General features: G+C 40.1%; 5 protein-coding genes across 5 annotated transcripts in view; 2 read left to right on the forward strand and 3 right to left on the reverse strand.

Annotated features, from left to right (window-relative positions):
• The window catches only part of LOC140852106 (cinnamoyl-CoA reductase 1-like), a 7,285-nt gene extending 5,102 nt beyond the window's left edge, over positions 1–2,183 (forward strand). Inside the window, exons 5-7 of the mRNA XM_073244954.1 lie at positions 130–292; positions 1,477–1,666; positions 1,752–2,183. Of these exons, the coding sequence (XP_073101055.1) occupies positions 130–292; positions 1,477–1,666; positions 1,752–1,962 (564 nt within the window). The 3' untranslated portion in view covers positions 1,963–2,183. The remainder of the gene's footprint in view (positions 1–129; positions 293–1,476; positions 1,667–1,751) is intronic.
• A 13,753-nt stretch (positions 2,184–15,936) lies between these two features.
• On the forward strand, positions 15,937–33,288 carry LOC105052866 (probable RNA-binding protein ARP1). Its single transcript, XM_073245042.1, is given in 9 exon segments — positions 15,937–16,596; positions 16,783–16,906; positions 27,565–27,594; positions 27,597–27,693; positions 28,244–28,280; positions 28,387–28,624; positions 29,419–29,545; positions 29,625–29,722; positions 32,813–33,288. Coding segments are annotated over 7 exon segments (852 nt in total). The 5' UTR covers positions 15,937–16,368; the 3' UTR covers positions 29,517–29,545; positions 29,625–29,722; positions 32,813–33,288.
• Positions 33,289–35,003: 1,715 nt separating this feature from the next.
• On the reverse strand, positions 35,004–39,789 carry LOC105052865 (diacylglycerol O-acyltransferase 2D). Its single transcript, XM_010933834.3, has 9 exons — positions 39,534–39,789; positions 39,363–39,437; positions 39,185–39,270; positions 38,736–38,842; positions 38,461–38,616; positions 36,269–36,355; positions 35,779–35,876; positions 35,577–35,664; positions 35,004–35,385 (listed from the first exon to the last, which is right to left on the reverse strand). Exons 1-9 carry the CDS (start codon positions 39,731–39,733, stop codon positions 35,284–35,286), a joined length of 999 nt encoding a protein of 332 aa, XP_010932136.2. The 5' UTR covers positions 39,734–39,789; the 3' UTR covers positions 35,004–35,283.
• Positions 39,790–43,429: 3,640 nt separating this feature from the next.
• On the reverse strand, positions 43,430–47,540 carry LOC105052864 (uncharacterized protein At2g39795, mitochondrial). Its single transcript, XM_010933833.4, is given in 4 exon segments — positions 43,430–43,763; positions 44,481–44,830; positions 47,142–47,291; positions 47,294–47,540. Coding segments are annotated over 4 exon segments (789 nt in total). The 5' UTR covers positions 47,423–47,540; the 3' UTR covers positions 43,430–43,603.
• Positions 47,541–56,998: 9,458 nt separating this feature from the next.
• On the reverse strand, positions 56,999–66,191 carry LOC105052862 (pyrophosphate--fructose 6-phosphate 1-phosphotransferase subunit alpha). The gene is made up of 19 exons (XM_010933832.3): positions 66,034–66,191; positions 64,679–64,851; positions 63,608–63,720; positions 61,400–61,474; positions 61,192–61,305; positions 61,044–61,111; positions 60,738–60,821; positions 60,412–60,465; positions 59,978–60,058; positions 59,766–59,859; positions 59,606–59,679; positions 59,322–59,432; positions 59,159–59,203; positions 59,005–59,061; positions 58,574–58,678; positions 58,368–58,484; positions 58,120–58,223; positions 57,768–57,933; positions 56,999–57,172 (listed from the first exon to the last, which is right to left on the reverse strand). Exons 1-19 carry the CDS (start codon positions 66,121–66,123, stop codon positions 57,029–57,031), a joined length of 1,869 nt encoding a protein of 622 aa, XP_010932134.2. The 5' UTR covers positions 66,124–66,191; the 3' UTR covers positions 56,999–57,028.
• Between the last annotated feature and the right edge of the window lie 5,898 nt (positions 66,192–72,089).

The raw sequence follows: 72,089 nt of genomic DNA on the forward strand, positions 1-72,089 counted from the left end.
AGTACATTGCCAAACTGCAGAACCATCACCAAATACACTTCACAACCTTCTAAGGCATCCATTTCACCTTTTCCTTATATAATTTAATTTAATCTAACTATCTAATTTAATCCTTATTTGCCCTTGTAGAACTGGTATTTCCTTTCGAAGACAATGGCCGAACGTGCAGCCTGGAAGTATGCAGAGAAAAATGGGCTTGATCTTGTAACTGTTTGCCCGTCGGTGGTTGTAGGACCATTGCTGCAACCTACAGCGAGCACCAGCAGCTTGTTTCTAATCTATGCTATAAAAGGTCCTCCTTTACACACAGTTCTTTCTTTCTTTAGCGACATATATAAACCATTTTAAATATAAGTGCAATCTGGCTAGATTGTAGCATTAAATTTTGAGGATAACTCTATTAATAATTAAGCTTCTTACTGAATCTATTTTGTGCTAGCTTTCTGGCCCCATAGCTAAATGTATGGTTCAAGCTTTATCCTACTTCATTGCAACAGGTCATATTTTCCACCATAGTGAATTCGAAGGACATATCTACTTTAAAAAAATGAGCATTCTCAAATTGTTTTCTTACAAGTTAGTTCTCAATTTGCTTAGCTCTTCTGATCCTTTTCTTATCCCCTTCAAGCTTGAGCAGAAGACATATCTGGGTGCAATGACCCACAGTACCTATAGGAACTCTAGCTTTGTTTCAATATCCTCATGAATCTGATTGGCCCTTCCCAATCATTTTTCTGAAAATAAAAAAAAAAAAAGGGAAAAAACAACTCTTTGTAGGCACCAACAAGCAGAGGACAGTTGATACTTGAAATTTATTAGTTAGGTTCAAACATATTCTCTTCAGTTTTTTTCCATGTGTTCCTAAATGTTTCTCATTTCATTAACAACATGGCATCCACGAATCACGAGGAAAAAGAGACTTTCTCCTTGAATGAGAAATTGTCAATGGCCAATCCACCATGAACGTAGGCGGTCTCACCACCACCAATTCTTACAATTGTGATTCCTGCAAGTAGCTTTCTTTATGCTCTCAAATCTCAATATACTTCTTATGTCCGATGTCTCTTTGCCACTGATTTCCCTTTTATTGTTTGGTCGATAGTTGTTCAAGTCAATTGAGAACATGTAAATTAACTTTGTCTTCTTCTTCTCCGGTTCATTGAGAGGTCTTCTCTTCAAATTCTTGTTTCACATTGTCTTATTGGTATTATTGTAGAAGTCGACTTTGTTCATTGACCTTCTGTATACTTGGCAAGTTGCAAAAATCTTTGTTTCATGTAGTAAGCCTGTTTGGAGTAATAACTGAGCTATGGTTGTACTGATATCTTAAGAGAGTCTGACACCATGTAGGCTGAAGAATTTCCTTTCATTGTATGTAATTATTGCAAACCTCCTATGTTTCGACCCCTGCCTGAGAAAATGATGCTTGGGTTTGAGTTTTCCAGCTTCAGCGTTTTTTCTGTGTTTTTATAACAGGGGGTCCAGAACCCATGAATAACTCCCTCTGGAACATTGTCGATGTTCGAGATGTTGCTGATGCATTGCTTCTAGCATATGAGAGGCCAGAAGCATCTGGAAGATACCTTTGTGCACCTTATCCAATTACCATTCGAGATTTGGTAGACTTGCTAAAGGGCATGTATCCTAACTATGGATACCCAAAGAAGTTCGTTCTATTCCCTACTTTTTATTTGCGGAGTACCATTGATATTTCTACTTCAATTTTAACTTTATTTTCTTTTGAATTGCAGTATAATTGAGGTGCCACCAAATCCTCCACTGACCTCAGAGAAACTAAAGAAGTTGGGTTGGAAATGCAGGCCTCTAGCAGAAACTCTCAATGATGCTGTTGAATGCTATAGAGAGGCAGGTCTTTTGGATGAACTAGAGGGCCGTACTTTTCATTTTCCTCCTCTCTTCAATTTGACAGCCAAGACTGGAACTCAGGTATCCGTGGAATAAGGCTTATCGCTAAACTTGGCAACTTCTTAAGATGTAACCTATCAATAAAATATACTCCCTTTCTTCTTATATGTGGAGACAAGTGAAACAAGCATTCATCATCGCACCTGGTCTCTTGGATGCAGATGCTCTTGTTCTTAGTTGTAAAAGAAACAAGTCATTTACTTCTAGCTTGCTCTTGGACTAAAGTTGGAGATCCTATTATCTCCACATGTTACTAAGGGTGCAATTGAGAACTTGATTTGAGATTGGTTGATTGGTAATGGATGGCATTTCTTTGCCTTGTTTGGGTGAAATCTGCCAATGAAATTCTTGGGCAAATATAACTAAACTAAAAGTTAGTTGCTAGGTTTAGAGTGCAAATGGTCAATACTTCCCTGCTTCTGCTTTGTTATTTTCCCTTCAACTGCCACCGCTAACTCCTGCAGCAATGATGGTGGGGGAGTTCAAGATCTCTGAGACCAAATGAATCAAATGAGACTAAAAGAATCAAATAAATGTTGGTGGATTTGGAAAGTGTTGGAATATACCGACTGACCCCTATACGCCGACTTACCTTCGGACCGGTTCGATCGATGCCCAACTCTACCGACCGGACCGACAGACGACTCCAACTCCGACTCCGACAATGACTATCGACGATGGCTGCCGACAATATCCGGCCGAAGGTATGTCGGTCAAACAGATCCATACTGTTTCCGACCGACCGAACGGTCGAACCTGTATCACCGACTCACTGTCGGAGGTGGCAGCCGACGTCCGACTTCCACAAGGCACCAGATCAGCCGACGGTATTCTCGAGTCATCACCCGACGTCCCGACAACCGGATGCCGACATATAGTCGGCCAGCCCACCCAAACACCGTACAAACGCTATGGGCAGTTGTCCTCAAGGACATGCGGTATGGCTGCCCTGGGGCATTGTCCTGCCAAGAACATGGATTAATCCCAGTGATTTGACAGCCCCCGGTGATTTGATAACTTTCCAGTTGTCTGCACCATTAATGGCGGGACCATACCGCGTTCTACTATAAATTAGGGTAAGGCAACAGTCTTGGTAAGTTTGGAGCAAGCTTCCTCAAGCTCTCTGAAGCACCTTTAAGCTCTTGAGCTCTCTCCCTCTCTCTCTCCCGCTGAGCCTCTGATTTTTCAATGTTACCTAGTCTCCTCTCTGACTTGACCGTCGGAAGGTCCTCGTCGGAGGCATCTCCGGTCCGTGAGGACTCTTCTTGCAGGTGCCGATGCCGGCGATCGGGTGACGGGGAGATTGGCCGCAATAGATTTGGTGCGCCAGGTAGAAGAGCTTTCGACAGAGGTAAGCCAGCGAGCTCCATAGGGCTTGAAAAACCTCTCGAGATGACGAAAATCAGAGCTCAACGATCGAGAGCTACCAGATCGGCAAGGCGCTCTTCCCACCGGGAAGAGGCCCCTCCTTTGCCCTCCATGGCGGAACCCAGCTCTCCACATCCGGTGGTGTCCACGGAGGCACAGATCGCTACAATCGTGCAGCAAATGACCGTTCTGATGGATGCGGTCAAAAATCTCCAACAGCAACCGACTCAGTTGCCACAACCGCCGGCGGAACAACCGGCGACGCACCTTATGCCGTCCAGAAGCAGCCGCCGACGCCCGCATCAACTTTCGTCTCCTCCTCAAGAGCAGCCATCTCAGCACTCCCACCGAGAAGGAGCGAGGCGGCCACGGCGTGACACCCATCGGTCTCGGCATCCTTCTCCTTCCCAGTTGGAGCGGGCGAGGAAGGAGAAGCGGCCGCGGACACCATCCGCCTCACTTTCAAATTCGTCTGGAGGTTCGACCCCTAGGGTTTCACAACACCGATGGTTGGATGACTACGAACGTAAGTTCGAAGAAATCGACCGTCGACTTGTCCAACTCCAGACGGATGGTCAGAAGTCTTTGAACGACATCGACTTCCGAACCACCCAACCTCTCTCCTGATTTATCCTCGACGAACCGGTCCCTAGTCGGTTCAAGATGCCTCGTGTGGAGCCTTACGACGGCTCCACCGATCTAGTTGACCATCTGGAGAGCTACAAGGCTCTCATGACAATTCAAGAGGCAACCGATGCCCTCCTCTGCATCGGCTTCCCCGCCATGCTCCGTAAAGCTGTCAGGGCCTGGTACTCCAGCCTCCACTCAGAGAGTATCCACTCCTTCGGACAGCTCGAGCATTCTTTCGTGGCCCACTTCAGCACTAGTCGGAAACCGTCACGAGCCTCGGACAGTCTTTTCTCCCTCAAATAGGAGAAAAATGAGACACTCTGACACTTTGTGGTCTGATTCAATGCGGTCACACTTGAGATCCGAAATCTCAATGAAGACATGACTATCTTGACCATGAAGAGGGGGCTAAGGGGATTCCGATTCACATATTCCTTGGACAAAACCCTCCCCCGGACGTATGCTGAACTACTAGAGCGCGCATATAAATACATGCACACAGACGAAGGAGCTTCCGATCGACACCTGACCGAGGGCACGGGCCAGAAGGAGAAGAGGAAGAAAAATTGGACTGCTGCTGAACCCAGCAGGCCCCCGACCGATAGACGGATCTCACCCTGACTACGGAGCCCGAGATCGCCCCGACGTCAGAGTCCGAGACTGACGCATCGCAGGTACGACTCTTACACCCCTCTCTCCGCTCCTCGTGCGCAGATCCTGATAGAGATCGAAGGAGCGAAATACTTGCGACGACCCCCGCCTCTGAAGGCAAAGGGCCTCGATCGAAGAAAATACTGTCGATTCCACCGGAGCCACGGTCACAACACCGAGCAATGCATCAACTCAAGGATGAAATAGAGGCCCTCATACGATGAGGATATCTCGAAAAGTATCGAAGGGATCTGCCAGCTCGGCTCCTTCCCGACCGACAACCCCAACCGACTGAAGAGGCAGCGAATAATCTGCCTACCGCTGGAGTCATCAACATGATCTCCAGACGATTGGATCGAGGAACGACTGCTGAAGGAGAGTCGGTGAAGAGACCGCGCCAAGACGATGTAATCATCTTCACAGATGAGAATGCTTGGAAAATCCAAACTCTCCATGATGACGCTGTTGTTGTCTCGACGACAATAGCAAACTATGATGTAAAAAAGATTCTTGTTGATAATGGAAGCTCGACTAATATTTTATTTTACTCGACCTTCTCTCGAATGCGATTGTCGACCGACCGACTCAGGAAAGTCTCTACGCCCCTAGTGGGTTTCGTCGGAGAGACCGTCACAGTGGAAGGAGAAATTACTCTTCCTGTGATAGCTGGGGCTGAACCGCAATAAAGCACCATCTACATGACCTTCGCGGTCATCCAAGTACCTTCGGCCTACAACGCCATACTTGAAAGACCCAGGCTTAACGCCCTCAGAGCGATAGTCTCGACATACCACTTGCTGGTCCGATTTTTGATTAAAAATGGAGCCAAAGAAATGCGCGGAGATCAACAACTCGCTCGACAATACTTCCAAATCTCTGCTCAAAGTAATGAATCGAAGGACTCCCTGTCGGTCGACAAGCTGGACCCACGGGAAGAGGAGGAGCGGGGTGAACCGGCTGAGCAACTGATTTCCATCCCGATGACAGAGAATCCTGAACAGGTTGTCTGGGTCAGATCGCAGTTGTCTGACCCGGAGCGACGGCAGCTGATAAAGCTGTTGAAAGCTAACGCCGACATATTCACTTAGTCGGCAGCGGATATGTCCGGCATACCTCCAGAAACAATGACTCACCGACTCAACATCGCCCCTGATGCGAAGTCGGTGAGACAGAAGAAACGATCTTTCACCCCCGAAAGACAGAAGGCCATCGACGAGGAAGTGGACAAGATACTCGAGGCAGACTTCATCAGAGAAACCACATATTCCGACTGGCTCACAAATATCGTCATAGTGAAGAAAGCCAACGAAAAGTGGAGGATCTATATCGACTACACCGACCTGAACCGGGCCTGCTCGAAGGACAGCTTCCCACTATCGAAGATCGACCAACTGATGGATGCGACGTCCGGCCATCGACTGCTCAGCTTCATGGATGCCTTCGTCGGATATAACCAAATCCGGATGGCGCCCGAGAACGAAGAGCACATGGCCTTCGTGACCTCCAAGGGCCTTTACCGCTACAGAGTGATGCCCTTCAATCTGAAGAATGCCGGAGCCACCTACCAATGTCTCGTTAATAAGATCTTCAAAGCTCAAATCGGGTGCAACATGGAGGTGTACGTGGACGACATGCTGGTGAAGAGCGTGCAGGCTTCAGATCATGTCCAAGACTTGGAAGAAACCTTTCGCACTCTTCGACGACATGGGATGAAGCTAAATCTGACTAAGTGCGCCTTCAGGGTAGCTTCGGAGAAGTTCCTCGAATTCTTCATTTCTCAACACGGAATCGAGGCCAACCCCGAGAAGATAAAGGCGATCATCGACATGCGGCATCCGAACACCAAAAAAGAGGTGCAGCAGCTCAATGGAAAGATCATCATGCTCAGTCGATTCATCTCTCGATCGGCTGAGAGATGCCTTCCGTTCTTCAAAACCCTGAGATAGATGAAGGACTTTTCTTGGCCGAACGAGTGCCGACAAGCCTTTGAAGATTTGAAGAAATACCTGACTTCTCCACCCCTGCTTGTAAAGCCAGAGGTCAGAGAAATATTGTACCTTTATTTGGCTACCGCCCTAGAGGCGATTAGTTCAGTACTCATCCGGGAGAACGAGAGCCGAACTCACCAGCCCGTATATTATACCAGCAAGGTGCTCCACGGGACCAAAACTCAATACTCAAGGGCGGAGAAGATGATATTTGCCCTGGTCATATCCGTACAGCGACTCCATCCGTATTTTCAAGCGCACGCCATCGTGGTCCTCACCGACCAGCCCCTGAGGGCAATCCTCCATCGCCCCGACAAATCAGGACGACTGACGAAATGGACGATGAAGCTGAACGAGTTCGACATCCAGTACCGACCGCGACCTGCTTTGAAAGTCCAAGTCCTGGCCGACTTTATTGCGGAATGCCCAACAGCCGACCAAATATCGAAAGACGAGAGCTCTAAAGAAGCTGCGACCTCTGAGTATGACCCCGGGGCAACCTGGGTGTTACACATAGATGGAGCTTCCAATGCCCAAGGGAGCGGGGCCGGATTCCTGCTCACCAACTCGGAGGGAGTGGTTACCGAGTATGCCCTCCGATTTAACTTCAAAGCTTTCAATAATCAAGCCGAGTATGAAGCGCTTCTCGCTGGCTTGAGAGTGGTGAAGGAGCTCATGATCGATAGCCTCAGAGTCTTCTCCAACTCCCAGCTGATTGTGGGGCAAGTCAAAGACGAATTCGAAGCGCGGGACCCGACCATGGCAAAATATTTTCAGAAGGTGAGAGATCTCGTTGTGCACCTCGAGTATTTTGAGATCTCCCACATTCTCAGGTCGGAGAATGCTCGGGCCGACGCACTCTCCAGGCTTGCAACATCTGCCTACGACACTTTGGACCGGACACTCGTGGAGAGTTTCGAGCAACCGAGCATCGACAGGGCTGAGGAGATGCTACAGCTGACGACCGAGCCAAGCTGGATGGACCCGATCGTTCAGTATCTGACTGACGGTACCAGCCCCAAAAATCATGCGGAAGCCAAGCGACTCCGACGGATGGCCTCTCAATATGTAATGATGGGTGGGCGACTCTATAAAAGGTCGTTCTCCCTTCCCTTGCTGCGGTGCCTGAGACCGACGGATGTGGACTACGCACTCAGGGAGGTGCATGAAGGGATCTACGGGAGTCACCCGGGGGGCAAATCCTTGACCTACAAAGTCCTACGGCGAGGTTACTACTGGCCCACCATGAAAAAAGATGCGGCTGACTTGGTTCGGAGGTGTGAGCCGTGTCAGAAGTACGCCAACTTACAACAACAGCCCACCAACCAACTGACTTCCATTGTCGTCTCATGGCCCTTCGCCCAATGGGGGATCAACATACTCGGCCCTTTCCCTCCGATGTCTGGCCAAAGAAAGTTTATAGTGGTCGCAACCGACTACTTCACCAAGTGGGTGGAGGCCGAACCTCTGACGCAAATCACCAAGCGTAAGATGGAAGACTTCATCCAGAAGTCTATCATCTCTAGGTTCGAACTGCCGCACACCATCATCATCGACAATGGGCGACAGTTCGACAACAATGATTTCAGAGAGTTCTGTGCGAGATTTCATATCACCACAAGCTGATCTCGGTCGGGCATCCACAGTCTAACGAGAAAGTTGAAGTAACCAACCGAACCATTCTGCATGGGTTGAAGACTCGACTGAATGAAGCCAGAGGCCTCTGGGTCGAAGAGTTGCACTCGATCCTGTGAGCATACCGAACGACACCCCGGGTCCTGATCGGAGAATCTTCTTTCAATTTGGCCTATGAGATGGAGGCAATGATCCCACTAGAGATCGGACTACCATCGACTAGAGTTGAGCAATACTGTGAATCGGACAACTCCGAATATCGGAGAGCTGACTTGGACCTCCTGCCCGAGCTCTGACGCGAGGCTCAACTCCGTATGGCTTCCTACAGACAAAGAGTGACCCGATACTACAACGCTAAAGTTAGGCCAAAGTCTTTTAGACCCGAAGACCTGGTTCTAAGGAAGGCGGAAGTCTCGAAGCCTCAGGATCAAGGAAAATTATCCCCAAACTGGGAAGGACCCTACAAGATAGCAGACACCTGCAGGCCGGGCACCTACCGACTTGAAACCCTAGAAGGGATGGTCATTCTCCGGACTTGGAATGCTGACAACCTGAAATTGTATTATCAATGAATTCTGTATGCCCTTGCTCGGAATACAATTCAATTTCGAAACTCTGGAGTCTACAAAGTTCGGCTCTCCGTCGAGGGTCGGCCCTTGCCAGAAGTACGAGCCTCAACATCCCAACTTGGGCCCAACGTCTCGTTGGGAATCTATGACTCGATCGCCGACTCTACGCCGAGTCTACGACTCGATCGCTGAATCTATGAATCTACACCAACTCTACGTCGAATCTATGACTCGATCGCCGACTCTACACCGAGTCTATGACTCGAACGTCGAGTCTATGACTTGATCATCGAGTCTACGAATCTACGTCGAATTTATGAATCTAGGTCAAATCCACGAATCTACGTCGAATCTACGAATCTACACCGAATCTATGACTCAATCGTTGAATCTACGACTTGATCGTCGAATCTACGTCTCGATCGCCGAATCAATGGCTCAATCGCCGACGACACATGACTCTTACGAGAATCGTTCTGTCTACACTAACGGAAGGCCAGTGCTGGTGATGAAATCTCTCTAAGTTGAAGCCACGCTCCTTCCACAGTCGACTCTCGAGCAATGCGGCTGGCTAAGTTATCGGCTTAGCTTCGACTAAAAAGGACAAAACATCAAGACAACCGTAGTTGCGCTTGCGACATACCGACTGGTCACAACCGATCGAAGGATATTTGACTTGCCACCGTTTATCATGCACCGCGACGTACCTGCCCGATCGAGATCTGGGCAATGAGTATTCGACTTGCGACATACCGACTTGATCACGATCGGTCGAAGGATATTCGGTTTGCCACCGTTTATCATATGTCCCGACGTACACGCCCGACCAAGAGTCGAACAATGGATATTCGACTTACCATCGTTATCCTATCCGAATATGTCAGACACCACTTGACTATCAGACTCTATAGAATGATCGTGCCGATGAGCTATGTTCGGTGATTGGCTGACACTCGGCCTAATGTCCATGCCCAACCAAGATCCGGACGGCAGACACTCGACCTACAATCGGTGCGGCTCTCGACCATCGGATCCTACACTATCTGTATGACGATCGAATGTCGGCCTGCGATCGAGGCTTGCACTGCCTTTGGCGGGGCGCACGCTACTGACTACTTTGATCGGCTACGCTAGATCCTATTGAACGTTCGAACGAGGTGTGTCGGAGCTACGACCTATGCACTCGAAGATGGCTCGGCAAATCAAACACTTTGAACCGCACGCGGAAAAAAGTTTGAAAAGTCTTTGATTTTGTTGAGTTGAAGTGACTTATAAAATTGGGCCAAAGTCCGATTACAAATATCAAAGACAAAATAGAAACAAAAAAAATACAAAGATAACAGAGCAAGTACTCCGACTATTCGTCGGAGTCGACTTCTTGCACCGGAGAGAGTTGGGAGCAACCGGCGTGCCCGCTCGGGTCGGGGAGGGACCGGGAGTTGGAGCCGCCTCATCTTCGGCAACTCATCCCATCGACAGTGGGTCGGCCTCCTCCTCTACGGCTTGGCCTTTCGACCCTGGAGGGACGACGTTGCTCAGGTCGAGCTCCGAGTGCAGACTCTGAATCGCATCCCGGGCATCCTCGTACCCCACCCGATAGGAGGCGAAGCCGCTCTCGAGAAGCTCCTTCCGGTACTCGTCTGAGCCACGAAATCCTCCACCGCCCGGCTCAGCACCTCCTTGGCCGACTCTGCCTCTGCCTTTGCTATGTCGGCGTCGGTTTGAGCGGAGGACAAGTTCTCCTCGACCTTAGCCAGGTTCTCCAGGCTAAACCGAAGTTGCTCGCGCTCTGCTTCGAGCTCCCTGACGCAGCCGTCCCGCTCACGCCGCAGTCGGTGAACGGAGCGTGTCTTGCACCGGACCTGCTCGTGGGCCGACTGAAGTTCGGCCTCCGAGGCGGCTAGGCCGTTGGTGAGTCGGGAGATCTCCTCCTCGAGCCTAGCCTCGCGGTCGACCGACAGCTTCAGCTGGTCGACTAGCGTCGCCTTCTCAGCTTTGGCGATCTAAGCCTTATTCTTCCAGACTGCCCGGACATCGCCGAACCTCTGGTACCCAGTCTCTAACTCGGACATATTGTAGATCAGCTACAAGTAGAAGGTCGGTCGTCAGAAAAATGAAGTGATAAAAACAATAATGAAGAGGAAAGAAGAAGAAGAGGAGCTCACCTGGATCATAGTCAGGTAAAAGGAAGAAAGCATGTTGGTCACCGGCCGACTCTTCAAGAGCTCCCGATCGATCGGGAGAATGGTTGCCTAGCACAACCTCCTAGCCAAATTGTGGTTGGCCAGGGCCGACGCTCCTTCAGAAAGCTGAACGTCGGATGACGCGGCGCAGCCCGCCGACCTTGTGTCATCGACCGGCGCCATCGGAGCCTTTCCTCGTTTGGTCGCCCAAACCCGAAAGTCGGAGAGAGATGGGAAGCTAGAACTCGACTGAGTCCTTCCGAGGGCGCGACAGGAGCCACCGCAGGTCGTTCAGGCTCACGCGCTTCGACCCGGACCTCTTCCATAGTCAGGGGAGCCGACACTCCTTCGGCTACCCCTCTGCCGCCCCTTCCTCGGATGGCTCCTCGGGTGGCACCACCGGCACCGACAGGACGATGACCGGCTCGAAGCCCGACACACATTCGATGTCGGGCTGCATTGCCGCCATCGCAATGTCAGTCGGGGACGATATCTGGGGCCACGAAGGTCCGGCCCTAGGCACCGTTCTCTTCCTCGCTGCATGCTACCGAATGTCGGCATCTGTCAATCTCGCTCTCGACGGCATGCCTGCAATTTTAACAAAGGATTAGCACAAGATCGAAGATGGATAAAAAGACAAAAAATGACCGATAGACCGAACTATACCTAAATGGAGAACCGAACTCAGGCCGACGTCGTACAAAGCTTGCTCGGTGACGAGCTCCCTCTGCTTTGGCACCTACACATCCTTCAGTTGGTGAAAGTCCTCTCGATCTCCAGCCTCCACCCGACTGTTTTCATTCAGCTGAGTCCGAGGGTCGCCCCAGCGGGAAGGGAACCCCCAAGGTAGCGAAGAGGAAGCAAAGAAAAATTGATTCTTCCATCCGTGGATCGACGATGGAAGATCGGTGATGAACGAAAGACCCTTCTGGGATTGAAGAACCACCACCCTCGGGCTTTCGGATGGAGTCGGAGGACGAAGAACCCCGGAAGAGAAAAATACGAAAAAAGTCGACAAAAGCCAACACAACAAAGCAAAACTGATTATCAACCGGACTGAGTTCGGCGCCAGTTACGTCGGGCAAAGTCCGTAGTAATTCAAAATATTTCGAACGAACTCCGAAATTGGAAAAGCGAAGACCTGCCTGAAGGTCTCGACATAAAATGCCACCCGGTCCGGAGGTAGGTTGTTAACCCGACCCTCAGCCCCAGGGGCGAAGAGCTCGAACTGCTCTGGGATACTGTACTGCTCCCTGAGCCGTTTGACGTTTGCCCTCGAAAGTGAAGAAACCTCCACCTCCGGGGTTGACCGAAAATCGTCGGTCGGGTTCTTCGACTGACTTCCTCGAGGAGAAGTTCTAGTCATAACGCTAGTCCCAGAAAGGAGAACAAAAAGAAAAGACAAAGGAGAAAGGATGCAAGGAAACAAGAACGGGCAAAACTTCGAGAAGAGCTTTCAAAAGGAGAGCACGGAAACAACTATCTGAAACTGGAGGACAACTCGACAGGGCCTCAGCGTCAGGAACAGATTTGCAGCAAAAAGTGAAATTTTGGATGTAAGTGGCCGCATATATATATGGTCCTTCGACGGTCGAGATGAAAGCGTGCGAACGAAGGTTTTTCGGATGCCGACACGTGGCAGCACCTGGCCCTTCCTCGATCCGATGATTCGATGCATCTGCCCCCAGATCGAGCCACGTCACCTCCGTCCGCATGAACGGTTCCGGCCCAATAGCCCCTGACATGTGGTGAAAATATCGCATCTCGAGATTCATTAACTGACGGCGGTTCGTGTTCCCAAGGAGATGGCGGTTCGTGTCCCAAGGAGGCGGCGGTTCGTGTTCTCAAGGAGACGGTGGTTCGCATTCCCAATGGAACGTTTGACACCAGATCGTTCGTTGGTACGGTCGCCAGAGTCGGAGCATGACGTGATGGAAAATCACTCCTTTCGCCCGAAGCCGTCGTCCACGTGGAAATGCTGGCCAACACGATATCCGACTCAGGAGTGGGGGGCAACTGTTGGGATATGCCGACTGACCCTGTACGCCGACTTACCCTGGACCGGTCCGACCGACGCCCGACTTTACCGACCGACGAACGACTCCGATAATGACTACTACCGACGATGGCTGCCGAAATATCCGGCTGAAGGTATGTCGGTCGAACAGACCCATACGGTTCCCGACCGACCGAGCGGTCGAACCCGTATCACCGACTTACTGTCGGGGGTGGCAACCGACGTCCGACTTCCACAAGGCATCAGATCAGCCGACAGTGTTCTCGAGTCATCACCCGACATCCCGGCAGTCGGATGCCAACATATAGTCGGCCAGCCCCCCAAACCCATACAACCGCTATGGGCAGTTGTCCTGTCAAGGACATGCGGTATGGCCGCCTGGGGCATTGTCCTGCAAGGACATGGATTAATCCCAGTGATTTGACAGTCCCCGACGATTTGACAATCTCGAATTGTCTGCACCATTAATGGTGGGACCATACCGCGTTCTACTATAAAATGGGGTAAGGCAACAGTTTTGGTAAGTTTGGAGTAAGCTTCCTCAAGCTCTCTAAAGCACCTTTAAGTCTTGAGCTCTCTCCTCTCTCTCTCCCGCTGAGCCCTTGATTTTTTACTGTTGCCTAGTCTCCTCTCTGACTTAACCATCGGAGGGTCCCCACCGGAGGTATTTCGGTCCGTGAGGACTCTTCTTATAGGTGCGCGATGCCGGCGATCGGGCGACGGAGGATTGGCCGCAAAAAAAGAGCTAAGGTATGTAGAAGACTGCCTCAGCTTATGTAAGTGCTTGTTTTGTGCTAGGTAGTCTTGTGTAGATTTACTTCCATATAGACATTTTATGTGCATATAAAACCATGCAGTTACTTATTGAAGATGCAGCTGTACGCAGACCAATTTCTAGGCAAGGGATTGTTTGTTTGCATGTAATTCAATTGCAGCAATTAGAATTGCAGTTACAGAAAGGGGTTTTATTTGTTTGTCTGTAATGGAAACCTGCTAGTATAATTACAACTATTTGGTTATTGAATGTAAAAGAGATAATTAACCTGTAATTGAAGTGCTAATTTTACCTCCCAGAAAAATAGCAATTTGTTTGCATTTCTATTTGAGTAGAATTTTTATCATGTTACTTTTATAGTTATAATGAAAAATAATATTGCTATTAAATTACCATTGAATTAGTGCAACAATAATTACTATAGTAATTATACAATGTAAAATAACTTGATATTATCATAATTAGATATTATACATACATACAAACATACATTTGTTGTCTGGTGTGATCTTCCAAGAAAGATATCGACCAAAATCAAACTCAAATGTTGTTCCCAAGTTCGGGTAGCAAGGGTTTAGCACTTTCACTGCAACTTGTTGAGAATATTTGGCCCAGGAAAGGTGTCAGTGGGACAGCAAAAATTTCATACCAGCTAAGATGGGTCCCTATCAGGTTCTGAAGGCGACTTCTTTGTATTTTCCTATTAAAGAAAAGCTTCCAGCATCAAGGTCGCTAACCATTTGAAAAAAAAATACAATTCTCCTCCACCACAACTCCCTTCATCCAAGATGGCAGTCTCTTCTTCATAGAATTTGGAAACTTTTGGGGATTTAACAGCTTCCTAGAACTTTATCCACTAACAATTTCCATGCTGACTTACTTTGGTGTGAAAACAGAAGTAGGCCGAATACTTTTCCTTGACAATGGCTATATATTGCGTCCATTGTATGGTCAATCTCACCTTAAACAAGACTTTGGAAGCCAGCAGCCATGCTTAGCCTATACAGCGATGCATTTAAAAAAATTAAGACAGTGTCAACTGTCAAGCTAAGATGATTCTGATACCATCAGCTGAGACTTAAATGTGTTGAAGTTCTCAACTCAGGAGAACTCCATTGGTTCTTCAGTATATTTGTAGCAAACAAAGATAAGGTTATATCTAACAAATGGACGAGTCAATTATATCTTAAAGCTGTAAACTATAGACAGATTTTGTATAACACATTAATTTATCATAAAGAGTTGTCCCTCATGTTTCCAAGATGTTTGGCAATAAGTAAAATTAGTCAGCACTTGGATTATTGATTGACTGATAGTGAGATAAAGATTATATAAGTAAAAAAAGGCTGCAGGGCTTTGAAAATGTAGTTAGGCAACTCTAAAAGAACAATTGGTCATGATGGTTTTTTACTTTCCCTGTGTATATACAAAGTTGCTTTAGATTTTTCTATGCCCTACCAGGTTTTTTTGCCTGCCTTTATTCTCATGTAACTCAATAAAGAATGTCATGAGGAGAGGACTTCACCCTGGATAAGAACACCAACTTACTAATTATGCAGCTTGAAAATTTCCCTGAGCACAACTCATATATAATGTTGAATAATTATATACATGATATAAAATAAAGGGAGGAGAAATAGTATTAATTAATCAAGAAGCATAGGTTTGCGTGGCTATTTTGATTTTAACTACCAAAAAGTTTTTTTTTTTTTTTTTCAAGAAAAAGATAGGGAAGGGCTAAGGTCCTTTGAAATTTGTTGAAATTATGAAGTTTGCTAATGAAAGAACTAGCCATAACTAGTACCCAGTTCCAATGACTTCCCCCATGGGACTGGGGAGCATACTCCGAGACCATCCATTTAAACGTCATATCACCTAATTGACATGGCGAAATTTAACAGTCATGAATAATTACTTTTTTTATTTTTTCAAAGAGATTATAAAATGGCTTTGGTTCTCCCTGAGCCGAAACCAAGTGGACTCACTTCGGCTACGTTTTGGGCCAACAAAATACTAGAAGCGACTCCTCTAGCTCGAACTCGAGTCAGAATTGCTTAAGATAGAGCCAGCCACTTATTAAGCCGAAACGAAAGGCCCAATGATTGTTTCATTTATTGTTAACAATAAAATAATCGACCAAAGATCGAAAAAGACAAGCATATAGATCACCTCATAACCGAACCCAATTATCCAAGTAAAAATAATTCCATATACAAACATTAAGCCTACGGGGATTTGTAGGAAAAAGGGTATTTCCACTCCCCATTTGCTTTGTTTTTAGAATCCTCTCAACAATTCCCCGTTCTTCCCTTTCTGAGATCATTCTTGTTATCGCTCCTCTCTCTCTCTCTCTGTCTCTGATATTTGGAGAGCTGAGAGAGTCCTCGAATTCTCTCACAATCTTCTGATAGGAATCAATCCATGTGGTTTACGAGTGATCGGCACGAAATTTACGTGCCCTTTGACCGAATCTTCGATCCAATTCATCAAAGCTAGGGTTTTTCTATGCCCAAGCTAGGGTTTTCGTGGTCGATCACGGGATCACTTTATCCTTCTTAATTATCCCTGTTTTGGAGCCAGATTCGCCTTCTGGGTTCTCCGTGAGGCCTCTTCTGGTTTGGATTCCATGGCTTTTTACCACCCGGGCCCGGGCTCGGCGTCGAGCTCGAGCTCCGGGCACCACTTCTTGAATTCCCCCTTTGGGGACACGACCTACACGAAGGTCTTCGTTGGAGGGCTGGCGTGGGAGACCAAGAGCGAGACGATGCGCCGCTACTTCGAGCAGTTCGGCGAGATCCTCGAGGCCGTCGTGATAACTGACAAGAACACCGGGAGGTCGAAGGGCTACGGTTTTGTGAGTGTTTCTTGCCTTGGTCTTCATGGTTTCTTGATAATTCGAGAGAAAGATTGCTCTTTTTAATTGAGTAATGTGGGGAAGATTCGATTTTTCTTTTTTCAATTACCTCCCTTTATAATATATTTTGTGGGGGGTTGCTGCTGATTTTCTTAAATGGCGTGTGGATCGGCGTGGAGGATCTAGGTGACTTTTCGGGACCCAGAATCTGCAAGAAGATCATGCGCAAACCCGAGCCCCGTTATAGATGGCAGACAGGCAAATTGTAACTTGGCTGCACTGGGGCGGCCTCGGCCTGTTCCAGCTTTTGGTAATTTTCTGCTTATAGGGATGATTGTCCTTTTTGATAAGAATTTTGTCTCAAGCTGCTGAATTGTTTTTTCTTGTTCATTATTCAGCATTGTTTGTAATAATATCTGATTTGACTCCATTTTTTATAGTTGAACTAAGTCACTGATGGTATTACGAGTTTAACTTTTGTGCTCTGGTGGCCTTTGGTGTTGTGTTTTTTGTTCTGTTTCCTTTATGTGAGCTGTTTGTTTTATGCCATTAACTATGGACGATTCCCCAATCTAGGGCTTATAATTTCATACATTGTGTTTGCACAACGAAATGATTCATCACATTGGCAGTGTGTAATTGGATGATGGCAGGCACCATGTTGGTTAATGTCTGCACTTTGCTGGACGAGGAAACTGTAGCATCTCCTTTTTCATCTGCATCTCTTTGATTCTATTTATGAATCACCTCTTTAATTGATCTTAAGTCCTGTCTTTCTTGGCTGCATCAACATTTTCTTGTTGATTCAATTCTGATACATGATTTCCTGAAGAACTTTGGTGGACGTATAGTGATGTGTATTATGTTTGTTCTTGTCAAGTTTAGTATACAAGATCTAAGGCCTTTCCTTTATGTTGATAATACTGTCTCTGGACTGAATCAAACATGCTTATTAGGGAGACTGATAACTGTAGAAGCAGAATAGGCATTCCAAAAGTGTTGTGATTTTTGTATCTAAAGAAGGAAAGAAGAATAGAAGTAATGCTTCTGTAGACCAAATATGAATAATCAACATAATTCTGCACTTTAAATACATCACTGCCCACCACCACTAGAAGATGTCATCAGAACCCTATTCATAGCTTTCTAGCTTTTAAAGAAGTTGGAGTAAGTTTGACATAATGCTCAGAATTTTGAAAACATAAGCCACAATGGATGTGTGCCCTAATAAACACTAATCAAGTGGTAAATTTCTTGTTGACCCTCTGACCATTTGCTTTAGATTACCACTTAGTGTAACTGTTCAATATTAATCAGGAGAGGAATTTAAAAAAAAAAGCATTTATGATCCTTAAATGGAAATATGGGTATTGTTATATGCCTATTAAGCTAATATTTTATGAATTGACCTGCCACCACAACTTTTGTATATCATTTAATAGTATTGTAGAGTAGATGGTCCTCAATTTTTCACCATCTCATGTAGGTATCAGAAATAAATTCATGTTCTAGTTCAGTTTATTAGCGCATTGCACCCTCTCGACTATGTGGTTCTCTTGCATTGCTTTATACACGTGGTGCCTCATTCTTGTCCTCTTGTTTGTCGCTTTTTTCGCAATGTTACCTAGATAGTTGGAATCAAGAAGGAAAGAATAATAGAACATCAAGGAGTTTTGAAATGTTATACATTTCAAACTTCACAAATCTTGACTTGTGGACATTTTCATTCAACATCAGTGTATACTTTCATATGTATGTGTATATCAATTGCATAGAGAGAGATTACATACCAAAAAAAAAACTTTGATAAGAGATTTAATGGTTTGAGTCAATAATAGGCTGTCCATATTGGAAATTCACATCAATGGTCATAATGTACCCCATTAAAATTGCCTATACAACAAAAACAATATATTTTTGTAGGCTCCTAGTTGGGCATCACGTGGATCGAAACTTAGTTGCCAGTAATTGGAGTAGGTAGGGGTGCTGATTCAGATTCTAGGAAGATTTTGAAGTGGGTGTGTTATCCTAGGTAGAAGATTTTGGCTGATAAGGCTTCAAAAATGGATAACAATCATGCTATTGTGCCAAAATACATGGTAGGGCATTCCAATCGAAAATTCACACTATTGATAATGAAGTACTCATCTTAAAAAATGGCTTTATCAGTATTGATAGGTTTTGATGTGTAGGTAGTAAAATAATTTATGGTGCCATCAGAGGTATCTACTTCTACTCTCATTTGATGAATAGGTTGATAACCTCCCAAACTTATGATTTTTGGTTCTTAGGAATTTTGTGACATGAATCATAATAAGCAGTGGATCTCCAATTGGGATGAGTTAACATTGATTTTTAAGTTGTCTCAATGTTTCACCAAAGATTTAATATCTAATCTATGGTAACATGTATGTATATGTAGATTATGTATACATATGCATATGTGCGTATTTATGGAGTTTGCTTCTTGAAGGCACTATACTCTGAAAACACTTGTTTTTATTTTATTATTAAATGATTAAATAGAGAATGAACTTGTTGAACTTTAATAAAAATCTGCCATATACAATAGGTCAATCGTATTCTGCAATCGCGCCAACATTCTTCCTTGATGTTGCCTATAATAGGACACCACATAATTCTGTGCCAGGGATTGATAATTTGATTGAAGTTTGCAGGATGTTTTTAAATTGCATGGAGTGTCACATTGTGTTTGTCAGAAAGTTTCGCATGGGTAGTTAACATAGCTTTTGGAGCTTTGTCCTTCATTAATGTTGATTGAGCTTTTGATATTTTTGATTTAGATTTTGGTTTTGGCTTTTGTGTCTGTGCTAGAGTTTCACTTTTTTAGGAGGGCAAGAAAAGATAATCTTCTGCTTTTCCATTGGTCATATTACTAGAAAGGTTATTTGACTTCTCCAGCTTGGTTATAATGACTGTAATTATATTATGGTTGCTAGTTTTTTGGTCTTTCAGGAGCAGAAGATGTCTTCAAAGTCCAATTGCCATGACATCCAACTTCTTTAGCCTAAAGTTTCTCCTTCATTCTCCTATATTAGCTAATTAGGAAACTTGTAAACTTGTCAAAGATTCATAATTTCATATATTACCTGCTTAGCTATTTGTCAAACTCATATTTAAGATTCACCTAGAGTTTGGAAGGGAGGGGATTGTGATTCTATCTCATGATAGTGTGCTTTTACATGTAAAACCATACCACTCGGACTCCATTATGACCCATTGGTGTACGTTAAAAGACCACTCTCCCCCTGCTTTTTTGGTAGTTTCTTCTTCTTCTTCTTCTTTTTTGCATAGTTGGATTGCATCCAACAGTTCCAGTTTCATTCATGATTACCGAATACCAATTGTAGTGATTTTGCTTGCATTATTATATTTTTGTTGATTTTACCAGTAAAGAAGGCATAATGAGTGGGCTTGTTTCAATGGATTGCTGCTATACTTTGCCAAGAAATTCTAAGGAAAGAGTGTAAAGCTGGTTTTTGGTGTGCAATAAATTGGGGTTCAGTTGTTAGATTGGTCCAAAATGCCAACTTTGCCCTTGATCGTTTGGTCGTTTGGAGAAAACTATGAGTTGCAGCTTTGCCTGGAGGTTTTGGGGGGTGTGAAGTGTTTTGATTTAGTAACATTAGAAACTATGCATTGCCTTGCAAACTTGTTATCAATGCGGCTTCAAATTTTTCAACTGGAATCATGGAGTGGGGGGGTCAAGGGATTCAAGGCACACTTAACAAATCTCCACCTTGACTTAAATTGCATGAAGCCACACCACAGAATAGTAGAATGTGTCTCCCTCTTCTCCACATAAGCCTTAAGGGCAAATCGCAAGTGTTGCATACACCAATCAAATCCAAGCAGTGCTTGAACTTAGCCATTGGAAGAGGCTTCAATACAAGAAACAGCTTTGTACATATGAGGAAGGCTCACCAGCATCAAAACTCTCTTCTGCCACTGACAAAGCATAAGCAAGTAAATTTGCATAGCCATATCTCTGAGGTGGTTTAATCTCTCTCCTTTATCCACTTTAGCAATATGTACTCATCATCCTATGGTGTTTTTTTTTTTTAATCTTAGTAATACCAGGCACCTATTCGGAACCAGGCTGAGAACAAGAATATGTTGCAGAGAAACTGAATTGTCACTCTAACTCCACTTGCTTGATGTTATTTTTCATCTTACCAAAATCACACAAAATAGAAGACTCCTTTCTTGGGTGAAGCATAGCAGACTCATCAAAGAAAACATCCCTACTAATAATGAATTTAAGTGGCTTGAGATCTTGACATCACAATTTATATCCCTTCACTCTGAATGCATAGCTGAGAAATGTGCACTTTTTAGCTCTAGGCTTTAATTTTCCATCATCAACATGAACATATGCAAGGCATCCAAATACTCTCAAAATAGAGTAGTCAACAGGGCTATCAGACCATACCTCATTTGGAGTCTTTCACTCAATAACTATGGATAGAAAACGATTCACCAAGTAATATGCTGTAGGGACTGCCTCTACCCAGAATCCTTTGACAAGCCAGAATTTGAGAGCATACAAGCTCTCTCCAAGAGGGTTCTGTTCATGCACTCAGCCACTCCATTCTATTAGCGTGTATATCTGCTATGTTTGATGATATCCTCATTTTGTAGAACTCATCAAACTCAGAAGGGTAAAACTCCAATCCATTATTTGTTCTGAGCCTCTTGATCTCCTTTCCAATCTGCTTCTTAATCATAGCTTTCCAATGCTTAAAGTGCTTAAACATTTCATCTTGTGTTTTAACATAAACACCCAAATCTTTCTAAAATGATCATCAATAAAGGTAAGCATATACCAGACACCACCCTTAGAAAGAACATGTGAAGGTATCTAAGGATCCAAATGAATATAATGCAAGATATCCTTGGTCTTGTGAACTGTAGTATTGAAACTAACTTTTTTATGCTTGCCGAATATGCAATGCTCTCAAAACTCCATCTTTCTTGTACTTTGGCCACAAAGAAGACCTCTTTTATTCAACACAGTCAACCTTCTTTTACTCATATATTTCAACCTCATATGCCATATTCACATGATATCAAAATCTATCTGAAGATGAAGAAACAACCGCTGCACCTATAATAATAGTACCTTGAAGTTCATACAAGTTTCCACACCTCTTACCTTTCATTACAATGAGGGAAACTTTACCAACTTTTATAACTCCACATTCAGCTGTGTACTTGCACCCATTATCATCAAGGGTGCCTAAAGATATTAGATTCTTCTTCAAATCTGGAACATGCTGAATATCAATCAAGGTTCCCACCACACTATCATGCATTTTAATTCAGATTGCCCCTTTTCCAACTATTTAACAAGGGGCATTGTTGCCCATCAACACAACTCCATCATTAACTGATTCATATCTGGAGAACCAATCCCTATTGGGACAGGTGGCAGGAAAAATCAGAATCCAGAATCCATTTATTCTTGTATCTAATTCCATTGGTCATTGAGAGGACATCTTCAGCACCTTCAGCATCAACCTCTGCTACACCGAATTCTGTGGATTTTTCCTTCCTTTTTTGATCCTTCTTTTGCTTGTTTTCAACTTATAACAATCAGTCTTAATATGCCTTTGCTTGTCAGTGTAATGACAAGTCAAACTCCTATTTTTAGACTTGAATCTAGGCTTACATCCACTATTGTTCGATCCCTTTCATTAGACCTCTCTCTAGCAACCAATCCTTTTGCTTGACCTTCACTCACATTTGCAGTTATGTACTTTTCAATTAATTCTTTACAAAGTATGGATGCTTTAGACTCTCTACCATAGAGGAAGGTATCTCTAAAGTGCTTATATGAAGTAGGTAAAGAACATAATAATAGGAGAGCTTGATCTTCATCATCACTTTGGACATCAATATTCTTCAAATTCATAATAATGGAGTTAAAGTCAGCAAGATGAGATTTAATGGATGTACATTTTGCCATATGCAGTATAACAAGTGCGGTTTCAAATTCAAGTTGTTGGTAAGAGATTTTGTCATATACAAGGACTCCCACTTGAGCCACAACCCATTAGTCGTTTTCTTATTAGAGTCTTGCCACAAAACCTCATCAAACGAGCACAATTGAATCACAATATGGGCTCTTTCATCCATACCCTCCTGCTCATCCATCAAAGAATCGAGCATCTTCTCGTTTTCCAGCAGTGCCTTCTGCAACCCCTATTGCATCAAGACAGCAGCATCTTAATCTGCCATAAACTAAAGTTTTTGGAGGGTTCCAACTTCTCAATCTCAAATTTTATCAACATCTCAGGATCCAATCAAACAACCTGTAGCTTTGATGCCAGTTTGTTGTAACAGATATTGATGAAACTGAAAGATAGAGAAGAGAAAAAAAACATTGCATGCACAGATTTCCATAGACCAGCCACAGGCCTACACCCACAGGCAAGGATGGAGAAGAGATTTCACTATCATCAGTACAAGAATAAAGCCACCTCTTCATAAAACCTAAATCTCTGTACACATGAGTCTTAAACTTCCCAAACGAGACAAGAAATAGATACACATCAAAAACTGGCTTGGGTCCCAAGACTTGTGTGCATGGGATCCGCGACCAGCCGGCATGTGCATTCCAACCTTGACCCATCCAGCTGGGATGCGTGACCAACAAGGGTTATGGCCAGTGCCATGCCTTGCATGCTTGTTACCAACACTGCTTCAAATTTCTGGAACAGAATCATGAAGCAGGGTGGGTCAAGGAATTCAAGGCATGCATAACAAGGTTGAAAGTTGTTTTAGGTTGGACAAATGGCTAAGATATGGTCTTGCTGGATTTTGCACTTTGAAGGAATGGGTGAGGGATAGAGGATGCCTTTGAGCTGAGAGGTGATGTTGGAATGAAATGGGAAAACTTGAAATCCCTCCAAATCCTCTGGACTCATTCTAAGAGGAAATCAGCAGCTTCAGAATGCTTAAAAGTTGATGATATAATGCTTGAAAGTTACTAATGTCAATGAAGCTTTTTATCACCAATTTATTATCAGAACTCAAACTAAGTTGCTGCCATCTGAAAAGAGAACATGCAGCAAAATTGAGAAGAAAATAGAAAAAGAAATGGAAAAGGAAATATTGAATTGGTGTGGAGCATTATCAAATTTAACTCTCATTAAAGTATTCCATATTTGTCACTTAGCCCCCTGGTAGAAGATGCGACATTATCATCCATATTTGATTAAACTAGTACAGCAACACGTGTGTTCCTTCATGGGTTAAATCGTAGAAATTGGCATAGTCATTTAGGACAGCCTAGGAAAAAGGAAGAGTTAATGATAATAGAGTTTCAGGGCGCAGGTAATGGATGACCATTATCTGACCTAGGGTTTAGGATTCTAGGACTAAATCAGGTTTTTGTGGTTTGTGTGATTGAATAGTCAAAAAGCAAGTGAGAATTCTGATATTTATATAATACAAAAAACCACATGGGGAATAAAATGGCTACAAGAAAGCTAGATTAGTACTTAGGAAAAAGGAAAAAAGACATTGGAAGGAGAAAAGGAGCTGATAATACCTAGTATCCTCACACCACTAGCAAAAATCTAGGCCTCACACCTTCATTGTGGAATCACCTACAAAGAAAAATATCAATGATTCCATTAGTTTCTTTCTCCAATATATTTGTGTAAAGAGATGAATATCCTCTTTTTGGATCTCCTATTCCTAATCTTTTTTCCCAAGTTAAACTTCTGTTAAAAGAAAGAAAAACATTCCGACAAGTGGAAAATATGCATTCCCCTTAAAGCCCATATGGGAAGGTATGGAACTATTTTTTTCATCGGTGAAAGATAGGCAAGGAGGCACACCTGCATGATAATTGCCCATGCCCAAATACTTGAAGATTCATCACCAGGGACTTGAACCTAGAATATCTATGCAAAGGGGTGTGATCATGGGAGCAAATCCTAGTTTGCAATATCACACTACCTTAAAATGCAAGCACTGTTATTTGAAGAGATTTGCCCTAATATATACCTATAATAGGACTTGTAGACATAAATCGTACTCAAAATAAAGACTAGAAAACTTACCAAAGGGATCACCTAAGATAAATCCAGAAATTACAGTGAAATTGAAAACAAAATGACTTAACCACTTTTCATCTTCCTCAAACTTAAAAGATAATGATGCTCATGCATCAAGAAATATTCTATATTCTATGTATATGTTACTTGCATTAATAAACTGTATTCAAGATTTACATGAAAGAAACATAATTATATAACTGGTTTTATTTAGAATCATAAGTCTATGTATTTTTAGATCATTGATCAATTTAACTAAATTGTACAGTTATTCACGTGTAAAGGGAACTTAACAGCTCAACATGAATTTATGCTACTGAAGTGCTATATCAAATTATCAACAGTGTCATTAGATCGGTTATTAATGACATTTCCTACATCAAAATGAAATTACTTGCTAAATGATAAGCAATTATTGAAGCAACGGTCAATGACTTGCTCTTTATGCTTAGTGATAGGTTCATCAGATTTGACTCTGAATTTTGGCACATTATTTAACATCAAATGGATGATTGTGAACCTGAGATGTGCTTAACCACATGCAGAGTTATGAAGAAGAGGAGTGTTGGATTAATAATTGCTTGAAATAACAGCCATTAAAATGTAATAATGACATCATACTGCTAAGAGTCCCCTCACTATGTTGTTGTTCATAAAGGGCATTTAAACAACAAAGTTATTTAGACATGTTGCTGTCTCTTTTATTTGTATTTTCATCATCCTGTTAAAAAAGAAATGATTAAAAAAGCTATTTGTACATGTATATGAAGAGCACCACTTATACATGGCCTAAATCAACTTTACCCTCTTAAATCATTGGCTTTGCATGAATCAAATGGGGGGGCCGACATTAAGAAAGGACTGTTTGTGGTCCATGCTGCATGGACATAGCCGTTGCCTATGTGTGGTTGTATGCCTGGCAGCTTGCAAAATGCTATTTTCATTCTCACTTATAATATAAATTTTATTCCATGAATTGTGGTTTAATTATACGACACTTTAATTATGCTATTATTGTGCATTATTTCCTAGTATAATGGCCACTATAATATCCATTATTTCATTCCATGAATATTAAGTAAATGACTTGAATCACCAAATAGATACTATTTATATTGGTAAGACAACTTCAATGGGATGGGGTTTTAGAGGATATTGGCAGGCAAATAGGCAAATAGGAGATTCAACAATACACAATGGAGAGAATCTTTGTTCCTTTTTTCTTTTCCTTTTTTTTTGAGAGAGAGATGATTTGAAAAATTCACTCAGAGATAAAGCAGGAAAATGTGATACTGGCGCTGTTTTGAAGCAGGTAGGAAGTTAACATGGCATGCTGTTGGAATTGGTAGCTCGCACATAATAGGTTGACTCCTTTTTGTACAAACAAAACATGCTATGTTAATACAGCTGATATATCTTGTTCTGTAGTACTGTTAGAAAAGCTGATGGGAGATAGGGAAAAAGTTGATGGACAAAACCCTTTTAGGAATATGAAACTCTTTTTTTTTTTTTCAGAAAAATATCATGTAATTTTTTTATTGGAGACCCTACATATCATTCTTATATGAAGATTTTTGGTTAGATCTTGTTGGTGATCATCCTTGTTTTCAGATCACCTTTCTTGAATGATCATCCCTTTCTCCTTCAGCTGTCATAACTCTATCCCTTAAAACAATCAAGACTTGGTCATATTCTACCCAAAAAAGATAAAAGACTTGTATGTTAATGTGTTGAATATGCTAAAACCCTACCAAAGAACATTATGATAAGGTCCTTGGAGATTCTTCTTGTGCCTCCTTATGTAAACTTATTAAGCCTTCAAATTTCCATCATCTGTGCTAGATTTTGCACAGTGCAATATATTTCATGGAAAAAGGTGTGATACAATCCATGCTCTAGTTCATTGGAGGATAAGAGAGATTAGCTTCTAAATCGTAGTCCAGTTAGTGGGATTAAATTGCTATAAGCATACTATGGTCTGTTTAGGAGCTCAGCGATCTCGTGCTTTAGAGATCTAGAAGGGAATTATGTCTTTGAGAAATCAATGCATTTTTTCCCTTGGTTTTAAGAGTTAAGCAGTAAGAGAATTTCTTTGGCATTACTTCTATTTTTACCCATGTTTTTTCCTTAGTCTTGTTAAAATATTGTCTGTATGGACATGATTTTTATGCTTTTTATGCTTGATATAAAGATCAAATTGATATGAAGAACACAGCCTCCAGAGTAGCTACTCTAAGTCATGCTTCGTTGCATTTTATGCCAAAACTGATTAATTTTTTTTGATTGTAGCATGCAGACCTGATTATGGGATGCTGGTGTTTCCCCCCTCTCCATGGTAATGCCTAGTCCAAGTAGGATAGCCTTGTGGTTACGAAATACCGGTACCACTTGTCAAGAAGCTTTTGGGTTGAGTATGTGACACTTTGTATTAAAGCCAGGCTGATCATGTATCACAACCTTTATTAGTCACGTAGGTGCCTCATTGGGATAGTAGGGTCGAGTAGGACCCAAGCCATGGGTGCCCACCCCCTCTTGAGTAGGAGCCAGCCATGACGAGGGCATCACGAGGTTAGCCAGGGAAGATTGTCGGTCTCACATTGACTAATAAAAGAGGTGCCACATAGTTTTATTAGCTTGGGTTGGTCGTAATTCCAATGGCTTAAGCTTTTGGGCTGTGAGTCTATGACAATCTCCTTGCAGGGAGAGGGAGGCCTTTTCTTCAAAAGAAAAATAAAAAATATTACAACATGAAGAAACTGAAGAAAACAAAACAGATGTTTATGTTTGTGCCCTTTTTCTTTAATAATTAGCGGTATGACATGTTGATTTAGATTCCCATGATGCAAACGTTGTTCTTTGTGGCCCTAATTTCTTTTTGTAGCACGCCCAAGGTCAGCTGGCCCCTACTTTGGAGCGTTCCAGTTCCAAGAGGGACTTACGTCGGAGGTTCTGCTCATCACCAACCGATTCCTTTTGGCTACCAACAAGGGTTTTCATATCCACCGTATGGGTAAGTTGATTTCTGGATTGGTGTTCAGAACTTGGTTCAAATGCTTATCTTCCAATATCAAAGTTTTTAGAACCAGTCTAGATAATAGATGACTTGGTTTTGAAGAACTAGTTACTCTGAAGAATTGATTTAAAACCATTAGAAATATGCAATTTGAGGAAGAAGAAAAAAAAATTTGGTAGCATACTACCAACTTTGATTTTAATGTGGTTTTGGAATTATTAGCATGATATGCAGGATTGAAATCCAAACTTGAGCAAGAGATTTGTGAATAAAATAGAAAATTCCTATTTTTTCTTAATGATACTTTAGGAAAAAAAGACAGAAAACAAAAGAAAAATGAGAAGCAGTCAGTAGGGCTAGACTGTAGAGTTTGTATGAGTTTGTATTTTCTTTTTTTCATGAATTAAGATTTTTTTGGTATCATGGAGAGAGTCTATACTTCTGCACTTTGTGTTGATTCATGGTAAATGTAGTCAATCATATGCACTGTATTCCATGAAAGTGCCATAGGTAAAACATTCAAGTGTTTATTGGCTTCCTTTTGCAGTTACACCACATATGGATCCGAATACGTCTATCCACAGGTTGAGACGCAAAATCATTTTTGTCCTTATTATAGTGAACATTTCTTTCGGAACAAAAATTTACAACCAGCTGCTTCTACTGTTACAATGCATTTTTCACTTGCAGAGTGTCTACGGTCCTTATATGGGGCAACAATACTTTCAACTTTATGGCATTCCCGGAACTGTTAACACAGCTATCTACCCATTTGGCCAATTAGGCCAGCCTATCCCTGGTGGGCATGGTTATGCAACAGTTCAAGGCTACACAATACCAGGCCATAATTTCGTGCAGTTCAGTGGGCCAAATGTCAATGGAGTGACTACTGCACCTCGACCCACAATTCAAGCACCATATCCAGCAGGCAAATTTTCTCTTGGAAAATCCTTTTTTCCCCTCTGTTTTGTGGATTAAGTTTTATTAGTGTAAAAGGACATCAGTATAGCAGATAGACTTTCTACATATGTAGCTGTTGCTTTGTCTTTTGTAGTTTCTCTACATGTAGTGTGTGGAAGGCATGGCAAATAGTGCAGGTTTGTAATGTGTTGGCAAGTCAGATGGTAAAAACGATATCTTTGTTAGGATGGATGTGAGGTTGATATACATGGGCAGCTGGGGACAGTGGGCAAGGCTTGTAGATTAAACTGGTTATTTAAGGATCCTAGGTGTTTGTAGTTATCACTCAGGTCTTACTTGAGTGGCTAAGTGTTAGGGTATCAGCACCTGTCTAAGATCCATGTCTCTTGACAGGTTGATATAGGTAGGCAGCTGGGGACAGCACGGGCAAGTTTGTAGATTAAAATGGTTAGCTATGGGATCCTAGAATTTTTTTTAGCTATTACTAAAACCTTACTTGACTGGCTTAGGGTTAGGTTATTAATAGGTGCCTAAGATTCATGTCTACTGACATATAAAACCAGAAAACAAAGATATTGGCCAATATATGCTAGTCATTTACATTTTACAAATAATTCCTTTTCTCAAGCCATTGGATGTTGCTCCCATATATCATATCAAACATCAAAAGATTAAAAAAAAAAAAATCATATGCATGGATTACTGCATTCTTCCTAGCTTTCAAAATCTTGTCTGTGATAAATTCCAGGCCTGCTTTTCTTTTGCAAAGATATCCTCAATGAACAAAATTTCATGTTACAGGCGTAGCAGCACCAATCCCACCTCCACCTCACTACTTAGTTACTGCTCATTCTCCACAGTTTACACAGGGCAGTAGCTCAGACCAAACAGCTGGTTGAAATGTGCATCAGGGTGATAACATCTTGAGGTATAACACCAATCCTAATCCATACTAGCTTGATGGTTATTCGAGCTGACTGTCATGTGCATTTACTTACTATTTATAGGAGGTATCCTTAGATTGCAGCAGGACCAAGAACAGCAGAACTGCTATGTCAGTCGCATGCATTCTTGCCTTGCAAGCTATCATCTTTGCATTCTAGAGGTCAGTTGGACTCCATATCCATTTATGCATGTAAATGATCTTCTTGTTTCGATGGACTTAGCCTTATATAGGGACTAATGATAAAAGGTGAGATCCATATAACCAATCTCAAAATTATTTTTTTTAATGTTGATACAAACTTCCATTTGTGGCATATAATCTTGTTAAATTATGACCATTGTTAGATGGAAGCATTTTACCAATTCACCTTTGCCACCTTTGTGCTTTTCTGTTATACAATTTAAAATTGTCAATAGTCCAAATAATCGTCACAGAAACTTCTACTTGTAGTGAAAACAGTTGATGTGATAAGAACCGTTTATTACTCATAACTGGCATAATTTTGTGGGCGTGTTAATTTTTTTAATTTAGCATGTCAATGATAATGTGAAAATCTGATCTTTTACTTAATAGCTGCTGGCAGAGATTAAGGTGTACTGCACTTTCTTTAAAACTTAATGCTTAGGGAAAAAGAGATACTATTGAACCAGCATTGTCTTGGAGTGTCATTTCTTAGGTTGCAGTTAGGACAGGTTTTTTACATATCAAAGATTATCTCAGTTGATTTTATTGTTTCTTTTTATATTTTCTGCATCAATATCATGGCAAATTCCCTTAAGTAGGAGTGGCAATAGTGGCTGATAAGCTGCAAGCCCAATGCTTCTGAGAACACAAGCAAGTTTGGATCCTAAAACTAACCCAGTAGCTTTATCCAAAAACTGTGTTAAATATTTCCTCTACAGAATGACTAAAAGTACCCCTAGAAAGCAGTTTCACAATGGGTAGCTATGGTCATTTTTGCTAGCTGATCTTTAGGGGTCACCAATATCTTGGTGACTTTTGACTCTCGTGATCAATGCTACGAAGTGCTCTCCTGTGTGACAGATATAACATGAAGGGTGCTAGGTGCAGGGAAGCTGAAAGATTCCCAAATTTAACTGAGCACATCCCTTTCTCCTTCCTTTCTTTCCTCTGTCCCTAAAGCCTTAGATGAGCTTCCTTCTCAGATCATATCCAGTTTTCCTTCTCGACCATCTATTGTGTTAATCAAGAGTCGTCCATCTCCACCCTGGTTCTCTCTCCATTCCCATTTCTCTTGATTATCACTCTAGACGCTTCACCCTGATGAGCAAATTCCAAACCCACACTTACTTCAACAGCCGTTCACTAGGCAAATGATGACTCTAACCCATTATGCACTTCTTATTTGTTAACAAATCCATCAACAGTTACTCCTATGTACATTGAGTACTGCTGCAGATCTATGCTCCCTTCCCTTGGGTTCTTGTTCTTTTTTTGATAAATAGAGTTGTTTCCTCTTCTTCTAATTTATTGATATTTTGATGAGGAACCCTGTGCTTAGATTTTATATTTTTCCCCATTTTTTTACTACTGCTGAGTCAATGCATCTAAGATTGGCTTCGTGGGTATTAAGTGTCTTTGTTTATAAGCTTCAGAGCTTTATATCTGAAATGCAGAATTTCCCGCTATTGGTATTCATGTGCTTTTGAGAACATACGTTCAATTAAACAATGAAACCTTGGATAGGTATGTTGCTTGTTGGGCTGAAAGATAATATCTTTTTAGAAGGTTACAGGATCCACAGTGTTACTGAAATAAATAAAGCAGAGTATGCCAAAGGAAAGATAATTTGGCTACAATGTCATCTCAATCTATAAAAACAGGAAATAAACAAGAAGATTAGGGAGATCCAAGACCTCAAGGACTTCCAAGCATCCCATATGTTTCAAGAAGGAAATTGATCAACCGACTGGCTGGAGGGGTCGGGCATTTTCTATAATTTTACCTCTACTCACCTTACCAGCTTCACTTTTGAGTTCTTGCTGATGATTATGGTTCTACATTTGTAAGAACTTTTTGTTACTCAAATGTTGGTGGGAAAAAAGGTCTTATTTCTAGCCAGGTCATGCTGGCTGCTATCCTTAGGCTTTATACACAAACTTGTTGTAATTGGTGCATCTTGATATCTAAATACACTATAAATATATATGCTTATCAATATTTTTTCTGTACAGACAAAATGTGATCCACCTTGTAAACTGAAACTTGGATCAGACTGCAGACATGTTGTAATCAAGAAAACGATGAAACTAGAAGGAACCTTTTTCTTCAAAATTCATTCATGGTATGCACCAAAATTTGTTATGTCAAACGGAATCGAGAGTACTGCTGTTAATGAACAAGTTTAACCCACTTGAGCTAAAGGTCATAACAGCTAATAACAAAGTATTTGATTGTCAGTACAGCTAGATTTTTGCTGCTGTGTGATTGTCCAATATTGTAGGTGTGAAGTCAGGAGGATCTGGAAGGGGATTTGCATAGGAGCAAGAAGTGAGGAAGATGAATTGGAAAGACATGGGAGGGAAACAAAGATTGGGAAAGGGAATGGCTAGTTGGAGAGAGGACAGAGGAATAAAAGAGGAAAGGAGTTGCCTTTCATCTGATGTGATTTTTAAAAAGTTACCTTTTATATGGTAAATCTCACGAGATTTTAAAAAGACTCATTGTTATTTCTTAATTTCTTAAAGTTCCAAAAATGCCCATGTACGTACTTTTAGAGGCAAAATCCATCATTATACACACAAAACAACTAGGCTGGTTCCCTGGGAACTAAAAATTCATCATTATACTGTTTTTTTTTTTTTTTCTTTTTCTTTTGTAGTAATCTTAGGCTCTGACCATGAATTGCTATTAGATGCACTCCTTTTATGTCTGTTTCTCTCACACTTAAGTCATAAAAGTTGTGCACATAATTAAAATGAAGTTTTTTTTCTTTTTAATAGTTTCTCAAAGTATCTTATGACCAGATAATAACTATATTTATGTATCAATTGTATCTTCACGCATAGCCTTCTGCTTCATTTTACACTCACTGTCAAACTTTTCCTCTTATATGCATCTACCAAACTCCTGCACAAACCATACTGTAAATTGAATAATTAAACGGGCTTCCTCCTACACCTAACTTTCAAGAGAATAGTAGATGCATTATATGCTCATGGCTTTGGTGTATGCTGTTTGTGACCATGTCATTCACAGGAATAATGACCGGTTATCAACATGTTGCAGGTTTTCCCTAGTCATGGTCACCAGAGAGACACCAGTCATCTAGTTGCTCCGATGGATGGAGTTAACTCGTGAGAGCTTGGATTGCTCATCTCGCTGCTGTCAAGTGTCTGTAAAATTTCATGCCCTGCTGGAATTTGTGATGACCGGTGGAGCATGGACGGATGGATCCCAAAATTGGATCCAACAACTTGGTAGAATACATTATGGATGCCGGAATTGGAGTCCGATAATCCATATGGTGTATAGTGTAAGCCACCATGGAATCAAAACGATTCTTTGGAATTCCGAAGCTTGCATCTCATTGTGCAGAGTCATGTTTGTTGTGGTTCCTGGGTGGATTGGTCTTTCATTGTAGTAAACCATGATCTTGCAGATGCATATCAGTGGTTGTCGGTGGACTAACATTGGCTAGTTTTTCTAAACAGACCGGTAATCAAATGAAGGGCCTCAAAAACTTGATGCTGGCTCATTGGTTATATGTTTGGAACTCTCGAGTCTTCTTCGCCTTCCTCCCAATCTAAATTTGTGCGGTTATGCTGTTGTGATGTTGGGATGCTGTGCAAAGTTATATCTACCAGTGTTTGGGTTTGCCATGAAATGTTGGATGGGTTCAATAAAATAGACTCACTGTAAGTTTATCGGTACGTTCACAGAAGCTTCTGCAGTTCCTGACCAAATTGGTGCCTATGCAGGCAGGAGCCATCTCGAGCTGTTTCCAAGACCGGAAATCCAAGTGGTTCTTGTATGCTTCATCACCACAACAGAGGCGGAGCAAAAGACTGATCCTAGGCTGCTGGTATTCAGCACAATCTCAGTGCCCAGCCCCGACGCAGTGCTTGTGCTTGCTAGTAGTAAACTCTATCAATGATGAAGGATTTGGGCGAGGCTGTAGTCTATTGGACTGGTGCGATTGAACGTATTCATAGATCAGATAACAACCAAAATGTCAGGAGAAAGGCGAGGTATTAATGATCTCCAGCTGCAGATTTAAAACCTTGTCCTTTTTGGAATTCAAGTGAAATGATATAAATGATGAGAGGTAGGATAAGTGGTTGTGTCGTTGAGGTGGAGAACCCCCCGTCCTCGTTTTAGGCAAGCCTCGGATTGTTCTTGTTCCATGCCGTGTTGAAGTGAGTGGAGATCTGCACACAGCTGATGTAAGAAGCTCCACGTTTCCTGGCAAATGCTGTCTCCATTAAAATTTCAGTGTTCAATCTGGAGCAGCCATGTAAATTTGATCTGACATTTAGCTCATATGATAAGTTTTTATAATAAATTCTTATAATAACTTATTGTTTAAGAAAAAGAAAAAAAGAAAAAACAAACTTGGATGCTACATCTCAAAATAGATGCAACATTAGGGTCAACCTGCACCCGTCCTAATCGTTGGCAGCATCTTCCTTGTCTCTTATTTCTCCTGTTTTGATGCCGCAAGCAATGCAAAAATATCAAGAAACCTCCAATACTCTCATACTTTTGCTTGTTAAGGTCATGTTTCGTAGCACGATAGCAAACCTTGGGTCAACAATGCCGATCCGCATCAAATGCTTCAAGATTTATTCCTGGATTACGAAAAGCCCTTGTTTGGTGCAAGGTTTTGGTAACGTAAGTTAACCAAACAGTCGAAAAAGTTTGAACGAGAAGAGAAATTAAAAGGAGGGTTAATATTGCTTCACCCCTCTGGTGAAATATTATTTAACTTGGTTAACTTAGGGTTTTGGTTGAGTGACCAATCGTAAACTGGAGAAAATTAGGCCGTGGGTGGGTGGTCAGCTAGATTGCCCGTCTCTGACCCGCAACCAACCACAAATTTTTTTTTTTTTTCCTTCAAAAACTCCTCTTACCTGCAAGATGGTGAATTTGAGGATCGATTGCCGTAATGTGAAGTAGAATTCTTCTTTATAAAATGATGAGTTCCAGTCACTATTTCATTTGGAATTGGTTCAGTCTGGGTCATAGGCAGTCTCAAGGTTTTTCTGAAAGCTCAGATCCCTACTCAAATGGCAGTCTCAAGATACAAATTTCATGCAAAATTGCGTAAATTCTAAGTAGATTCGGATCTCTCCTTAGATCTCTTCCCATCCCTTGCATCCCGCTTTAATACCTTAGAGAGCATCCAGTGCATATTTTACTGAAATTTGTAACCCCAACAATATGGAAAATTTGAACAAGAAACACGTAAAGACAGATCTTCCCCACACCGTACAAGGTGTTCATTATACTTTCATTCAAGAATTAAAAAAGTGCACTTCCTCTTTCTCTATGATACACCACTTAGTACAAGCAACTGATCTTGAGCTTCTAACAGGAGCTATCAGAATAGATCATTGGACCACCGTGACTGCCACTGATTTGATAAGAACATGCATAACTCAAGACATGGTCTTCTTGGCTCTTTCATTGCTCTGGAGGACTGAACTGAATTGAGCTCAGGACCAGGAGGAAAAGATGCAAAAGCTGGGTCTCAATATTTATAGAACTCTCAAACGAAGATCAGGATAACCAGCTCTGGTTTTGTGCTTCTCAAAGAGCTCTTGGAAGGCCGCAACGAACTGCGCATGAACTTCATTTATCTGCCCACACCGGGAAACAAATAAAAGTCACGGCATTTGCAGTGATAATAGATACTAATATGTACTATGTGACTACAATAGTACAACTATCTTCTCTGGTCACAAGGACCTTCAGGAACTTTCACACAGTGATATAAGGTCATTTTGAATGTTTCGACAAATAAAAAAAAGCGTTGGGTTTTTCTTTCAACCTCTTCAATGGTCGGCTTAGGATTCCTCTTGAGCCCAATGGGTTTTCCCACCACTACATGCATTGGATGCCGAAATGGTATGGGTGATCTGCAATAAAGAAGAGAACAGAATATTATGGAACATGCACATGCTGAAACTTTCCCTCTTGTTGTGGTTAATTGCATGAAATTGATGAGTCTAAGGTAAGATGTATTTGATTACCCGAATCTTCCCCAGAAGACTATTGGAGTAAACTTGATTGCTCTAGCAATCCAGACAAATAATTTTCCACTGGGTTTCCACCACTTGTAAACATAACTCTGCCACCAATTAAAGGATGAAGCAATAAGCCAAATATGAACTTTGTTACAAGGACATGGACTTTTCCACAAATTCCTATGGCCATAATCACGGAGCATGTGAGAAGAAAATGAAGGGATGCGTTCACGTTAAAATAAATATGCATACATGAACTAGTCAGTTCTTTGAACTTAATAAACAGAGGATATATTCCGAAGCTATTCATAATTCTTAATACAGTTGATTATTTAACATTTGCAAACTCAAAATGCAGGCATTGATTCAGTGGATTTTGCAATCCAGACTGAAAACTGATTGGATTGAACTACAAAAAACGACAGAAGACTAGTAGACATACATAATTACCACTAATTCTTGATATGCATATAATGAAAAGAAGAAAACAGACTACCTGACCAAAGCAGAAAACAGGAACTATGGGTCGGCCAGTCTCCATGGCTATCCGTACAAATCCCTTTCTTGCTTTAAGGAAAGCAACCTATTAACCAAACAGAAATCACTTGTAAACATACTGCCAAATGTTGTCTTAAACATGCAAGCATTGATAAGCTAACAGACAAGCTTTTCTACACAAATTTTAACAGAAAACATTCTGGAAAAAACTACAGCTCCCAAGAGGGACAAGGAATGCATGGTTCAACCAAACCTGATACCATACAGATGAAAAGGTGGGAAATCCTTCAATATGTTTCACGCTTGGTGGCATGGAACTTCTATGTAGAGCGCCAAACCCACTTTTGAATCTCTTTAAGCAACTCACTCCTTGACCAGCTTCCCAAGCACATCATATTCTAAATATTTTTAAGAGATCATAATGATATGTGTTGTGGTGTAGGAGGGAGGGCATTATTAGTCCCACATTAGTCGTGAGTCAAGAGGAAATCTGACTTATACAGGATGGAACCTTCTTTTCCCCATAAAGTGCTTTTTGAAGGGCAAAATCAGAAAGCCCCATGCTATAGCAGCCACAGGCCAAAGTGGACAATACCTCACATATGCGGGAGTGAAGACCGATCCGTCGAGCCATGAGCCCTTGACCGTAATATTGGCATGCTAGGAAGGGGCCGATGTACCTTCGGCACTGTGGTGTACCTCCCATAATCTTGCCCAGAGTCCTCTTGATTGGGGGGCTATGTTGTGTAGGAAGGAGGACATCATTAGTCCCACATTGATTGTGAATCAAGAAAAATTGATTTATATGGGATGGGACCTCTCTCCTGTGAGGTGCCTTTTGAAAAGTAAAACCATAAGACCCCATACCATAACGACTGGAGACCGAAGTGGACAATACCTCACGTATGTAGGAGCAAAGACTGACCCGCCTAAGCCACGAGCACTTGACCACAGCAATATGCATTCCTAATAGAACTCAATACATAAAATAGCTAAAACAATTGTTTGAATGGTGGACCTGCTATGTAAATGTGGTACAATATCAAACTAAATAAGTGTTACATTTTTATTTCCTTTTCAAACATATATTGTATCTTTTATATCTTGTCCTACATTTTATTTATTGAACATATTTTTTCTCTGATTATTTCAGCTTAAGATCAGGTGAAAAAAATTTCTATAAATGCAATCTCAAGTCTTCCCTGATAAAAGAGACTTTTAGGTACCAGTTTATTTCAGGTGGAATCGATGAGACCTGATGCTCCTTACAACAATTTGTTGCTGAAGCCTCTTTCTGTCCTCATATTCTACATACGTTGTTCCTATCAACTGTAAAAGGAAACATTATAATGCCTATGCTAAGACTAAGGAAATACTTGGACAAACCTACATAACATTACAGTAGCTATGGTGAAGACATAAGCTGCAAGGGAAGAACATGGATTTGAGACATTGATGTAAATATCCTAGATTTTAAAATCAAACAAAAAAAACTTTGATATGATGCAACAATATCAATATAAAGGTCAATTCATAATAGTTTTCCAAATCTTTGATGTGCATTAGAGTTAAGTTTGGGTTTCTCCATGCCCCCTTAATTTTTGTATGACCTTTTCCTCACTTACTAGTTAACCATTCGAGCCATATTAAATTCTGCCATGTTTCACTTCATTCAGCACCAAATGATAATCTGAAGCTTGTTTCCATTTTTAACAAAAGATTCAGTGCTCAAAGGCATGTACTATGTAAAACTTTCTATTGCATGATTTACAGGTTAAACTACACAAGGATTTACTACTTAGCAGATAATGCATTTGCAGTGCTATGAGTCACTTCCGAGTTACCAGATATATCAAACAGACAGCATCAACCAAACAAGAAAAACATATCTTTCTTGATCGATACAAAATCTGCCAACAGAGCCAGGAGATGCAACTCCTTGTGAGCTCTCCAACCATTATGACAACTATAGCATTTCATCTTAATAGATCTGGATCAATGTCCAACTAACATAACCATGAACCAATACATATTTCTCTTCCATCTGAAAAACACCAGAGTCATACCCACAGGAAACAAAACATAAAGAAAAGGCAAATTATAAGGCATCAATGTAGTGGAATATTATGAGCAAGTAGCACGGACTGCATCAGTGTATTGCAATATTATGACCAAGGTCCAAAGACTGACCTCCGAATCATGGTCCATATGAAGCATCTCCTGCACACCACCCGGGACTACGATGCAACTATATCCGGCTTCCAAGTACGCATAAAAGTTCTTTCTTGATGCAGAGACCAGACCCAGCCATGTCCACAAGTGCCTCAGAAATGGTGTATAGAATACCTGACCAAATTATAATAGCCAATGCAAGAAAATTCAGTAATAGAAGGATACAAGAAGATACCAATAATTCCAATCACCCAACTCTTAAGAAAGCACAAATCATGGAGCAGGGAACCTACCGCGCTGCTTGCGAGGACCTTGACCTTAGTCAGAGGCATGAAACCCGTGAGGTCGGCGAGAGCAACAACGCCAATCGGTAACACGGAATGTGGCTCAAAAGCAAACACTGCATATGAATCACTCTCTCAATTACTCAATATCACTTTACCATGAAGTCTCAACATCAATGGATACTATTATTCTTAGGAACAAAAGGCAGACTATATATGTAATAATCGAATGAAAAAGAAGGGAGCTTTTGTAATTTTTTAAAAGAATTATTTAGAAAATGTCAACAAAATTTAAATTTTCGAAAAGAAAAGTTAATTACAGATCACTACAAGCCTGGTTTGGATCAATTTGGCGAAAAGAAGAAGCTTTATCAATTTAAAATAAAAAACAACACAGAAGTATAATTTTTTTCTAAAAAAAAAAGAAATTCCAATAGAAAAACTTAAAAACAGCTTACCATAAGCTTGGTTAGGATCAAAAACCTTTATATCCTCCACAAAAAGGGTCACAGGAAAGTACCCAACTGCATACTTGCAAATCCACCTATTTATTCCGTGAAAAGAAGGAAAAAACCAAAAAATTAGTTAAGTTAAATTTTAATATATTTGTTTCAAAATAATTGATAAAAATCGCACCTTGATAACTTGCGACCCCATTTGCTATTTTCATCGAGAGGAATCGCCATAAAAACCAGCAGAAGCGCAAAGACCCTGCAATGGAGGGGCCGGAGAGGTAATTACCGGAGAACTACAGGGGCAAAACGGGAAGAAGGAGGGGAGAAAAAAAGGTAAGGGAGATGTACGGACGCGGCGGCGAGGCGGGCGGGGAGGAGGAGGAGCGCCGTCAGGACGAGGGCGACGTTGAAGTGGATGAGGCCGAGCCAGAGCGCGAGCGCGACGGTGGTTCGGACGACGGAATATTCCGTCCCCCGATACACCGCCGCCTCCCCCGCGCCGGCGGAGTCGTCGAGGACGGCGGCTTGACGGTCTCCGTTACCGTGGTCCATTCGCCAAGACGCTTCGTGTGAGCGAGTGAGAGAGAGAGACAGAATTCTGCGGGTGTTTCGATGGGCTGCGGGGTATATATCGCCCAGATGCGTGACACGTGGCATTTTATGACGTCTGCTGGATCGAAGACGACAGAGCTCTTCCCCGAGCGGCGGGGGGAGTCCAGAAGGTGGATCTGGACCGTGCGATTTGATTATTTATGGATGGTAACCCTTGGTGAGGGGGTCCACCGTTCGGACGATCTAGGATTCTGCTTCACGAATCAGAAGGAACGTGGAGCATAACTCTGTCTTTCTTTTTTTTTTTTTTTTTTTTTTTTTTTTTTTGCTCGCTAATGGAGCGGTGGTTAGGTTAGGTAGGGTGGGATCCGGAAATCTGTTGGAGCGATGGAGCGTTGGAAGGGGATGAATTTATTTAATGTATGGTGCGGGAGTCCGAGGCGGTCGTCACGTGGAAGGTGTCGGTCTTTTTTTAATATATATCATGGCATGGAAAGGGAACGGTCTTTATGAGCCCATGTGCCTTTATGCATCAACCAACTTTACGGTATCATGCGATGCCAACGCAAACAGAGAGAGAGAGAGTTATGATATCGTAACATCATGTTCCTTAACTCTTCAAAGCTAAGCATTCCACCTCCTTCAATATCAAATTGCCTCTGGAGCAAACCATGCGGTCCTTAATGGAGCTGGACATCCCGAGCAGACTTGGGCCCTATTTGGCCATGCTATACTATACTTATAAGTAAATAGCATATAAGTAGTATATTTTATTTTACTGTATTTTAAATTGGAGCAAAAAAAAATATGGTAATAGTTGATGTGCTGTAAAATTGAGTAAATAAAAACAGCTGACTGTTTAGTAAAATTTTTTATATTGTGTTGTTCTATTTTTTAGAGAAAAATTATATAAATTTATTTAAAATAAATAATTTATTAATATAATATTTAATCTAATCATACTAACTCAATACAATCTTATCACAATTATTATCTATATTTGATGTAGGATTTTCGACCTCATTTTGCATATTATTTGCAAAATCTTTCTCAGGTACAAAATTATGATTAGCATCAATAATTAAAAAAGCTGTGCCACCAGATGTCAATCTCCAAATATAATTATGCAATGCCATTTATTTTACGACCATCTCTACTTGTGTCTCAAATGGATATTTAGACATTCTATGCAACAATTTTACCTTGCTCTCTAAACATCATAAGTTTATTCTATGCAACTTCGAAGAGATGAATGCCAATGATTGAATTTTTCTTTATAACCCTTGACAACTGTCCACGTTAAAATTCAGGAATGTCATACCTAACTCCTTTATATAGTCCTCAAAATTTATCAATCTGAGGATATCCAGCATCTATCAAGTGGTACTTATTTGCATTATTATTCTCGCAATATATATAAAAAATATATATATTTAAAGATAATTTTAAAATTAATAAGGATAACTTTATTTTTTAACATGACAAAATAGCTTTTGCTTGAGAAAAAAAAGTAAATGGCAAAAAAATAATATTAAAAAAATTTAACGGTTCAATTAAGAAAAAGAAAAAAATTTAAGAAAATTTTTAAAAATATATATATTTTTCAAAAAAAAAATTCAATCCCCATCCTCCACCATCAGTTGTTAAATCTTTAGGCTTAAAGCTTGAGGGGAATGGACTGTTGACAGTGGCACTGGAGGGTTTTGTGGTGGGACTTGGGGAGGACCAGAGAAAAGGAGTGGGGGAGATAAAGATAGAGAGAAGCTTAGATAGAGATAGACAATGATAGAGAATCATAAAGTCGAGATCAATGACAGCGAAGGGGGAAAAGAAGCAGCCATTGTGAGAATAGGAGAAGGGCCATTGACTTAGAGACAAAATATACTCAACTCATCTGAGGCTTCCATTGGGGACGGCCATGGCACCGATGGTGTCTCCTCTGAAAGCCCTTCAACTGCATGAGCATTGGTGGTGAGCTCTCTGAGGACATCCTCTCATTTGGCTCAACGGCCCTCGATTGTCTCGAGAATGATGGCAGGACAAGAGGAAGGAGGAGATCGGGAAAAATATTATTTAGATTTTTTGATTAAATATTTAAAATATTTTTAACAAATAATCAATATGGGACTAAATATACATCCACACGAATTCTCACGTACTTTTTCTGTTTAAGCCTTAATATATTCGCCAGGCTAAAGATCCAAATTTATGTATCCATTCATAAATATCATGATTGGCCCATGGTCAGTTTTAATAAATCCGTACCGCAATATTTTTTAATCCACATAGACTATGGGCTAGATCGGTTCTAATACTATTTATAATAACCCAAAATCTCATATAAAAAGTCTATAGAAAGATGTTATTTTAAATTTTTTAGTTCTGTATAAATATTCAAAATTTTTCAAGCAAATAACTAATATGGGACTAAATACACACCGTACAAATCCTCATATCAGATATTTGAATCTGATCTAAATATTAAATAAATTAAATGAATCAATATATTCTGAACATATTTAGCTTAAATTTAAATCTACTTATGACGAATCGATATAGGTTGGGTTAAAAGACTAGGTCATATTTTCTCATCCCTAGAAAGAGCAGCAAACGTATGCGTCAAGGCTGTGAAAGGTTGGAAAATAATTCATGATGACATTAGAATGGGTGGCATCATACTTCTAGTGCATGTGATGATGATGAAACAACATGACTTGATGGAAGGTCATGGTGATCACGACCAAGGTGGAATGTAACAAACGGAATGACGTGGAAGCTGACCATGAAATAGGTCATGTCCTTTTACTTAACATCACACCCATTCATCACCCTTTAACATGTGTTCTTGATGGATAACTATTAGAATGATGAATAACAATATCAATTTCAATCCCAGCACCACATATAGCATTTTTTGGTAGAACATCACAGCCTTTAACATCAGCTCTCCAATGTGCGTCGAATGCCTATTAATCAGGTTCCATTGTGGCTTATGAATTCCAACCATCCATCCTCATATGCTGTCATCTAAACCATTTGATTAATAAGATTTATAGAACAGAACACGAGAGCAATTTTTCTTAGATAATTAGTAACCGTTATAATTGAATCACAACAAAAGCAACGCCTGGTCAACCCCAGACAGATCAGAACAGTTTATTGTGACTAGAATTTTTACCATAAACATAGGATATGCCAGAAAAAAACCTCGAACTCACAATTTTTTCATTTTTTTGGGGGAAATTGAACTTGCTATTACTCAATAATTGTTTAAAAAGAGATCAAGATCAGTTAAATTCAATGCATCAATTGATGCCATATAAATAGAATAGTCCGAATTTGGGGGGTTTGAGTTCGTCGGTCATACTCCTGGTAGCAAAATACAGTGGTTTAAAATGACAAACCATATTATATTACGAAATTTGTATCAGTATATATAATCTTTTTTACGTACAAAAGATGGAATTACACATTATTCCCCAAGGGTGGGCTCACATCAATAATATTCATTAGTAACTTTACAGCTAGGAAATTTCTCATTTAGATCAAGATGAATGAGAAATCATATCATAAACTTATTTGATAGGCAACGGTCCACAAACTAGACTAGCCTTATAAAAAAGCGCTAATAAACAGTTCAAAAAAGTCCAGAAATTATTTACCAACAAAAAGAAAAAAAATCAATGTCTTGGTGAATCATGATAAACTCATATAAAACTATATCATTTAAGTTAAACCCTGATGAGAACGACATATCTAAATAAAGAGTAAAATTTTCCGAGAATCAAATGGTTAAGAATCACACATCTTTGGAGAAGTATGTCTCAAAACTTTCCTCAAACTCATCTAAACATAAAATTGATGAAATGCTCAGTTCTCGATGAATTCTTTCATGTTCTTCAACCATACTAAGTACTCCTTCTCATCCTTGTTCATCATGTACGAATGCAAGAAACCAAAGAGGGAGCCCTTGATACCTCTCTCTTCAAGATACTTGTGCAAGGCCTTCTGCAAGTTCTCATCCAAATCCCTGCAACCAAAAAAGATTAGACATCAGAACAGAGAGTTTCCATTTGCCTTACCTCAGTAAACCTTTCCTTTTTCTTTTTTTTTTTATTCCAGAGTACACTTTTCCTTTACTACATTAGATGACGACTTTTGATACAAATATTTATGAATATTCAAGGAACAATAAATATCCTGATTTCGCTTGTCCAAAAGTTTCTGCCCCTACCGTTTCATAACCCAAAATGAATACAATATACTTCTAAAAATGCCTGGCAAAGATTGCCTATAATTCATAATTTGCTGTCCATAACAAACAAAATGCCCTTAAATTTTTTGAAATTCCTCATTCTAACCATTTGTCCTCGCTGGTTGTTTATTTGCAATATTTCTCCAATATTCTTCCAATTGTTGCCTAACTAGGGTAACCAGCTGGATGGTCCAGCGGTAAGATAACCGTAGTTCAGGGCCCTTCCTGCTCTTATCAGCCTGTAAAAGCAATTCTTATTATCCCGCAGATCTGCTCAATTTCCAAAACCACCCCTCATGTTCCACAACATGAATGATCCCTTGAAATCAAGTTTCAAGATAGAATTTCTGAATCAAATTTCAGGACCAAACAGCATCTACCCAAAACCTTGTCTACTAACTGTTGATTAACAGCATGCAAATTCACATTGAATTCCTATTAATACACCCCAATAACTAAATAGTTCGAATGAGAATGGATAGAGGAACTTACGAAAACTGAGGCCCTTGATAAGCACCCTGATCATCAGGAGCATCACGTTTCTTCATGACCATGCTTTCGATTTCAAGCTCATCATCATTAAGGTTGCAGCAAAATTCCAAAAATGGACCCTCCCCTTTTTCAATAGATACAACCAGAGAGATGGTTGGCTGGAAAGAGCTCTCATTGTTGTCATCCTCACTCCCATCTTCATCATTCTCATTAAAATCTCCCTCTGCATCTAAATTCATGAAAACAGTGACTTGGATGTTCTCACCTGCAAATGCTCTTTTAAGGACGACTGTCTGGTCCCCAGGATTATCAATGATCTCAAAGGGAAACCCATCTGGCAAATCAATTTCCTGCAAAGAGAAACTTAATGAATTACTTCGACATTTTTAATTTTACTCTCAATGTAATATGATGGACAATTGTAGGACCCAGCAACTAGTCAATTTGTCCCGGTCCTCTACCATACATCCTCAGATAAGTTGAAAAGCTAAGCCGAGCATGGTTATCATCAATTAGGTTCCAATATACAGAATCAATAGAAGCACAAATTACGTAAGAACTATTAAACATTTAGGAATGTTAACATTAGTCGCCACCATACTATAATGCACCCACACGATATAGTTTGACTTCATAAGTGGATGCAGAAAATTTGCTCCATTTTCAAACAATGTACGATCCTAGTGCATGCACGCATTCAATATAGTGTAAAAACTCTAGCAAATTACATCATAAGCTTACCTCAACATGGTGACCATGCATGTATAAATGTGCATAAACTGATAAAAGGCTTTATTAACAAATTGCCCACAAAAAGCTTTATTAACCTGAACAAATTAATTGCACAAAAAATTGCACAAAAGTTACAATATGTTTTTTCATCAACTAAGACAGTATATGGATGATTCATCTATGCATTTTATAGTTTCCAATATGTAATTCGTAATTACTTATTTAGACTCAAACAAAAGATAACCATGACCAGTTATCCTATGACTCTCACATAACAAAATAAAATATAAATGAAGACTGCAACAACAGAGAGCAATGATGAAATCAAGTTGAACACCAAAAAGATGAGTTGGGGAAACTGAGGCCAAAAAACAAATTAGTGAAAGATCCAACGCAGCTCTAGGATTCTAGAAATAAAAGGCACAGTGGTAAGCAAGAAGGGTCATGGAATGCCCCTAATAAGCAAGGAGCCAGATTTGTAAGGAAGAGGGATAAGGAAAGTTAGGATAGACAAACTACAATCACCTATGTAGCTCAAAAAATATTTAATTAAACCATTAAAAAAAATAAGAGTATACTGAAAAGAAAAAAAACCTCCAAAATCAAGAATAAATCCAAACAAAAGAATAACCCAACTTGAAGTTGTTAGCGGTTACTGAGTGACAATTTGAAGTTGACTGTTTGTATTCAACCGATACATATCAATTAGTTTCTGTTATCAGCAAGCACAGAGCAAAAAAAAAAAAAAAGAACTTTCATTTCTTCAAATGAAGAACCCTGTCCCAGTGTTATGATGAACGAACAAAAGGTGTGGAAATTAATGCCTCCTGTATTGGAAGAACTGGACCTTGTGTTACCCACAGGTATGCAAATATTGCTCACCATTATCCACTAGTTCAAAATTAAATAATGAAGACCAATCACATGGAAATGATATCTTGGTTTTGGATTTTTGGATCCTATGCCTCTTAATACTTATTCAATGCCTAACTTTTTGGCTACTCTCCATCCATTGAAGTGACCATATGATGCCATGAGAAACTTTAAATAGTCTCATCTTCTCTCAACAGACTCTTTAATTGTCATAAGCATCAGTGTCAACATACATATAATCAAGGAAATATTCACTTCTTTGCATGAAAAATACAGAAGTTCCTTATTCTATACTAACCAATGTAGAATGCCGAGCATCAGTATGAAGCCATGTCAGAATAAAGTTTGCAATTTTCACACTATATAGAACCATCCAGCTATTATCATCCTGTATTGTGATTCTGATGTGCAAGTACTTACACTAGCTGCTCCACGGCAATCTACCAAGGTTGCTACTTTGACCATGTAGACAAGGCATGCCGGTTAAATTAGTGAATCAAGTGCCAAAAGATTGACAGCCTGAGCAACATTTCGGCAAGCCCTTGCTTTTCTGCCACACATATGGCCATAACAGTGGACACAACAATTCAAGCGTCATAAGTCTCATTTTCCTACATATTGTCATTCCACTTGACCAACACAAGACAAGACAAGGGCAGAGAATTCCATTGTATACCCCAATGTCATAAGCCGCAATGCTACAAATAGTAAATTTTGTAATGGAACAAAGGACACAAAAAAAGAACACCATTAAACCTTCCCTGTGTTGATGAGAAAGGAAACAAGAGCTAGAAACAACAGGTTTTATGCCCCATGACAATAAAATTTGAACTTGACACTCATTTAACAGCAAACATAAGAATTTGATACGAAAATGATAACAGCTTCGCCCAAATCAACAAGTCAGGAGAAAAGGAAAATATATCCACAAATCCTTAAGAAAAAGAAAAAGAAAAAACTGATACGACTCATGGTTTTTATCTATCAAAAGCATATAGAAAGAAACAGAACTTCTTCGATCAATCGATTAGGGCGATAAGGTAATGGAGGCATTACCTGTTCGCGAGGATCCGATTGCACGACGCAATCGATCTCGGAATCGAGAACTCGTTTGAGATTCGCATCCGACGGCACCTTGGAGGAGGCGAACCGAAGGGAGAAGAGGGAAGGGAATTCCCTGAGGCTTTGGGGAACCGCTCTCCTGATCCGAGGGAAGAGGAGGGACAGGAGGGGAGAGAGGAGTAGAAGCGCGGCTGGCGATGGCGGCAGAAGAGAGAAGAGGTGCGAGAGAGGCGGAGGGTGCGGCGAAAGAAAGAGGAAGCGATGGAGGAGGACATCTCTCTTCTTCTCTGTGGGGGGGGGGGGGGGGGGTGCCGGGGATTGGGGCGTCGAAGGCGACGAGCTTCCGCTCTTCGAAGTAGGGTTTAACGATACGAATCGTGGGCCGATCTCTCTGCGGAGGTTTTAGGGCGCTTAAAAGTGACTTCCTTGCGGCGCCGGATCAGGGTGGGGGGGGGGGTGGGGGCGAAAAAATTTTTTTTTTTCTTTCCAATCCTGTGCGTGGACGGTATATCCTCACAAAATATTATTTTTATATAAATATTTTTGATATAATATTTAGTTGATCTTTTAATTAAAATTATTTTTATAAAATTAAAAATTAATTAAAATTATAAAATTATTTTTTCATCTTAAAATGAATAATAAATTAAACTTATTCGATCCATTAAAATTTCACTTTTTCAATGCGACCATTTTTTTCACTCAAGATTGTCTTGATCCTTCTATATCATTTGAGAAATTTCTCTTCCATCCCCTCCATCCGAAATCAAAACCATTCCCTCATCTATTTCTCCATAATGGTACCTTTTCTGCCTCTTCCATTTGTTGAGTTTCACCCAAATCCAAGTGCTAATATTACTACTAGGTTCTCCCTTACTATATTCTTTTTACGTGAAGATGGTCAAGTCCTGCTCTTAGCTCTATAAATTATTCAAAAGAAAATGTTATTAGAGATTTAACATGTTTATTTTTAAGTATGAGATATTTGCAATGTTTGTTTTTTTGAACTAGAAAACTTCTCGTGTGCAGGTCGCTGCGGTACAATGGATTTCCATACGCCAGGTCTTTTCTCATTCTGGAAAGCCAAAGCTCCAAAGAAAAATGATTTAAAGAACCCGCGTCAAGGGTAGTCTTCTACCACCACACGAGTATGGAGATTGTTAGCATCTCAAGGGTTCTAAAATCCTGGCTTTGCTTGGGAAGAATTGATGCTGTTAAAGCAATAACAAGGAATTTTGATCATTGCAATTTATCTACCCTCGCAAATACAACAGGATCCGCGCTCAAAACCCTAAGCTAAACGCACGATGGGCTGCTTTGATCTGCACAAGCGCCAAGAATTGTGTCGCTGCAGCCCAGGTGGAACACGTGAGAGCATGCCAGTGTAACAGGCTAGATCCATTCTTTCCGCATCTCATCGAGGCACACCGACTCCGAGCAGGTCCCCAGTGACTCTTTCTGGCCTCCCTCCATCCCGTGGTGAACCTCCCTATAGTAATTGACCGCCGTGTCCAAATCCACCCTCATGGTGCAAACGGCATCGACACGTATCTTCATAGCCATATGCCCCTGAAGCTGTGCACTCTTCAACGTCTCATGAGCTAAGCGTGATATTTGTGGTCCCAAGCTTCTAAGAATCATACCATGCAGCGGGACTCTGTGCGATGGATATCCGGGAGTCATCGAGCGTGGAGAAGTGACGTGAGGGATTAATGATCGAAAGAAAGACTGTGCCATATATTTGACAGATAAAATTTTTATAATCAGATTGATTATGAAAATTATTATGATCGGACTATCATCGTCTGTCACGTACATATATCAAATTTCTATAAAAAAAAAATAATTATGTAATATTTATCTAAACTGTTCAAATATCTTTAGATTTATCCATCTTCTTTTCTTAGTATTTTAACGTGCACATGTAAGCAGCGCACGGCATCCATCTTTTGATGGATGTTAGGCTATAATTTTTTCTATGATCGATCCGACTGTAGAAATTTTATCTTTATGAAAGATCCAAAAAAGGACATCAAGATTAAGGATAGTGTTCCTTCTCTACAAACATTTTACACAAGTACCAGTCACAAAGATATTACTAATTAGTTTGGACGGGTGACATCACTCGTTTCCTCCAAATTCGATCAAGAACGGGAATCTGGAGTCCTTTTCCATAAATAGTATGATACTTTCCTACAAGGAATACATTCTTACAAATATAAAACCCTTGAATCAGTTTCCTACTCGTATCATGAGATGGTCTTCCATAGGACTCCATAATTACATAGGAAAATTTACAGCCAGTTCTTCACACTTTCGCTATTCTGTGTCTAGTCCTTGTTCGTTTCATTCCTAAAAAAATATCAAAATAGATCTGACACCGAGCTGATGAGGTTGCTGGTGAGGTCGGTGGGATGAATAATACATGGCAAGTTGAGAACCACACCCAATAGTAAAAAATTATATATTATGATTGAATTAAAGGAGTGTTTGGATCGCAACCAAAATCAGAATGAAAATGAAAGTCAAAATGGTTTGAAATAGGAATCAAAATGATCAAATCCTCCGAAGCATTTGTTCGTGATTGGAATCAAAATCGAAATCGGAATTGGGATGAAAATTTGAATCTATAGAGGAGAATAGGGATTGAGGAGTGTTTGATTAGAGAAAGTAGGGGTCTGAAATCGGAATTGGAATAGATGACTCCCATTCTAACCATTTGATTGAGAAGAGTCTCATTCCGATTCCGATTCAGAATGGAATGAGAATGGCTCAATCTATATAAAACTCTATCCCTACTTTTCTCTATGAATTCAATTTTTCATTATAATTCCGATTATGATCAGGAACCAAATGCTTTGAGAGATTTGACAATTTCGATTCTAATTCCAAACCATTCCAATTCTCATTCTCATTTTGATTTCAGTTGTGAACCCAACACTCCCTGAGTTACATAAATTGAGTCATTCCCATTCCACTTTGAAATCGGAATCGGAATGAGACTCCTCCAAACCAAATGGTTGGAATGGGAGTCACCCATTTCGATTCCGATTCCAAACCTCCACTCCCTGCAACCAAACACCCTTAAGATCAAACCAATCGTTGAACCAAAACCAAACAAGATCTGTTTGATCTTTTCGACCATGCACTTTTTGCATAGGCTATAAGATATGCAAATGGTGGTTGTTACTGCTTCGAGTTATAATAATATTTTTTTCAAATTTAGAGCACCGCCCAAGTTTCGCATTCAAATAATGTTATTATTTCATACCATCGTAGGCTAAGCCATATAACATATTCACACATCCAGCCTAACGATGGAACCTAACAAATGTTTTGACTAATGACCTGGCCCTTTTCCATCCCCATCAACCATCAAATATGAGCAAACTAAAACAGAATCATCAATAATTTAGCAACTAAACCACCATGAATTTTGGTACCATAGACTGCAGACTAGAAGAAACTTGACAAGGTGAGCCAAATTGGCATGACAGAAAGTTCTTCCATTTTTTATCTTTACACAGGTTTCCAGCTATCCAATGTAATATACTGGAAAAACATTCCGAAGTCATATATGTACCTAAGTTAGGTATATATATTATGGTTAAGAATGATTTTAGAGCACAGGAAACGAATTCTTATGTAGTAAACATACTGATAACTAGGAGTCTTATTGCAATAGTACAGTCACAAACAGAGAGAACCAGTCACTATATTAAAATGGCTTTATCAGGAACAAGAAAAACCTTTTGAGATGGCTTTATTGATCCAAAATGAAACTAGTTAAATATCAGGAGATATTGAAGGTTGATGAGGGAGCAGGATTCATACAGAGGAGCAGGAAATGCAGCAAGCAATTATAGAAAGACTAATGAGTTGGTAGGAGCAATAGGTCTGATTCAGTTAGCTGCTTTGAGGTACTTCTTATTTGGGAACAGAACCACTTAATGGTCTGAACACCAGATTTTTTCATCTTAATCAAGCATTTTCTTACAGATGAAACATCGGAAATCTATTGCTTGAGGATTAGATATCAAAAGGATGTTTGACCAGGGAGCGTGGGTTTCTTTAGTGTTTCTGACTTGTTAGATATGTCAATCTTTGTAGAAGAGGAAGCTACAAAATGCAGCATATGACTGCAACTTGCCAGAGAAACTTAATTGATGTGGATCAAGGTATGCATGACTTCTTGCACTCTAAGGGGTAGATGACCAATTTTTGAAATAAATGCAAACACAAGAAACTTATGTTTTTCAGTTCTGAAATGGAAAACGGGCAAATTAGTGGGCTTCTGCGAACTGATAAAAGCAAGAATGCGATCCATTCTTGGCATCTTTTCCCATGTTATGATTACCTTTTTTTTTTTTTTTTTTTGAGGTAAAATTAAGAAAGTAAGATGCTCCCTTCGTTAGTGTATTAGAAAAATATGTACAAGAGAGTGGCAAGAATAGAGTTTTACAATAGCCAACATAGTGAGGAGGGGGAGGAGTCCACGGCCCACAGTTCCATGTCAAAAAGACTCCAGCCTATTAAAGATAAAAGTGGTTCCTAATTTAAAATCACTATGATATGTATTATTTTTTAATATTATATTATCATAAAAAAATTTATATTTGATTCCATAATTAGAAAGCGTAGATTTTACTTACTGAATTTTTGTAGCTAATATCACTATATTTTTTTTTTATAAAGAAATAAGATTAAAAACGATAAAAGATTCAAAGTTGGGGGTTGCATAGTAAGTTTGAAAATTTTATGACTTGTAGTTAACTATTTATGAATTTTGAGACGTGAATCAGATATTTGATTTTGGATTTAGATGCTTCAAATCAATTTTAGTTTAATTAAAGATTTGAATTAAATTTTTTAATTATTATATTTATTTGTGATGCATCTGTTATCCTATTTAAAAAAATAAATTTGGGTGATAGTACCTCTTGATAGCCATATTATGTCCCGAGCTTGGGCGTGATATTTTATGGGCCATTTCTCATTCAAAAAATTGAAGCTGAAAAATGGTTTAAAGAATCCAATGTTAGGGTTAGCCTTCTATCACATGGAGGTTATTAGTACCGAAGGGTCCTAAAATCTTTTCAACAGTTTTGCTTGAGAAGAATTGATGCTGTTCTTTCATCCATGAGCAAGACGATAGTAAAAAATTTTGATCATTACAATTTATCACGTACCTCAAAGAGATTCTAATCTCTTTTTGTATTCTATCTACGCCCTCGCATATACAGAGCTTCCATGCTCAAAACCCTAAGCTAAACGCACAATGGGCTGCTTTGATCTACACAAGGGGCAAGAATTCTGTCGCTGCAACCAGGGAGCTATGCATCCGAAGGGGAACATAAGAGAGCACGCCAGCGTAACAGGCGAGATCCCCTCTTCCTGCATTTCATGGAGGCACACCGAGCATGTCCCTAACGACTCTTTCTCGCCACCGTCCGTCCCATGGTGAACCGCCCTATAATTGACCATCTTTCCCACCGTACTCCAATCCTCCCTCACGATGCAAACGGCATTGACACCTATCTTCATGGCCGTATGCCCCTGGACCTCCGCACTCTTCAGCGTGGTATGAGCCAACCGTGATATTTCCGGTCCCAAGCATCCAAGAATTCTACCATGCAGCGGGCTTCTGCCTGCGAGCAACGGTGCGATGGACTCCCGGGAGGCAGCGAGGGGTCATCGACCGGAAGGCTGTAGCACGTAGCTGGCTTGAGATAAAAGCCGAAGTCATGGAATCCTCCTCCTCCCACTGCCGAGGGAACTGCGGACTTGACGAAGAAGTTCAGCGTGACTTCGACGAGCATGTGGGGCCGGCCGTCGGCACTGAAGGATGATTCCGACTTGAGGCAGATCTCCATCTCGCGATCTTTTTTCCAAGGGAGACGATGAGGTCATGGGTGTGTTACTCTGATAGGTAGAGGCCATGCCGATCCAAGGAGGGGGGATGAGAGGGTCGGCGTCCTTGAAGGGTCCAAGGGGAACTTGCCTATATGAGTCAGTTTCCTGCTCGTATCATGAGATGGTCTTCCATTGGGTCTCATAATCACATGGGGAAATTCACAGCCAAGTCTGTCGCTTAACTACGTATTTACCAATTTAGTTGTTTACACGGTCGCTATTTTGCGTCTAGTCCTCCTCCGTTTCATGCCTGAAAAGGTATCAAGATAGATCCGACACCGAGCTGATGAGACTGCTAGTGAGGTTGATCGGGATGAATAATACATGGACAAATCGAGTGGAACCACACCCAATAGTAGAAACTCATATAGCACGATTGAATTAAGATCAAACCCGATCGTTGAACCCAAACCAAGCAAACCTATTTGATCTTTTTTCCGATCATGCACTTTTTCCATAGGCTATAAGATATACAAATGGTGGTTGTTACTTGTTCGGGTTACATCTGTCACGCCCCGAACCCAACATCCGGGTCGGATACGTGATGGCCGCACACTCCTTAGAGTAAGTCCTAAAGAATATGCAAGACCAAATTAAATCATTACAACCTTATCAACCATAATAATTTATTTCAACAATAATTCATAAAATCTTGCATAATTACAATTTAAATTTATTCAATTCTCTGATCAGATACTATGACACTTTTATCCATCTTTTTGCTCACCTGTAAATCCAGGCCATAGCCAATCATAAGCATCCTGTAACTCTGAGAAGAAAAGAAAGATGAAGGGGTGTGAGCTTTACAACCCAGTAAGAATTTTCATATCACACCAATATAATAATATAATCTGAAAATAAAAATAAGCAATAACACATAAAAGTCGATGTTCACTGTCCAGAATACTGCAAACATTCATACATTATCTGTTTTATCAAAAGAGATACATTATCATATATTAATAAGTGAAATAATTTTTTTCGACGATTGTTTCATGACTTATCTTTCTATCACATCGTCTTTAATCCTTTCTTTTTGGCTTTGACTTTGGACTACCAAGATCATGCGACGATCTTTTATTCGGATCGATTTCTGTGATCTTCCTCGGATCGAAATATTCATGATCTTTCTCGGATCAAAGTGGCCATGATCTTTCTCGGATCAGATTCTTCATGATCTTTCTCGGATCATATTCTTCACACATAAGCCTGTGGAGGCTGTCCCAGGCATAAGCTCCTGACAGGCTATTCCACATGACAAAGTCAGTCCAAACCATATTTCTCTTTCTTTTCATTTTTCATAAAATTATAATATTTGACTTCATTAATTAATTCAAATTTTGCAGTGTAATAAATAGGTCATACCATATAATCATGCCATCAATCACTGATACATATGTATTGATATAGCATACTCATGCTCAAAATCACATAAATAGATAACAGTATCTCAGATATAACAAATTTATCGATCTCAAATCCAACGATGCAAAATCAATGAGATAAAACCAACGGTAAAATAACATATATAATGATGATCATGTACAGAAATTCTTACCTTTACCGGTGACTGATCCAAGCACCAAAAATCAATGTTCTTCTTTGATTTATGAATGTCTTTAACAAAATATTTCACTCGATATCATATGCAGACAATCATCTCTTCATAACCCTAATCAAATATAAAAATTATATATGGAGAAAATTATCCGATAATCAATCCTAATAATACAAATCTAAGACCTCTCTCAGGATTAATCAAAATTAGGATTTGTCTAAGTATCTAGATCCTTCACTGATCCATAAGACTTCTAGAGAGAGAAAATTTTTGAAAAGAGAGAAAATTCTAGAGAGAGAAAGTAGAGAGAGAATCTTCGTATCCTTCAGATAAGGCAATCATGGTAGAGATCATCAGAGATCCTATCAGGGTGACTCAATATAAATCAAATGTTATAAATTTTGAATAGGATCGGACTGGAATCAGATCTACTACACGAATTTCGGAGCAATTTCAAATTATCTTATTTTCATCTCAAGTTTATCCTAGGGTCTGTGATAAAATCAAAGGGAGAGAAAGACTCTAGAGAGACAAAATCCATAAAAAGAGAGAAAAAGGTCTAGAGAGAGAATCTAGAGAGAGAAAATGGAGAGAAAAAGTAGAGGGAGGAGAGAGAAAAGAGAGGAGAGAGAGAAAATTCTCTCTTTCTTTTTTTTTCTATTTTTTTCTTTTTCTTTTTCTTTTCTATTTTTTTCTTTTTCTTTTCTTTTTCTTTTTCCTTTTTCCTTTTTCATTTCTTTTCTTTTCTTCTTCTTCTTCTTTCTTCTTTTCTTTTCTTCCTGCGGCCTCCCTTGGCTGAAGCAGGGGAAGACCGTGAGGTCCCCCCCCTCGGTGGCTCGGGCTCCGATGGGGTGGTGGCTTGGCCGGAGGTCCGGCAACGACGGCCGACCATGCGAAGCCAATCGGCATTGGGGTTCGACCGACAGATTTTTTTTTTTTTTGAAAAATAGGGGATCCGTCCCCTTTCTTCATAATTTTCGACTATTGGCCGATCGTCGATGGCCAAGCGCTCAAGAGAAGAGAGAGAGAGAGATGAGGGTCCGGTCTCAGGGATGAGACGTCGCAACCAGCGACGCTGGTGGTCGGAAAAGAGAGGAAAAGACCTCGTTCAAAATAGAGAAAACATGGCATCTATCTTTTGTGGATTTTTCGGCAAAGCTGACAGCCGGCGGTGATGCACAGCGCCGTGGAAAGGAGGAGAAGGAAAAGAGGAAGGAGGAAAAGTGTTTCCTCATGCTTCAGAAGCGTCACTGACTCCAATTTTCGGCAAGCATGGGTACAGGAGGCCTCGACTTCAATTGGAGAAAACAAGGAGAAAGGAAAGAGTGAGAGACCGATGATCATCTTGGGTTGCTGAAGAAGGGAGAGAGAGGTCTTATAGAGTAGAGAGGTCGAATCCCCCTCGGATTCCAACTTCTCCTCCGGTGACTCAGGTGGAAGAAGACTCCTAGCAGGAGTCTTCTTCGTTTCTTTCTTTTTTTTTTTTATTGGATTTGGGCTTTTATATAGGCTTGGTCCAGGGCCCAAATGGGCCGGGGTGTTACACATCAATATTTTTTTTTAAAAAAAATTTAGAGCACCAACCAAGTTTGAAAATGATGCTTGACCGTGAAAATGGCATTCAAATAATGTTATTATTTCATATAAGCCAAAATAACAAATTCATAATCCAGCCTAACGATGGAACCTAACAAATGTTTTGACTAATGAGCCGGCCCATTTCCATCCCCATCAACCATCAAATATGAGCAAACTAAAACACAATCATCAATAATTTAGCAACTGAACAGTCCAAGAATTTTGGTACCATAGGCTGCAGACTAGAAGAAACTTTTGACGGGATGAGCCAAATTAGCCAGACAGCAAGTTCTTCCATTTTTTATCTTTACAGAGGTTTCCAGGCATGCTTCCTCCCAAAAATAATTCCCAACCTCTATGTTGCTGAAACTAAATCTCGAAGTTTGCTATTCAACACCAAAGATTCACAATTACGGTAATCCCTTCTCCTCTATACGCCGGTGTCTTCTTCTAGAGCATGTTCCACATAAGTCTTCAACATTTCACAAACCGCTAAAACATCATTATTTTATCCAGGAAAGGATTGTCATAAAACAGAATGTCTGACTTATTATTCAGCTTCAAAGTACAACAATGGACTAATGGTAGTAACTACCATCAACAAATTGAGGCCAACCAAAAATGGACACAAAAACAGAAATCTAATCATGTGAAAAATTCTTACCTCCCTACCAAACTTTCAACAATTTCAAAATGAAGGATTGGAGATAATAATAATAATAATAATAATAATAATAATAATAATAATAATAATAATAATAATAATAATAATAATAATAATAATAATAAAAATGGAGCCCAGACATTACTGATAGTCTACTACTGAGGATGGTTAGTTGTTCAACTCAGAAGGATGGGTGGGGCCACTAGATGAATGAGAAGCCATCATGGACAACACGTCTGTCACAGAAGCCATAGCACTCAAAGCTGCTTTCAGAACATCCTGTGAACACCCAGGCTTCACAATTCTTTTCACCTGTAAAAACAAAATATAAGAGTGCAAGGGTTAGATCTATATTGGCAGCAAGGGGCAGTAGAATTGAAGTTGTAATGAACAAGGTTTGCAATTAGTTGTCTTACTTAGGGGCAGACCCAGACCAGGTTTTAGGGAATTGAAAATTGCTAGGGATAAGCACCATGTCGGCAATTAGTCTTTGTGATTCAGATCACAAGGGATCCACTACCAAGAATCTGAATGGCTTATTATTTGACCAAGTGATAGAAGCAGAGGTACATATTGCAGCAGAAAATTAAGACCAATCAAGCATTGGGTTGGAAATCATAGTAGATTGAACCAGGGTAAGCAGTGAAGCAGAATTGTGTGCAACAGAAGCAAAACAGTTTACTGGATAAATTTGAGAAGTTGGAGTTTGTAGAGAGTTCAAACATAATATATCGAACAAGGTAGCTCACATTTATCACAAGGTAACATAATTGTCGAGAGTTCGAGTAGATGTCAGGTGCCTTCAGAGATGGTTCCTCCTCTTAGGTGGAAAAAACAATTTTACTAAAGTCTAAAATGGAAGAACAAGAAGATATTATCATATCATAGAATGACAAAATATGAGAACCTTATCCAGATGCTCCTGAAGCAACTTTATCTGACCCATGTAATCTTGATCTTCAACACACAATGTAATGGCCTTAGCATCAGCACCAGGTCCATCAAACTGAAGAGGTCCAGGGTTGCTGTATACATCGTCCATTAAAAAGCTGGAAGCATTTTGTCTCAACAACCTGGAATCCAGAATTAAACATTAGAACAGCAAGTGAAACACACAAGAATGTTTACAAAATGATAAATTACATACTAGGCCACTTCAACCATATGATTCTTATCCGAGCATATTTAGAAAAATCAATCAACTCTACATAAACTGAGCTTATCTTTAATATCAGTAAAATGCGGTAACAATAACATACTCATATGCTTTTCCTTTCAAGTCTACAGTGGCAGGATGCATAGCAGGTTTTCCAATAAGGGAGGCTGCAGGACCATGTGACCATCTCTTCACAGTCATCATTGCCTAGCAATAATCAAAAGAATTGTTACATGTTTATTTTGATCATGCTGTTGGGTCCAGTGTTCAAATAGGATATATATATATATATATCTGTGTGTGTGTGTGTGTGTATTGGTTACTAAGAAAATAAAGACGATGGAGATTCACCGTGATTGGAGAAGCACCGCATCGCCATTTATTCACAGGATTTTTCAGATTTGTGATAGTAGCCATGTAACCATTCAAACCAGCTGCTAATGTATGATAGGAAACATGCCCAAGAACCTAAGTAGATAGAGTTTCATAAATAAACTCATTGCACATTGCAAGACTAACAAACCAAAAGAAGGAAGCTACTCCTTGCAGGAACTCACGTAGGCATAGTCACAGTCAAATTTAGATGGTAAGGATCCCCGAGCTTGGTAGCCAAAAAAGTGGCAGATGGCATTGAATTTCTTTCCTTTATATGTACCGTCTTTCTGTGAAGTTGGTAAACATAAAACGTGTTATGCACTGGAACAGTTTGAAGCTAGGGATGATCCAGCAAGGACTGATATAGAACGCAAGACAGATGGAAAAAGCAACCAGCTTTCAGTCCATTAAGCAATATCATGATAGTACACAAACAAGCATCAAATAAAGAAACTTAAGCAGCATTATGAAGTTATGATGTATGATTAAAAATGTGAATTTATGTACTACCACTCCAAGAAATACACAATAAATGAAGGTTGTCTTATTGTTAATCTAAGTTGAAGATGTGATCTTCGGTGTCATCATCACATAAAGTGTAATTTAAACTCACCAGCCGCTTGTTCATTTCTGTCTCCACCAACTGAGCTAGAAGTTTCTCTATCTCAATCTAAGCATAGGGAAATAAAGAAAAATTCAGAAAATAATAATCATAATAATGCTGTTCTAAAGGACTCCACTTTCTGAATTGTTGCACCAGATTTTACCTGGGATAACTGTGCTGAGTCATCAGATTCCGGATGGAGAAGAAGCTGCATTATAGATAAAAAATATTACAATTGTAGTACACCTTAAGCAAGTCTAGCAGCACCTTATGGATACAAATTTATCGCATACGTTTACAGCTGCCACAGAAATAGCAAAAATAACCTGTTTCCTTATAAATGGGGGCAAAAATTCAAACAGTGCACATGCCCATGGTGAAAGTTGAGAAGGAATATTCTCGGCAGACACTCCATGAAGATGGAGACCATGGATTTCCTAAACCAGGGACAACAGATTGGTAAATAAAATCATAGTAAATTAAGGGGGTAAAAAATGTGAATAACTGTGTGCTTCAAAATTTGATCCAAAAACATGTCAAAAATCATCAAGTCACTTTTTTTTTTTTGGTGGGGGGTGCGGGGGGAGTGGGAGAGGGGGCGTAATAGTACCTGAATCAGGGCATACAGTTCTGGTATGCTTTCTACAAGCCCCTCGGGAATGAGAATTACACCATGGTATTTGTCTGCATGAGAAATAAAAAGCCAAAAAGTACAATCAGAAGTCGACAAAATAAACATTAAAAGAGAGACCAAACCAACAACCTCTAACCTTTCTCTGCTCTGCCTTGCACTGTATCACAGATCTGTTTCATAATGTCAAAAATAGTGAGTTTTGATGCAGCAACCTCCTCACCTAGGATGACCTGAGAAAGAGTTAAAGTTAATATATATCAGTTGATGAAGAAGATGTTATAATAAATAAATGAACAAATAACAAGGGTGAAAAAAGAAAAGCAATGTGAAATCAAATGGGAAGTCAACCATATTTGATTGTGACTGGAGAGCACATTCCAAGGCCACATGAGATGCCTTCCGGCCCATAAGCCGAATAAAATAATAATACTGCAAAAGAAAATATAAAACATTAATTCACCAGAAAATTGAGGGAGCTGAAGTTTTAGTAAAAAAAAAAAGGGAAACTGCTTGTTTAGCAAGCAAAAAGGACATCTGGTGACAAAATCTACTATTTACTGAAAAAAGAGTGAATATTGGAATGTGGTTGGCTGCATAAACACTGAAAACAGGTAGCTTCGACATTTGTGTTGTAGCCCAAGGTAACCATTATAACAAATGAATCCTTGGCCAGCACTACTGGAGAATAATAAGCTCATTTGGTCTAAACAAGTTGTTGAAGCAAGTTTGATAGGTAAAGCCTTTCAGATTTATTCATCCACATGAAATGAACTATGCAGTACCTTTTCAGCTGAGAGAGCATCTGTGCAGACATTGCTGATAAGCTGTGAATTAACCTGCAAATAGAATGCACACAAAAAAGCCTCATAGTGACATTGCACAGCTTCAAAAGCATATTGTTAATTTAATCCAACATGCATGATAAAGTGTAACAAAAATCTTTAGATCTGACAAGATGGGTACCATGTTCAAAAGTAATGAGGAATGAATTAGACAAATGAGAATGAGAGAATAAAATCAGAAACCAATATTCCGTTGACAACAATATGAGATCATAATTACTTTAACATGCCTATACAATTACAGCATTTCATTTTACAAAACATACCTTGCAAATCGTATCAAATCCAACATTTGTCTCCACAAACTGATTCTTAAGATCCCCATTCAAAGTTACAGGAACACCCACTACCTGTCACACATTTTCAAACTTAATGACCTTATCCAGTTTAACCAAAGGTGCAAAGAACGTGAAGAATCAAAAACCCGCATTTCTTGGCAGGAAATGCCTGATTCTCAGGAGAGCTATTATCTAAAATCAAAACATTATATCATATAAAATTCAAATGCATGCAGAAAAATGGTTAAAGTTGACTCATTCTCTGGAATAATGCCAAGACCACATGTCAAGCACCTTTGTCGGACATTTTGACTCGGCAAAAGTTTCTGCGAGATGAGCAGCATCCATATTGGAAGTAACTCCTTAAGAAACAGAAGGAAAAACATATTAAGTCACCCAAAAGTCTGATAGCATATATTAGTAAGTATATTATGGGAGATACCTCCAAGGATGACAAGCCCATTCAACTTCAGTGTCTGGCATGCAGTCATCGCAGCATTGACCTGCTCAGCTGTCCTGATTTGATCTTTTGTCCGGCCAAGCAAATCATAACCACCTTTAAAAGCACAAAACATATGCACAGAAATTAGGAAGATAATTTAAGTTAATACAAGAATAAGTAAAAACAATGAAGACAATCTATAACAAGCCTTGGTTTTTATATGTGGAGAGGATATCATCTGTAATTTCCAAAGTTTTCTGTGCAAATAAACCTTCAGTGCCACCTATAACAAAAACAAGAGGTATCAGCAACGAAAATAAAATGCTTACATCAAAGGAGGAAAAAAGGCTGGGGTGGGGGGGGTGGGATACATAAATAGAATCCATGTCCAGATAACAACATAATCAACATCAATGATTATTGATCAATTACAGCTTTCCAATGTAATATAGTGAAAAAACAGTCCCAAGTCATATATGTACCTAAGTTAGGTATATTCATGTAAAAATGGTTAAGAAGGATTTTAGAGCACAGGAAACGAATTCTTATTTAGTAAACATACTGATAAGAATGAATTTATTGCAATGGTACAGTAACAAATGGAGAGAGCCAGTTACTATATTAAAATGACTTTATTAGGAATAATGTGAAATTGTCTTATGTAAGTCCACCTGAACAACAAAAACCTTTTGAGATGGCTTTATCGATCCAAAATGAAACTAGTTAAACATCAGGAGATATTGAAGGTTGATGGGGGAGCAAGATTCATACAAAGGAGGAAGAAATGCAGCAAGCAATTATAGAAAGACTAATGAGTTGGTAGGAACAATACGTCTGCTTCAGTTAGTTGCTTTGAGGTACTTCTTATTTGGGAACAGAACCACTTAATCGAACTTGCAGTCACTCTTGCCAGTCAACTAGGTGATGGTCTGAACACCAGATTTTTTTCACTTAAACGAGCATACTCTTACAAATGAAACATCGGAAATTTATTGCTTGAGGATTAGATATCAAAAGGATGTTTGACTAGGGAAGCATGGGTTTCTTTAGTGTTTCTCGACTTGTTAGACATGTTAATCTTTGAAGAAGAGGAAGCGACAAAGTCCAGCATATGATTGCAACTTGCAAGAGAAGCCTAAATGATGTGGATTCAAGGTATGCATGACTTCTTGCACTCTAAGGGGTAGATAAGCAATTTTTGAAATAAATGCAAACACAAGAAACTTATGTTCAGGTTCTGAAATGGAACAAGGGCAAACCAGAGGGCTTTCTGCAAACTGATAAAAGCAAGAATGCCACCCATGCTTGACATCTTTTCCCATGCTACGATTATCATTTTCATCTGTTAGTCTTTAAACCCAACACTACTTATTTCACACAGAATAGGTACTAGGAAGAGATCTGTTTTAGATCCATGCAGCAGAACAGCTCCAGTGATAGCAAGAAATTGAGAAACAAATCAGCACAGGTAGCAGTATCTTCTTCCTCATTGTTACTAATGACATATAAATATTTGTGTCATCAGAATCAAAAGACGAATAGCACTACATCCTCTTTTCCAACATAATGATTAATCAGAAGAAGGGTTCAACTCATAATAACCAGAAAGTGACACACATTTTCAAGGGTTGGGACCATCCACCAGTCAACAACATGTTGGATAAGCTTGGACGAACCTCCAACAACCGATTTCTAACTCTCCAATCAACTCCATCATGCCTTATTTCAAGGACAAAGAATGCAAAAGATACCTAGTAAAAGTTAAAAAGAAATTGACAGTACATGTGATGCTACCCAATGTAAGATCAGAGAAAGAGCTTGTCTAATTTAAAAGTCATTTCAAAAAAGATATAAGATAGACTATGAAAGACAGGGATGAAAAGTCAGCCAATGGGAGCAAAGATATGAACTGGTAGTCGAGATTTTCTCCTACACGGTTGAACTGTAAAAATGCAAAGAAAGCAGTAAGGAATGTGGTCAGGATGTGATTATATTGATATATTTTCCTTGTGTTACTTTTCCTCATGTTTACTGTTGATTAGGCTCTCTTCACTTTGCAAAAAAATAAAAGAAAATAGAAGTATTTCACTGGAAGGAAAAGAAAAAAAACGCTCTTCTTCAGTTGAACCTGGAAAAACTAACGAAAAAAACTATTTTTCTTTGTTACTTTAAAGCCGCTTCAAAGAAAACTTTGGCGCCTTTCTTTGTCTCTCCCTGATTTTTTTTTTTCATTGTTAGTCAATGGAAACGAAGATTCCCCTCCATGTTTCTTTCCTGCCACTTTCTGAGGCCTTAGTAACCAAATAACAACAGCAAGAAGAAAACATTAGTGCTAAGTCATAAAAATGAACAAAAAACAGAAAATTATTATTCATAAATCCGGCCACAAATATGCATGATACAGAAAAAAGCTTACCAACAAATCCAAGCAATGTACTATGGGGGTTGTGAGCTTTGATAGCATCATAAAGTCCCCAAACGACATTATGTCCTCCTGGCGATTGTCTTCCAGAAAATACAACACCCACCCTGCAATAAGGTACTTGCAAAATGTGAATGTTAAGTGCAGCTGGGAATAAGCTAATGTGTCATGAGCCTAAGACATTTCTTAAAGGACCAATCTTCAAATGATGATGTGTGTACCAGAAAATAAAATGTATAATATAAGGAAATAACCTACCAACTGACAAAATGTTTCAAGGAAAAAAGATTGATATTCACTGATGGAATCAGATCGATAGAATAAACTATCAAGGGAAACAATCTGTCCAATATTTAGAACAGTCAATTGAAAACAGAACTCAACATTAGCATGCAATACCTGTATATACATGAGTTTATAACCCGAAATGTGGTGATACTTTAAGAATAGAAAGTACAAACAATTTTCCTTGTCTACACCAGACTTCAAAAGAATCATCAAAGTAACCAACCTACTAGCATAAATGCCAATAATGATGAACCATTCCAAAAAGAAAGAATCATAAATGTATTCTTTGCTCATTGGCCAACATGCATGAGAAGTTCTTAGTCACACAACATGGACCTGCATGTCTAAGTGCATCCAGAATGCATGCTGCAGATACAAGTGAAAAACAAGGCTAATTATGTTGTTGAGATGGCTTTTAGTAAGATGATTCAGATGATTACTTACAGATCAGCAACATCATACAATTTGTCTCAAATTTATGGAAATGCATGCTAAGTAACAACCTCTTCAGAAAAAAACACCAGAGGAGTAAAAGTGCAACCCAGGCGAGACATTCTAGCACTTGACTGCTTATATTACAATGATGAACTGGTCATTTCCCCTTTCAAGAGGAGACAACATCATATGATGATGAGACAGGGTGCTACAATTACTGAACATATAACTCTTATTTAGGAAACCAAACATCAGGGATACACTCAAACAACTCCATGTTGCTAGAATCACTGGTTCAGAATTAATTAGAAAGCGAATAATAAGCCGCAGATGAGCATAAACCTTGTAGCTGGATGCTCTGTTATGATCTGTGCATCAGGAACTTTGGCCGTTGCCCTCAGAAAATGAGCCAAACTTTGCCCATAAGTGTGGGGAAAATTTTGACCGATCACATGCGCACTAGCTGGATCTGCAGCTGTTGTTGCATCACCAAACTCCACCCTCACTGCGGTGCCCTGTTTTAGGTGAAGAGAGAGAACCAAAAAGAAAACAAGGAAGGAAGAAAAATTAGAGTCTGACTTCTCAGAGATCCGATGAAGTAATCAGAATTACTACCATTAAGACAGCATGATATAACATGCAATAAACTAAATAAATTAAAAATAAGTTGCTAAATAATGAAAATATTGATCTACCAGTGCTACGACACGACACTAGTTTCTTTTTACAGCTTGATATTATCTACGACTTTGATGTACCAATGAACCTTTACCAGTGATATATATCGGCTTGGAACCCATCACATATTTCTTCCAAGACTAAGAGATTGCTCACTCATAGAACCGTGCGCAAAATCCAGTCAAAATTTAATCAACACGTCCATCCAAGCAAAATAAAGAAGAAGGTGGAGGGTAAAAGGGACAAAACGACCAAGCATAGAGTCTACGTAGTCAGGATTTGTCTCCTACGGTCCAAACAGAGTCAAACCTCGTCAAAATTATAACTTGATCCCAAAGCTACATCAAAGTCGTGTGTGAAGAAGGATAAACGATGCACAAAACTGAACACACGCACACGCACACGCACACGCACACGCATGCACACAAAAAGAAAAGGTCAAAGATGCTAGTTTATTGGTTCCATATCAAACAACAGCACTCGAAAACAACAATGCTTGAAAAGGACACGTTCTCACGGCTAATGAGCCGATCTATAATAACCTGGCGTCGTACAACAAAACTGCGGCAACTATAAAACAAAATTAGTAAATCGACGACAACATAAAGCATTAAAAATATGATCGGCCGAAACACTGATTAAAGTTCACTACTTGACATCAAATCCAGTCTTCACCTAGAAATGGCCAAAACAAAACAAATTTAATCATCAAAACCCCAAGAAAAACAAGAAAACGTCGTAAAGATCCGATCTTTCCAAGCGGCAATGCCTGCATCCCACTCCCACCGTTCATTAAACCCAAAACGCTCGACGTATTCCGAAACCGCGGGGGAAAAAAAAACATACGATCTAACAGTACGATCGCTAGCGTTAAAATAACAACATAAAAAACGAATCAAAGCGAAAACAGATCGATTTCGTGACGGGAAAAAGGAGGAGAAGAAGGAAAAGATCTCAGATGGGAGCGAAGAAGGACAATGAAGGCGAGAAAACAAAACCCTAGAGGAGCGAGAAGGGACCTGGAGGCAAGGAGGGAGCTCCGGCTGATACAGAGTCCTTTGCCTCTGGGTATCGGAGAGCTCTCGGGGAACGCCGTAATCCGAATCCATCGTCTTCACTCTCTCTCTCTCTCGTTTCCGCTACCTGGGGAGAGCGGTATTTGTACCCGTGGCGGTACAACCTGGCCCACCAAATCTCCTGCCCTAACTTTACACAAAACCCCAAAACTTCTTTTTTGATATTCACAAATAAGACACCGGGGGGGGGGTATATAGAGTACGGATTTGTGCTTAGGTTTGGGTCGTCCGTGTATCATCTTCTATGCGGATGCAACATCTTCCGTCCACGTCGAACACGTGAACCCACTGATTCACTTGCAAGCGGACGATTGAGTGGATGTATAGGAATTTTATGGGAGTTTGCTTTCTCTCGGATATACTCCTTCCCACGGTCTGGGGCCGCTGGGGCCAGGGGTGATAGAATCTTGAATTTGGACTATTAGGTAAAGCCTGCTATGGTGAGGATCCTAAATGGTGTTGGTTTCTTCTTTTTTTTTTTTTTCCTCCCTATAGAGGATCCTAAATGGTTTTAGTTTGATGGGTTAGCTCAGGCCTGGACCAGGTCTGGGTTTGATATGCTAGATTTGGAAATCTTGGACTAGGTTTTGCTGGATTTGGTGCAAGAAAGTGTGGTTGGAGTCCAAATGGGTGGAGCGTACTCATCTTGGATGGAGATTGGTGTGAGGCTAGGTTTTGATTGATTAATTTTTATACAGGCTTTGATCAAATGATATCTTATTCGATGCATCTCCATTGGTTAAAAGGCAAAACATCTTTTAGTTAGAGTGTTGACCGTGGTTGTAAGTGTAAACTCTTGCATGCAAAAAGCATGACTTAGACTTACCTTTTATTGCATATTCCTAATGGACCGGCGTGGCTATTTGTTAACCGGACCAAACTAGTTTGATGACATGCTATTCATGATTTTTCCCCATCTTATTTCAGTAATAGGGCACTAATTACCCAAGCAATAGGCTCAGAATTAATTTCAATCTAAGACAAAAATTACTAAGTCTCAATCAAGCCCTTGAGTAAGACTCAATAGACTTATATTATATACAATATTGTGTATAAATAACAACCCTGGATTAAAGTCTTAACTAGGATTTTTTATCTTTTGAATCAATTAAATGTGAATTAAGATCTAAACTAATTTTTGAACCGAGAATGATATAATCAAGTTTGAACGAAGCCTTATTCAAGCTCTAAACAATTTCAACTTGATTAGGATTATTGAGCTGATCAATAATTAGGCTCATATTCAATTTGATTCAAAATTAAGCTCAAATTCAGCTTGACACAATGATAAACAAATCAAGATTGAACTCAAAATTAATTTCAAACCAAGCTTGATCAGATACAAACTTAGTGAAACTCTCCCAGCTACACATCTAGCTAGTGGGATTGTAAATACCTACGACGTATTCACATTTCTTCTATTAGCCATATGTTGTATGTGAGGCACTAACTCTCTACATATTTATTGGACTAGAGTTCGGCGTATGACGCTCGTACCACCCATTCAAATCAATCCTAGCCGGAGGCCCACACAATCTGTTTACCAAAAAAAAAAAAAAAGCCTCACAATTGCGTTGCAAGCCCAGGCTTTACCTAGACAATTAGTCTAGAAATATAGTCTTTAAAAGGTACAAATTAAGGTTCCGATCAGAGATCTCATCGACATAAGTAGACTAGTGCCTAATCAATACAATATAGATTTGAATAATGGCTGCCCATCCTAGAGTCAGGTTCTTCCTCTGCAAGGTTGCTTGGGATCAGCTCATGACTCAGACAATCATCAGGGACAGAAGTATGGAGATTTTGATTTTGTACCCAATCTATGGGCTAAGAGAGGAGTCGACAAAGCATACTCTTCTTCGTTATTCAAGGACGAGTTTGATCTAAAGGATAACAGATGGCCAGCCGTAGAAGGCAATCAGTGGCCCTTAGCATCCACCTTTCTTAGACATGATCCAACGAAGCACGATCAAGAGTTCATCCGGAGGTAGTAGGATGGCGTATATCACCTATTAGATCTGACTGTCCAAAAATAATCTTGTATTCGATGCTCGAAGTTTGTCAAGATCAACTTTGATGGTAATGTCAGAGATGACAAAGGTAGTTCAGACTTTGTCATCTGTGGCATGGATGCTAGGCTCTTGACAGTGAGGTCACAGCGCTTTGACCCAGCCATCCCTCAAGTTGAGCTTTATGCTGCTTGGACGGACATCATTTATATGAGACAGGAGTTGCATACTGAGGGGATCTTCATCGAAGGTGACTCTACTACTGTCATTATCTGGATCCGGGATGAAGCGAAGCATCTGGATGTTCATCCGCTTCTCTGCGACATCTGAAAGTCTCTTCGTCATTCTATTGAAATGACTATTTGACACGTTCATTGAGAGACTAATAGTGCTACGGACCAGTGGCCTCCTTTATTGCTGAACATATTGGAGACTGGATATGGCACCACAATGATGCCTACCCTCTAGATCCTGAAAGATATTTTTATTTTAACTTGCTCTCTTACTATATTGATATAACCACCTGTTTGTATCAAAAAGAAAAAAAAGATACAAACTTGAGATAAATAACACCACAAATTTCGAAGGTAAAAAGAAAAACAACCATGACCGTATGGACAAAGGAAGGGCTTTCTTTTGCTAGTAGAATGGATATTTTGAGCGTATATACTCTTCATTTGGAGATAATGCTCATTTATGTTTGCTTAAAAATGTTATGAATATCTAAAAATGTACGGTGCAATCATCGTACATCTGCATTCTCTCAGAATGTTCAAATACTTCCATCTTTGGCACATCACCCTCGAATAGACATGTGCAACGTATGTTTGACAAAAATAAACAAATATCCATAAAAGAGAAATAAAAAAAAGAATCGACAAAACCAAGTTGACAATGAAGAAGTAAAAATAGAACAAAAACCATAAAAAAAAGAGAAAATGATTAACAAAAATGAGAATTCCAAATATTGTTAACAACAAATTTACAAAATAACAAAAATAAAAGAGAAATATGTAAAAACAAATCAAATAAGATCCAAGATAGGATAATGAAAAACATGACAGAAACCAAAAAAAAAATCAATACATTGGCTTATAGACAATCAAAATATTAGTGAAATATCAAAACAACACTACCAAATCACAAAAAAAAAAAAAAAAACAAGGGCAACACATTGCATGTTCATTTTTTAAATATAGAAAATATCATGTATACCTATATCATCCCTGTTCCAGTGTAAATCATTTGGATGAGCTGTTTTTTATCAATCAGGGTAACTCAGTTTGGAACTAAGACGATCCGAACAACACCGTAGCTCCAGCCCACGATGACAACCAACCCCATCATCGAATAGATGGTAATCCGGAAAATACCAACTCCAACTCATTAAAAATCGATCCAGACATTGGATGACATCTTGTTAAGGATTATGACCTCTTATATATTTAATCAATCTTGGATTCAAATCGAAGTAGCACTCTGATGCCATGCCGACCTCAAGCCACAAGCCATTTCAACAACGAGATCAACTCACTAGGATTTCTCAATGACTTTTAGAATATGAGTAAAATCTATGACTAACAACATAATTTACAGATTAGTGGAGAAATTTTCTATCCTGATGGTCTATCAGATCAAGGCCCAACAATCTAGCGAATTAAGATCTATCGAATTTAAATATAATTGTTTGTAACCGATCTCTATATAAAGAGATAATAAGGAGATCTTAAGATAAACAAGTACATAATGCCTACACTCTTACTCTCCTATCTCTTTTCTTCTTTCTTTCTTATTCTCAAGCTCCAACTAACTTACTTATCGAAGAGTTCCTTACTAGAATACCTCCAGTGAGTATAGATTTTTATTATAGTGGACGAAGTATCCTTTAACTAGGTCTGAGCTCCATATCGATGGATGACCGATATTAGTCTAGAGATTTATAGCAACAATTCCCATCATGGTCATCCTAAACATTAGAGGAGGTGGTTGGTGGAGGTTGGTTAGGAGGTGGGATGGGGCTGAGAAACAAAATAAAAAATAAAAATAAAAATAAAAATAAAAGCAAAATGACCATAATAGAAAAGTCTTCACGACATACGTTATATATGGCAACAATTGTTTATTTTCAAAGTAAGGGATTCTTTACATATGTTCCCGTCCAAAATAGAGTGCTTTACCTAATTAATATAAAAAAAAATTATTTACAAAAATAACTTAATTTTTAACTTATTTATCAGATTGATGCAAATAGAATAAAACGTCATTTTGAATGGTATTTTATCATCGCCACGTCACCCACTTTTTTTCCCATTTTCCATGTAGACAACGAAAAAAAAATTAAAATTACCAAATCAAATGGTATTTTTGAAAACGCCATTCCAAATGACATTTTAAAAAATATCATATTATTTGATGATTTTAATTTTTTCTCAAAAAATAAAAAAATAAAAAAAATAAAAATTATAATTTTAAAGTTATAAAAAATAAAAATTATAATTTTGATGAAAATAAAAATTATCATTTCAAATTAGTATCCCCATTTTAAATTATCTTTTTAAAAAAATATCTGAAAAAAATTGGTGTAAAAAAAAATTAAAAATACCATAAAAAAAGAATTGAAAAGAAATAAAAATTATAATATAAGAAAATAAAAATTTTAATTTTAATTCAAATAAAAATTATTATTTCAAATTACAATTTCCTTTTCAAATTAATTTTTTAAAAAAATATCATAAAAAAAGGAAAAAATTAAAAAAATAAAAAAAATAAAAATTATAATTTTGAATGAATTTTAAAAAATAAAAATTAAATTTTAATTCAAATCAAAAAGATAATTTTAAATATTATTTTCTCCTCTCCGACGGCACAAGCGGCGAGCTCCCGACGGCGGTGAGCTCCCTCCTCTCTTTTTACTCTTCCTCTCTCTCTCCCTCTTCCTCTCTCTCTCCCTCTTTTTTCTTGGCTCGCCGGCGACAGACAGCCGGTGGCAGGCCCGTGCGCCCCCCGGTTGGTCCGTCGGTGGGCCACCGGTGGCCGCCCCGCCCCTCCCCTTCCCTTGGCCAACCCCCTCTCCTTTTCCTCTCCCTTTCTCTCTCCCTCTTCTCCCCCCTTCCTCTCTCTCTCTCCCTCTTTTTCCTTGGCTCGCCGGCGACAGACGGTCGGCGGCTAGCCCGCGCGCCCCCCCCAGTTGGTCCGTCGGTGGGCCGCTGGCAGCCGCCCTCCCCTCCCCTTCCCTTCCCTTCCCTTGGCCGGCCCCCTCTCCTTTTCCTCTTCCTCTCTCTCTCTCCCTCTTCCTCTCTCTCTCTCTCCCTCTTTTTTTTGGCCCGCCGGTGACAAACGACCGGCGGCAGGCCCGTGCACCCCCCCCCCCGATTGGTTCGCCGACGGTCGCCCCTCCCCTTCCCTTGGCCGGTCCCCTCTTCTTTTCCTCTTCCTCTCTCTCTCCCTCTTCTCTCCCTCTTCCTCTCTCTCTCTCCCTCTCCCTCTTTTTCCTTGGCCCGCCGGTGACAGGTGGCCGATGGCAGCCTCACAGCGGGCTCCGACGGTGGCTCCCCCGCAGCGGGCCCCGATGGCGGCCCCGCGACGGCCCCCCAACGATGGGCCGCAGCGGGCCCCAGTGACCAAGCGGCGGTCCCCGACGATGGGCCGCGGTGGGCACCGACGACGGGTCGCGGCAAGCCCCGACGGCAGGCCCTGCGACGGTGGGCCCCCGACAGCGGCCTCGCGGCGGCCCTCCCATGGCGAGCCCATGCGGCCCGACAGCAGCCCCCCGATGGCGGGCCCCCGACAGTGGCCCCACGACGGCCCTTCGGTGGCGGGCCCATGCGGCCCTGCGGTGTCCTTCTATTTTGATCTTTTTATTTTTTATTTTTATCTCATTATTTTTTATTTTTATCTCATTAGATTCAGATTTATTTTAAAATTTGATTCGATCCTAGTTTAAAAATTTTAAAATATATTGTATTTCATGAAAATGTAGACCTGTCAGTT

Source organism: Elaeis guineensis, chromosome 10 (genome assembly GCF_000442705.2).
Source record: "Elaeis guineensis isolate ETL-2024a chromosome 10, EG11, whole genome shotgun sequence".
Taxonomy (NCBI): domain Eukaryota; kingdom Viridiplantae; phylum Streptophyta; class Magnoliopsida; order Arecales; family Arecaceae; genus Elaeis; species Elaeis guineensis.

What these genes read in the sequence shown, in the direction of transcription:
- LOC105052865 (XM_010933834.3), bottom strand. Translation starts at nt 39,733, where the DNA reads ATGGACCACGGTAACGGAGACCGTCAAGCCGCCGTCCTCGACGACTCC. An exon ending in CCCGCCCGCCTCGCCGCCGC is followed by an intron (nt 39,438 to 39,533) that starts GTCCGTACATCT and finishes CCTCCATTGCAG; the next exon opens with GGTCTTTGCGCTTCTGCTGG. An exon ending in TGATCCTAACCAAGCTTATG is followed by an intron (nt 38,843 to 39,184) that starts GTAAGCTGTTTT and finishes ATTCATATGCAG; the next exon opens with TGTTTGCTTTTGAGCCACAT.
- LOC105052862 (XM_010933832.3), bottom strand. Translation starts at nt 66,123, where the DNA reads ATGGATTCGGATTACGGCGTTCCCCGAGAGCTCTCCGATACCCAGAGG. An exon ending in TCCAGTCACAATCAAATATG is followed by an intron (nt 59,860 to 59,977) that starts GTTGACTTCCCA and finishes ACTCTTTCTCAG; the next exon opens with GTCATCCTAGGTGAGGAGGT. An exon ending in TTCAGGAGCATCTGGATAAG is followed by an intron (nt 57,173 to 57,767) that starts GTTCTCATATTT and finishes TTGTTTTTACAG; the next exon opens with GTGAAAAGAATTGTGAAGCC.